Source organism: Cryptomeria japonica, chromosome 2 (assembly GCF_030272615.1).
Source record: "Cryptomeria japonica chromosome 2, Sugi_1.0, whole genome shotgun sequence".
Classification (NCBI taxonomy): domain Eukaryota; kingdom Viridiplantae; phylum Streptophyta; class Pinopsida; order Cupressales; family Cupressaceae; genus Cryptomeria; species Cryptomeria japonica.
Genome location: NC_081406.1, coordinates 228,334,767 through 228,406,855, shown reverse-complemented (window position 1 = coordinate 228,406,855; position 72,089 = coordinate 228,334,767).

The following is a 72,089-nucleotide window of genomic DNA, read 5'->3' as shown; positions in this document are numbered from 1 at the left end:
AGAGTGCTTCTTCTTCTTGTTGGAATCTTTGCCTTGACTTCCTTTATTCCCTTGATTAGCCACCAAAGCCTTGGACTTTGAAGACTTGAGAAACCCCATGTTCAACAACTTAGATTGTTCCAATATTATCATTTCTATGAAAGCATCAAATGAAGGCATAACATAGGAACTCCCCACTGTCAAACAATGAGTTTGGAAGCTAGACACAAATGCTGCATATTCTAGTGCAAGCTTATCCAACAAGTTGAATATCAACTAAGCATCCTTTTTGTCAATTCCACAATCCTTAAGCTTTGCTCTTAGCTCATTTGCTTTAGTGACATAATCTTGGATTGTATCAAAACTCTTGGGATCCAATTTGGTGAGCTCATTGTCAACTTGATAGCCTCTGATTTCATCAACTTGACCATACAATTTCTGAAACATATCCCAAGCCTCTTTGATTGTTTTACACTTCTCAATGTGAAAAATGAGGTCATCTGATACATACTTGCGCAAAGTTCCAAGAGCCATGCAATTCTTTGTGAGCCATTCTAATTGAGCATTAGGATCAGCCTTAGGATCAGGTGGTGTTGTTATTGTTCCATCTATGTAATGTGTGAGACCCTTTTCCATTAATTTACTCCATACTTTAATTTTCCATGATGCATAATTATGTGGAGTTAAAAGTGGAAATTTATTAGGACTCATTGCAACAAAAATGGAAAGAGCACAAAGAGAGGCACAATCACACAAGACACCCCCACCAAATTCACTCAATCAAAGAACCCCCCCCCCCAAAAGTGATGATTTGGCACTTTATAATTAGTGCGTATACAATGGGCCACTTGCAAAAAATGGCAAAGTGGACTTCTGATTACAATTTTACAACTGCCTCAATAAGGCCAAAAGAGACTCAAACTGATAATGCAAGAGATCTAAACTAAGATCCAAGCACATTACAAGCACCTAATAGGCCAAATAAGACCAATGTCTGAAAGTACAATTTCCACTCAAAATATTTGAAATATGATCATAGATTATGAAAGTAGACAAAAAAACATGCACTTTCAAAAAAAATGACACCTGAAAAGGAGGTCATATGAGCTCAAACAAGGCCTTTGAAGTTGCAGAATTGAGGATTGGACAGGTACAGCTGAGAGAATTTGAAAATTCTGAAAAACTTGTGCACTAAAATTAGAAAATAACCACACCACTGCAAAGATCACAAAATGTTATCCCATTTCAAAAAAAATTGCACCAAAAAAGGAGCAAAAATGAGGAAGATATGGCCTTTCAAAGTTGGATTGCAAAATTGAAAGGCTCAATGGAGAAGGGGTCAAAATATTTCAAAAAGCTGCTGATGTGGTGCTGATGTTAGCAATTCACAAGATTAAATTTGATGCCCGTCTGGCCATCACAAAATGTCATCCCCCCTCCTTGGCATCTGTATTGTACGGACATGCTGACTGTACAAGCTGACTGGTTGTGCGGACAAATGACGTGGCTCTATGACTATGTGTACGGAGGTTGACCGCGGGCCAGTGGCCGCCTACCACATGGCGGATGTGGGTCCGTCGGTTTAGTGGATGCTGGCGGGAGCAAGGCGTCGCCGGAGAATACTGGGTGCTGGGAGTGAGGTCGCCGGAGGTGGGAGTTGGTGGAGCCGGAGAGCTGGGGTCGCCGGAGGCGGGAGCTAGTGGAGCCGGAGAGCCGGGGCCGGGCCGGCCGGCGGGAGCGTTGGGTTGTTGGCGGCGGGAGTCTCGGTGGAATGGGTCCACGTCGGCACGGGAGGTACGTCGGCGGGCACTGCAGAGTACAGCTGGGTACGACCTGCAACTTGCAACACGTAGGTACAAATGGCATGAGGGGCGGGGGTCTGCGGACCCCCCAAAAATATATATATATATATATATTTTTTTTTATTTGATTTTTTTGATTTTTCAAATTTTGATCGCCGTTTTTTTTAATTTTTTTTTTCGAAAAATAATTTTTTTGAAATTTTTTTTTCAAAATCCGTATGATAATAGCCAAAATGGGGAAAAAAAATTTCTCACCAAAATAGGTCGATTTTATAGTCAAAATTTTTGGAAAGGGCCTCTTAGATTCAACGGTGATGTCCAAATCACTGTACGACGCTCCCAAAAAATGAAGATCCCCAAATCCGAAAATAGAAGCCTCCAAAATGTCTCCAAAAAACTAATCAATGAAGCCCCAATAGCTCTGATACCATGTAGGATTTTTCCAAGATCAAGGGCACAATGAAAAGCATAAAAGAGAGACAATAGAATGACAAGAACAAACTGTATTCTCATCAATATGCAAATGATCAACTGGATTAACCAATACAATGAATATAGGCAAGGCCATATGGATGTACGAGTACATAATTATGACATGTGGCTCAATGAGAAACAAGGGTAGGTAAGAAATACTAAGGGTAGGTAGGAGAAATAATATAATATTCCACAAGAGGTGGATGACCCACCGAATGTAGAGTGTAACAACAAAATAAGACCACAAAAGGTGGAATTTCTCCTACAAGCTCTATCCCTATGTGCACACTTCCCTAAGTGTCTCAAATCCAAACTACGAAGAGATGCATTATCCTAAGTTAACTTAAGTAAAGTGTAATAATATCCAAAATGAATATTTATTTACACCAACATGGAGAAAAAGAAAAAACATTGAAAAATAGAAAACCCGAAAACATGGAAAACATCAAAATCAATCAAAAAACATTGCAATAAAATTGTTCCTTGTACAAAAAACATCAAGCCAAGCGCAAAATAACATTGAAGCTACCTCAACTATAACCAACTATCAAATCAACAAACAATGAAACATCTGAGAAAAACATACGTGAAACCATCTTAACAAGGATACATATTTCCTTAAAACAAGACATGATGACATATTTCTTTGACAAGAAGATTCTGTTTGGTTGATAAGCACTTGGTCAGATTATTGCTTTTTGTATCAAGTTCCTATGCTACTCCAGAATATCCACAAGTGATTAGTGTGGTCAGGATGGTTCATGACATCTTTTTCTTTATTTTCTGTCTGTGGATTGTTCCAATAAAGTTTAGGGGCAAATACTAATCGTGTCTACGTGGGAATTTTAGTAAGCTATGAGATCCTATGACAAAATACAGTCATGGATCACTATGTCTTACTGACTACAATGTATACATCGATCATGCATATATGAACCAGAATGGAGGGGAACTTTCCTTTTCTGTGATGTTTGTTTACAAGTGGAATGATCAACCTTGATTTTTGATACCTTGGCCAAGATCGGTACTATCATGCTCTACGAGGAAATAAAGCATTATAAATAAGCCATGGATCACCAACTTCATCTCATCTGTATATATTGCATTCTATTGCATATCACCCATACACTTGTTCATTCATACATTGTAAATATTTTTGTATGCATGCATATATCAGACATGGAGTTACTATGAGAGAGATAAGTGTGAAGGATTATTCTTAAACTATCAACAAAGTACTTTGGTGCACATCACCCTACAACTACATCTAGCATCTACATTTTTTAGAAACTTTAACCATATCATTAGATGCATGGATTAATTCATATTTCAATACCCTCATAATGCATAATCATTAATATTTTTAGGATCATTTGCATTAGTGCATTCTATTTCATAAATAATTTATCATATAGGATGATTGATAGTATAGATAGATGCATACATAATTAGATTCATTTAATCCCTATCTTGTTACAAATTTATGAATCATTATTATCATTATATGCATTTTAGGTACATTCCTGTTGCGTAGCATTACTCAGTACATTCCCACATTTAGGGTTAATAAGTTGCATTCATCATACCATTCATCATTAAATATCATCATAGGGCATCTATTCATTAAATTTCATCCTTTAGTAACATTATCATATCTCATTCACTTACGTTCATCATTAAATTTCATCCTTTAGTAACATTACTTATCTCATTCATTAAGTATCATCATTACATAGATTCATCATTTATATATTATTACATACATGTCCTACACATCATATCATCAATCATACATCATCATCATATATAAAAAGCATGCATCAATACATCATCATAAATAAATGCATATAGGGTCCATCATAGATCATGCAGATCAAAAACATCATCTTGTATCCTGCATAAGCAATCAAAATCATCACATAAAGCATCTCATATCATCACTGCCAAAAAGAAGATCTCATCATATATCTCTCATCATCAAAAGAATACATGTAGAGTACAATGATGTCAAAAATATCGGCTACCAAGATCCATCCAAGTGTCAAATATGTGTAACAATGTATTAAAATATTAAAATATAGAGATACAATACAAATCAAGAGGCACTCTCACCTGATCTAGCTATGGCACCACTAGCTGAAGGTCCTGGAAAGTGAGGAGGAACCATGATGCTCCCACTACTCTGTGAGTGCTAGATCTAGCTCACTGCATCTGCAAAAATCTCATTGCCCACTGAGTGCTAGGAACCACCTACTCATATAGTCCCCTCCAGTAGTCAATCTCCTCACCAGCCAACTATATCTCCCTCATAGCCTCAATCGTCGACCCCTGATCTTGTACCTTCTCTAGAACACAAATATTGTTCTATACCTATGTTAGTCGGTCCATGGCATCATCTATCTCTCTCAAAATTGCATTGAGCTTGACCCCTCGGGCGAATCACTAAACATCCGTGGCTGCTATCTTGGCCTCTCTGTCATCCAATTGTGCCTCTAGGGAACAAATGTGTACCTCGACAGTAGTGAGGAAGGCCTGTAACCAAATCAACATAACCTCCCATAGGTCCCCTTGTCCTCCTTCCCTGACTGCTTCCTCCCCACCTGCCTCTCCATCCACTCTCCCCCTACCTCTGCGAGCACTGGTACTAGTACCAATGCTGGTAGAGCCTATAACAATTTGATTGGGTGATCACCCCTACCTCTCTTGAAACCTTTACCACCTCCTCCCCCATCTCCCCCATCTCCTCCTCCTCTTCCATCTAGTCTCCTCCTCCTCCCCTATCGAGGATCCCACTCATCCTCAAATGGTGGCATCGATTCTATAGGATCTAAAATCTAAATAAATAGATGTGTAGCAACATACTGTGCATACTCATCTATAACCCCTGCGTCTGCGATCTTTGCCTTGTGTGTCCATGGCCTCGACTGTAGGCTCTGAAACTCTGCTAGGGCTTGATCGTAAGGTATTACAGGCCCCCACTAGTATCTCTCTCGAACCATCTGCGCATACTCCCCCGATCGTCGATGCATACCTTGTGCATGCCGAAAGTAACTCATCACTTGGCCCGACATATGTCTCTCAATAATATATAAGATCCTCTTGATCAAAAATCATGTAGAATATACATATGGCATCGCCTTGGTGTCATCCTCCCAAGGCTCACAGTCTAGGTAAGGGTTCCATTTCATTGAATCCAAGTCATCTAGAGCTCGCTGCCAGTACTCCAACTTACCCAGGTGAGGTTGAGTCATCATACCTCCATACATGTACACATAGGACTAATCAATCACCCTAAATCTCATACACATTGGTCTGTAGATGGGGAAATATTCCCATGACCAGATGTAAAGCAAAGTAATCCCAACTCCTAACTACATACTCTCATGATACACCATGTCATGTAATTCATTGTATAGATGAGCCAAGACACATGGAACCTAGGCATATCGGGTCCCCTCGCTCGCCATACTCTTGATCACCTATCCCCAATTGACAACAAGGCCATGTGATCTTTGATTTGGACCTGGTAACCTACCAACAATACCTGATAGAACAACAGGAAGTGACTCGTACATCTTTGCAATGTCATCCCATGGCATTGACCCATCATGCACCTCTAGCTCAGGATACACAAAGATAGGTCGCAATGCAACCTCACCCATCGCTTTGCCATAAGTCACCAACTCACCTATGATTGGGATATGTAGGATCCTCTACACATCCTCAAGAGTGACCATCATCTCTCCCATCGACAAATGGAAGGAGCAGGTTTTGTTGTGCCATCTCTTGGCCGATGTAGTCAACAATCCACGATTCGTGCGAGTCATGGGTAAATGCATCATGTCAAATAAACCAGTTGAGCATACATAATCTATCTCCAAGTCAAACAATTGGTCTCATCATTGCTGAGTGGTGGGATGCCTCTCTCGAGGCCACAATACATGTAGGTCCTCCTACAAACACAATCAAACGACAATGTTAGCCTCTTTGCTAAGCATATTCGGCTAATACCTAAACTTCATCAGATACTTTTTTTTGATCAAGTATCTCAAGTCTGAATGGGTAACTTGACTCACACACACCTAGACTACAACATGCATTTACATCAATTGCATTGTCTCAACAAGTACACTGAGTCTCGAAAATTGCAACAAACAAGCATAAACAACAAATTGACATCAATTGTCCTCATCTCAAATCCACTTGGGGAACTAAAAATCAAAATGCTAAGCATAGTGACAATATCGCTATTTCAACTATAAAAAATGCTAAACCAACATGCCAAAACAAAAAAGCACTATTCTAACTAGAAAAAGCACTACCAAAGTTCAAAAATGCTAAATCAACCTCTCAATAGCACTAAAACTAATGCAAAATCAAAAGTGCCAAAACTGCAAAACCAAAAGCACTAAACCAACATCACGATAGTGCTACTTTGACAAAATCACTACAACTAGTACCCAATAGTGCAATTGCAACACAATAGTGATAGAACGGACGAGAAAAGTGTTAAAACAAAGTTTTAGCGCCTTTGTCTTGCCTCAACTTCAACTAGCTAAAAAATGCATTAAATGAGCTCAAACGGAAAAAGTTAGAATTGGACTTACTGGGGGACCATAGTCGGCTGACCACTGGTACCTCTAGATGCAATTGAATCAATGATCTGCTACTGGAACCACCATATTTTATGCTACAGGCTACTCCCAAAGGGTTTTTGTCAGGGCTCAAATTCACTGTGGAGGAAAGTAAAAATGAGGTCAAATTAACCCTTCTCACCCAAATATACCCTACCTAGCCCTAACCCTTCTTCACCTCAATCATCGCCGTGGACCTCGGGAACTTCCGAGGCTTGCCATTTATCCATTTTAACCCCATTTTCCTCCATTGATTTTCTATTTGTTCTAAATTCTTCTTTTCTATCACTACCCCCATTCTTTCTATTTTTCGAGAGATCACCTGATATTTCAAAATGTTTGGCCCATCTCTCGAGGGGACATTTCACCCACTAAACTAACATCCCCAGGGCATTTTTCTCATTCCTATTTGTTGTTCTTTGAAATGATGTGATAAACCACACTGACTCAAAGAGGGGCAAATATAAACACATAAATTTGTCGACTAAATTAAATAGATATTTAATATTTATTTAATACACTAATATTATTTTATTAATTAAATTCACATTTAATTAATTCATTTCAACCTATTCTTCTAATCTAATTAAATAAATTTCATAAATTTATTTAAATTAGTAACTATAGTCCAAATATTAAATAAATTAATAAATTTATTTAATTCCCCCTTTCCTCTCATTTAAATATATTAATATTTATTTAAAAATACCTAACCAAATCCTTATTTAAATAAACAAATATTTATTTAAAAAATCTCCATCCACTTGCATTCTACTACAAATGCAAGTTGCACCACTATTTTAAATAAATAAATTATTTATCCCTAAATTCTCACCCACTTGCAAAGCCCACTTGAACACTAACCTTCTTCTAGATTCTTCTAAGCCCTTCCAAATTAGCTAAACCCCATTCCTAACCACTTTCACAATCCTAAACCCAAATTAACCCTCAACCCATCATCTCACCCATTTAAAACTCTTATAGAGATTTAAATGCTTGCCTATAAAAGGAACCCTCATCCTCAAGCAAATGAGTAAGCATTGAGTATTGTTATTATAGTTGCATAAGCATTTCACTTAGCTTTCTCATAGAAATTCTAGTTTGAGTATTTTCATGGCAATAGAACTACACTTTCAACCACATTCCATCCTTCATTTGGCATCCATGGCTTCATGCTTAAAACCGAGGGCTACACTCATGTAAGATTTGGATCTTGGAGAGGAGAAGAACAAGGGAGAGGCAACAAGAGAACCATGGGAGAATCTTAAGTAATCTCTTCTCCCTTCTTTCCATTTGTTATTGCTTCTTTTGTGTGATTTTTAATCTCTTTTGATATGTATGTGAAGGTTTGAAGTTCATTTGTTTTGGTTTTTGGTTGGAGACTAACATATTAACAGTTGAGCTTTGTTTTTGGATTGTTCCCCTTTCATGTACATCATATCAAATAAGAAAAGATAACTATAATAGAAACTAACCTTGATTAATGGAGGAAAATCCCTATTAAATACAATGCAATGGTAAATGATAAAAGTAATAGAAACAAGCCTCACTTAATGGAGGAAAACTAAAGAACATAAATGGACACTGAGAGGGGGGTGAATTAGTGTATTTTAAAATTTTAACTGTGTGTGCAAATACTGAAACTACAAACTAGTAAAAGACATGCACACACACACACGAAACAAACCACAACACCGGATTTATGAGGAAAACCCAATGTGGGAAAAATGTCGGCGAGAGTAGCTTCTGGAGTCTACTGCTCCAATCCAACCTCATAGTGAATAATATAATACAAAGTTTAGGTCACCAACCAAAGGAGCACCAACCCTTAAACTTTAGGGAACCAACTCAAGGGGCACCAACCCCTAATTTTATGAGAACCTACTCAAAGGAGCACCTACCCTTGCTCTGAGCACCCACTCAAAGATTTACAATGATTGATCAAGTTTACAATGCAATGATAAAACCTTCTTACAAATGAGTTTTGTAATACTTACAAATTTCTCATATCTTGAGAATGACTTTCTCTACTTTCTGAAGTTCTTCCTTTGTTTCTTCTCCTTCGTCTGTCTAGTTATCTTCTTCTCTCTACTACAACTTATTTTCTAGAATAATTTGTTCTTACTCTATCTACTTCTGCAGATTGCTTTGTTTTATTTTGACAACAACACTCTCTATCTCTATACACTCTTCTCAGTTGACTAGTTGAGATATTTGTATTTCCACCTCTATCTCTATCTCAACAACCACACCTACCAATGTCAATTTTCATCACATCTCCTGCAACTTTGGAGATCTGAAACTTTGGAGATTTTATTCTCTATCCTAAATATGATCTTCAGATTTACCACCTTTAGTAAATGCATCCTATCATTCTTTAGATCATTCTCTGTACTTAGATTACTAAGTTTAGTAATCTTTCTCTATAAAAAACAATTTGGAATCCATCCTCAAGCCAGACAACCGATCTGCAACTCAGTTGCCATTAATGCATTCTCCATCCTCTGTCGACCTACCCTGAAAAGATCGACAACTATCATACTTTGATTTATCATCATCAAAATCTGTGTATCAGATATTCTTATAGACAACCAGGGATCCATATGGTGCCATTTCCTTTGTTAGATTACTCAGTCAAGGTCAGTCAGCTTCTATGTAAAACCCTTCTACCTATTGGCATGCGCATATATCATTACAAGTCTTCTTAATCGACATCCAAGTCACTTGGTAAACCTGGGTCAACTGCCACATGGACCATTGGCTCAAAACGGGCTACCTCTTTCTTTTCTTTCATTATCCCACATCATCATTTACAAGCCCTCTTTACTGATGCGAGCTGGCGGGATGCACAATTGTTCAATTTATCTTCCCCGCAAGAGTTCTAACTTATTGTCTTTGACATCATGGGATAATGGGGGACATGTCTCCCTTCAATTTTGTTAGCCCGCACAACATTCAACATGACATCTTAACCTATGTGGGATAAGAGACTTCATTGATCTCTTTGTTCTTGTTTACCCCATAGAGTCCTCTTTCCATCCCTCTGCATGCTACAGGATAGCGGGATACATATCTCACTTCTCCTTGTGTTGCCTCGCATGATCATTGCTTCTTACCTTTTTATGACATGGGATGGCGGGAAGTCATGTCTTTTTCTTTCAAACTTACCCTGCAAGACCTTCATTCTCAACTCAAACAAGTTGCGGGATAGCGGGGGTTCGCTATACCCTTCTTGTAGTTATCCCGCACATACATCGTGCACATACTTTGCATGCTATAGGATAGAGGGGAACACATTTCCCCTTGAATTTTCTTGTCTTGCACAATCAACGAAGGCTCAATAATCATGTTGTGAGGAAGCAGGATATCAGCTTATGCATAGCGGGTTCCACACAAATATGAACCAAACAACTGCTGCCACGTATACAGGTGCATACACCTAGACTGATGGAGACCACTCAAATCAGACTAGGCCTTTTTAGTAAAATGCAATACTCTGTTAAGTGACAAAGACAACCAAGTCAAACCACCATTCTGGTCGAACTACCATGCATCAACGAGTTTGAATCTAGTCCTTTTGAATTAAACCCAATGGGTCCAATGTACTGTGTGGCATATGTAGACCAACTCCAACACTAATTTGCACTTTGTAGTCCATATTTTATAGTTTGTAGTCCATATTCTTTTGTAGTCTGCAACACTACTACATAACCTATGTGTTATGTGCTTCTCTTGACTTTGTGTTATGCACACTTGCTACTTGCTTCTCCACAACTTCTTGATATTCGTTGACATCAATGACAAGAATACCAACAATCTCCCCCTTTGGCATTGATGTCAATGCACTTGCAGACCACTCATAAAACCCTTCTCTCCCTTTGACAAAAATGGCAAAGGGTGAAACAACCAACTAGTCTGACACCAACTATCCACTGCTCATGTTCTCCCCCTTTGAATTTCTATAGCAATGAATGGAACTTCCAATTGTGTTCATGACACATCTGCAATACATTAAAAATTTCCTTTACAAATTCTTGAAAGATGTCCTATTTTCACGTTGGTCTTCCTCTGCTGCCTATAGCTAGATGAACCATTATTACAATGTAAAAAGTAGTGCCAATAATGCTTATAAATATTCAGAACTCCCCCTCACATCGTGTAAGAGGTTCAAGGCAGAAAGTGTAGAACATTATGCTCCCCCTGAACCATAGTCTACACAAAAAATTTCAAGTGTTGAAGGTGGGTGGAAGAACACCCAATTTCTATCTTAGATATTAAAAGCTGTCCTTAGGTAGGTGCTTAGTGAAAATATCAACAACTTTTTCACTATTGCACACATATTCAACTTTTATTTCTTTCTCTGCAATGTTTTCCCTGAGAAAATGATATTTGATTGCTATGTGCTTTGGCTTAAAATGCATGACAAGGTTATTTGATATATTCATTCCACTTGAGTTGTCACACATAATGGGAATAGAATCTGAAAATTATACCTAAATGTCGTTCAATGTCTGCTTCATCCATAACACTTGTGAGCAACATGTTGCGGCTACAATATACTCTGTTTCAATAGTTGAAATGAAATGGATTCTTGTTTCTTGTTGTGCCATGACACTAATCTATCTCCAATGAAGAAAGCTGCACCACTGGTGCTCTTCCTGTCATCTACACATCCTGCTCAATCAATTTCAATATAGGCTTGCAAAGTGGAATCTAACTTCTTTAGATACCATCAGCTATTGTTAAGTGTACCTTTCAGATGCTTGAATATTCTTCTCACTGCATTAACATGTGATTTCTTAGGAGCTTCCTGGAATCTTGCAACCATGCACACTACTTGAACTATATTAGGCCTTGATGTTTTAAGATATAATAGACTTCCAATCATGGATCTATACAAGGTTTGATCTACACTAGGTGACTCATCATCCTTACTTAGTTTGTATCCTATCACCATGAGGGTATTGACTAGTTTTCTATCTTCCATTTGAAATTTCTTGAGCATGTCCTTAGCATTCTTGGTTTGAGAGATGAATATGCCCTTATTATTTTATGATATTTGCAAACCAATAAAGTATGATAACTCTCCAAGCATGGACATCTCAAACTCTTATTGCATCTGATCAACAATTTTTTTTGCATAGAATATCTTTATTTCCTTCAAAGATAATATCATCTACATATACCACAACTATGATCATGTGGTCTCCATCCACCTTTATGTACAAGTTGCTATCAGTCTTTCCCCTTTTGAAACCTTGCTGATATAAGTACTTATCCAACCTAGAATACCATGCTCTAGGTGCCTTCTTTAGACCATATAATACTTTCTTCAATCTGCAAACAAAGTTCTCATCTTCATGTAAATGAAAACCTTCAAGTTTCTCAATGTAGACTTCTAGAGATTTTCATTGAGAAATGCAGATTTAACATCCATTTAATAAACTTTGTATCCTTTATAGGCTGAGAATGCCAACAACATTATAATCGCTTCAAGCCTTGCAATAGGTGCAAACATTTTTTCAAAATCTATGCCCTCTACTTGAGCATATCCTTTGCATACAAGTCTTTCCTTGTTCCTTACTACCTTGCCTTCTTCATTCATCTTGTTCCTATAGACTAGTCCCACTGACTTTTTTGTCTGTAGGTCTAGGAACCAATTCCCATTTTTTTTTGTTCTTTTCAATTTGCTATAGCTCTTCTTCCATAGCCTTCATCCACTTCTCACTCTTGTTGGCTTCATCATATGTTCTGGGTTCTATCTCAATCATAAGACAAAGGTTTACTTGCTCGATGTTCCTTGTTCTCCTTCTAGTTTGCACACCCTCATTTTTATTACCAATAATATGATCTTTAGGGTGATTCTTTTGCACATATCTATTTGGGGCTTCTTCTTCATGTTCACTCTCAAATTGATCTTCATCTTCAACATATGGTTCTTAAGTTTGAGTTGTTGAGCTTTGCTGTCCTTTGTGCATGTCTTCATCAACTCTCACATGTACACTCTCAATTACCTTCTTTCGTCTTTTGTTTAAACGCATAGGATTTGTTGTGAGTAGAGTAGCCTAAGAAGATACCTTCATCACTTCTTGATTCAAAGCTACCTAATCCATCTTCATCTCTTTTGACGAAACATTTGCTGCCAAACACCTTGAAATACTTGATAGAGGGTCTCCTATTAGACTATAGTTCATAAGGTGTCATATTGTTGTTCATCCTTAATTGCACTCTGTTTAATGTGTATACAATAGTGTGAAATGCCTCTTTCTAGTAGACATCAAGTATATTAGCTTCATTTAACATTGTCCTTGCCATCTCTTTTATTGTTCTATTCTTCATTTACACAACACAATTTTGTTGTGGTGTCCTAGGGGCTGAATATTGTCTTTTGATTCCATGCCTCTCACAGTAGTATTCAAACTCAATTGATGTAAAATGACCTCCATGATCTAATCCCAGTCATTTCAACTTGTATCCACTTTCCTTCTCAACCATTTTTCTGAATATTTTGAATCTCTCAAATGCTTGTGACTTGTCTTGCAAGAAGGTGACCCATGCCATCCTTGAAAAATCATCTATGAGCAGCATGGAGTATCTTTCTCCATTTAGGGATCTTGTTCTTGTAGGACAACACAAATCAGTATGCACAAGCTCAAGAGGTATTGTAGTTTAGTATTCTTTTATCTTAAAGTTGACCTTTATTTGCTTACCTCTTTGACACTCATCATAGAAGGTACTTGATGGCTTAATAATTTGAGGTATGTGTCTTACATACCCTTTCTTTCTCACTTTTACAAGATTATCAAAATTGATGTGACCTAGTCTTCTATTCTATAACCAACTCTCATCAACTTGTCCCATCATGCATTGAGACTCAAATCATTCCTTAAGGTTATATACATTGCCATCTGTCCTTTTACCTTTAACAACAAGATGACCATTGCTCTCTTTTCTGATTTCACTTCCTTTTGAGTCAAATGTGAATTTACATCCTTTGTCACACATTTGGCTTATACTAACCAGATTGTGTTTCAGACCTTCCACATAATATACATCATGTGCTTTTAGTTTGCCATCAATATTGAGAGTACCTTTGCATTTTATTTTGATGGATGAATTGTCTTGAAACCTCACTGAGCCTCCATTCCAATCTTCAATTTTAATAAATTTCTTCTTGTCACTGATCATGTGGTTGGAGGAGCCACTGTCTACTACCCACAAGTTTTTTCTTTCAGCATGTAGAGCAGTTTGAACAATCAAACTTGACTTAGCCTTATAATTTTCTTTTTCTACCGAAACTTGTTTTGATTCTATCTTGCTCTCTGTTGTTGTTTCCTAATCAGGATTGACTCTTGGTTCCAAGGTTGACACAACTTTCTTTTTCTTAGTAGTCCTAAGCTTACAGTGCTTTGCAATGTGACCCAAGTTTTGACAATGATAGCATTTAACATTTACATTGAATAATGAATTTGAAAAACTATTGTAGGACTGAGATGCATTTCTCCTACATTCATAACTTCGATGACCATACCCATTACATTGATAACAAATAACATTCATATCCCTAAGAGCAGAAAATTGATTTCTACTTTCAAAACTAGGTGGAGATCTATGATTAAGCTTACACTGAACAATTCTATGACTATAAGTGTTACATTTATAGCAGTAGTCATGGAATTGAGGAACATACCAATCATTGTTGAATTTATTTCTCATTATTCTTCTTGGAGTAGCATAGTTTGGTCTTCTTGAGCTCTTCCTTCTTGTATCCTTGACCTTTGTGAAGCCTCAATCATTAACATTTGCTTTACTTTTAGGATCCACATGCTGGTTTATTGACTGATTCTTTGTGGCAGCAACATATGCCTTCTTATCATTGGGCTTGCTGATTGTGAATGTTTGTTTGAATTCACTTTCACTTGAAGAGGTGAAGTGTATCTCCTTGCTTTGATGAATCTTTAATGTTAGAACATTGTCCCTTTTCAAATCAAACACCATTGATGTCCTTGTTGTGCTTCTGCTTACTTAGCATTTTGTCGAATGCTTTAGCACTGCCACCATACTTAATCCTCACATTGAGTTCATCCTTATTCTTTTCCAAATCCCTCCTTAGATTTACAAGATCTTCTTCCAATTTTGACACTCCTTTTCCTCTCTTTCTAAATTTGATTTTGTCACTTCATACATCCTTTTTGCTTCTTTCAGTTGGATTCTCAAATAAAAAACTGTTGTTTTTGATTGCTCAAGTGATTTGTTTAGTATATCTTGATCTTGAACAACAACATTCCTATACTTTTTATACTCCTTTCTCACTTTTCTAAGGTCTTCTAGTGCACTCACAAGTTCACTTTTAGGTTTTCAAATTGAGCTCTCAGATTTTTAGGTTTTCAAATTGAGCTCTCAGATTTTGTATTTTGGCTTCTTTCACTTTGGTATCTCCTTCATATATACTTTGTAGTTTGTCCCACATTTCTTTTGCTGATGTGCAGTGCATGACTTTCACAAACTCTATATCAGACAAGCCACTCAAGATTTCATTATTAGCCTTTTCATTATTCTCATATTCTCTTTTTGCATTAGGGTCAGTAGGAGGGACTTGAGGAACAATGTAACCATTCTTCACTGACATCTATACATCAAAGCCTAAAAAGGACAAGTAAGTTTCCATTATTCTACTCCAGAAGGCATTGTTAGTGCCATCAAACGTAGGGGCTTTAGAGGAGGCTTCATTTCTAGCCATTGTATTCACAAGACATGATCTACCCAAGCTAGAGGAAGTTTTATAGTATGGGAACCTAGGGCTCTGATACTAATTAAATAACACAAATGGACATTGAGAGGGGGGTGAATAAGTGTATTTTAAAATTTTAATTGTGTGTGTAAATATTGAAAACTGCAAACTAGTTAACGACACACACACACACAAATCAAAACACAACACTAGACTTACGAGGAAAACCCAATGTGGGAAAAACCTCAGTGATAATAGCTACTAGAGTCTACTACTCCAATCCAACCTCACAATGAATAACATATTACAAAGTTTAGGGCGCCAACCCAAGAAGCACCAACCCCTAAAACTTTAGGGCACCAACCCAAGGAGCATCGACCCCCACTTTTCTGAGCACCTACTCAAAGGAGCACCTACCATTGCTTTGAGAACCCACTTAGAGATTTACAATGATTGATCAAGTTTACAATGCAATAATAAAACCTTGTTATAAATGAGGTTTGTAACACTTATAAATTTTTCATATCTTGAAAATGACTTTCTCTGCCTACTGAAGTTGTTTTGTTTCTTCTCCTTCCTCTGTCTAGTTATCTTCTTCTCTCGGCTACAAATTCACTTTCCAGAATACTTTGTTCTTACTCTATCTACTTCTGCAAATTACTTTGGTTTCTCTCAACAAAAATTATGTCTACACACTCTTCTCAGTCAACTAGCTGAGATATTTCTATTTCCACCTCTATCTCAATCTCAATAGCCACACCTACCAATGTCAAATCTCATCACATCTCCTGCTAGATTCAATTGACTATGTACACATCAGAGATTACTTCTACTACAAACTTGAATATTTTATTCAAGTCGACTGTCTTGGAGATCTGCAACTCTGGAGATTTTATTCTCTATCCTGAATATGATCTTTAGATTTACCGCCTATAGTAAATGCATCCTATCTTTCTTCAGATCATTCTCTATACTTATATTACTAAGTTTAGCAATATTTCTCTTCCCAAAATGATTTGGAATCCATCCTTTAGCCACACAAATAACCTACAACTCGATCACCATTAATTCATTCTCTATCCTCTTTTGACATACCCTAAAAATATTGACAATGACGACACTTAGATTAATCATCACCGACATCTACATCTCAGATATTCTTATAGACAACTAGGGAGCCATATGTTACCACTTCCTTCATCAGATTACTCAGTCAAGGTCGGTCAACTTTCATGTAAAACCCTTCTGCCTATCATCATGCATAGATGTCATCACATGTCTTCTTAATCGACATCCGAGTCACCTGGGTCAACCACCACATGGACCATCAGCTCCAAATGGGCTACCTCATTCTTTCCTTTCATCATCCCACATCATCATTTATGACCCCGCTTTACCCGTGTGGGCTGGCGGGATGCACAATTATTCAATTTATCTTGCCCCAAAAGATTTCTAACTTATGGTGTTTGACATCGCAGAATAGCGGGGGACATGTCTCCCTTCACTTTTGTTAGCCCACAAAACATTCAACATGACCTCTTAACCCATGCAGGATAAGAGATTTCATTGTTCTCTTTGTTCGTGTTTACCTTGCAAGGTCCTCTTTCCATCCCTCTACATGTTGCGGGATAGCGAGATACATATCTCGCTTCTCCTTGTGTTTCCCTGCATGATCATTGCTTCTTACCTTTTGATGATGTGGGATGGAAGGAAAGCACATCTTTTTCTTTCAAACTTACCTTAAAAGATCATTCGCAACTCAAACAAGCCGCAAGATAGCAATGGTTTGCTATACCCTTCTTGTAGTTATCTCAAATGGACATCATGCACACACTTTGCATGGTGTAGGATAGTGGGGAACTCATTTCCCCTTGACTTTTCTTGTCCTACACGGTCATCTAAGGCTCAATAAGCATGTTGTGGGGTAGCGGGATGCCAGCTTATGCATAGCGGGTCCCACACAAACATGAACCAAATGACTATTGCCACATGCACATGTGCGTACACCTAGATTGATGGGGACCACACAAATTAGACCTTACCATTTTAGTAAAATGCGATACTCTGATAAGCGATAGAGGCCATTGAGTCAAACTACCATTGTGGTCGAACTACCATGCATCAACGAATTTGAATCTAGAGTCCTTTTGAATTAAACCAAATGGGTCCAATGCACTGTGTGGCATATGTAGATTAGCTCCAACACTGATTTGCACTATGTAGTTCATACTTTTCACTCTGTAGTCCATATTCTTCTGCAGTCTACAATGTTATTGCATAGCCTGTGCGTTATGTGCTTCTCCTGACTTCATGTTATGCACACCTGCTACTTGCTTCTCTGCAACCTCTTGATATTCCTTGACATCAATGACAATAATTCCAACAAAAACCCCTACTGCAATGGACATGAGATAAATGCTAAAATAATAAATTAAATACACCTAGACAATAGATACACTGAAAGATATATGTTCAATGCAAAGCATGCAATGTTAGACATAAAGAGAAGATATAAGAGAGAAGACAAAGCATTCTAACCAAATGCCTCTCTTGAGATGAGAGTGTGACAAAGCTCAAGATGACCTTATTGCTGTGATATAGTAGCCAATTGATTGCAATGAAAGCTAAAGCATGAGAGCCAAGAGCATGAGAATAAATCCTTTCTTAGAGAGTTGCTTCCCAAGAGTGTCTAGAGCTTGAAATGAGAAAAATGATGAGATTTTAATGCATAGAATAGGCAAGAATAGACGTTATGAATGTGCGCAAGCGAAGGGACATGCATATGAAAAATGTTGATGCAAGATATGCGATTTTGGATTCAAGAATGTGTCGGGTCATTAGCATGACATGTAGACGTGTGTGTGTTGTGCCTTCGTCCTTACCAAGATAGTCCCAAATGAGCTCTTAGGGCGATTGGGGACACTTTGTCTTTTGATCCCATGGTGTCAAAGTAGTGAAATCTTGATCATGAACTTTGTCATAAATGCATTGGATGCAATGCATAAGTGTCATAAATGCACTGAGCGCAATGCATAACTATCATAAATGCACCATCCATAATTTAGGACACTACATTTCCCCCCCACTTTAGTGAACTGATTGACTCGAGGGATTAGGTGCACTAGCCCAGTCTAGAAAGATAAAATCATTAAACCCATGTAGTACATTAAATATAGTAAATACAGTAAATACCTAAAAAAAGGATATTGTAGAGGCTATAGAGGTCAATTAGGTGAACGTGAGCAATGCCCCTAGTACTTTGCAAAATCTACAATGTTCATCGTGAAAATATAAGTGTTGTAAAGATCAAAATTTTGTTAGTACGAAGAATAGAAGAAACTATTGCGGGAAGAATAATGCTTAAGAGGCATTATTATAGATGGGAAGTAGAAAATATGATGAAGGTGAATATATTCCCCCTCGTATTTTTTCCCTAGCAAGGTGGAGAAAATAGGAAGGAGGACAAGCCAAATCTGTCACAAAAGGGGTTGAGACAAATAGAATATATACTTAGGGATGGGCCCCTAGAAGGGTCACTAACACTATTCATCATGAGTGTTTTCTCTAAGATTTTTAATAGAGCCTCAGCAAAAATTCCATGTAGTCAAGAGCACATAGCGAGCAGGATTGAGGAGTTGTACACTGCAATAGAGTAGGGCGAGCAAATAGAGAATGTGAGTCTTAATTCATGTTGTTTGAGTGTATTTTGATTTTTAAGAGTAGTGCAGGCACCCTTAGAATGCACTATGGTCTCAGACCCAAACATTCATCCCATGGGCAACTCCATGTTATCATTCAAGGGTAGTGATGATGATGATATAATGCCCCAGCTAGATATTGATGATGTCAGGGTAACCCAAGACTTTTTCAAGTGGTGGGGTACAATGGATCTTGCTCCCATTTTACCAGCATATGTCAAGGGGGGAGATTCCAATGTATTAGGAGGAGACACTAAGGAGGGGTCATCCTTAGGAGGTGAGGGCGAGAGGTTGATGTGCAGGAAGGGGGTAGCTAGTAGGATCTTGGTGAGAGCCACACAATTTTTGCTACCTAAGGGGATACCACCATCACCTAGTACACCTTCAACACAAGCAACATAAATTGCAGTAGGGACTGTGGGGGCATCCTCTAATAGGGTACCTCCACAGGATCCAAACTGGCAGAGAAGTGATCCTAGTATGTTTTGTGATTTTAATTTGTATAATATAATTATTTTCTTTTGATTTTATATGTGATATATACATGGCATGATCTAAATGTTGGATTTGGTATATTTTTTGTGATTGCAGAGGGTGTCATTGAGTGGCTGAGCCTCATCCATCAAGCACTTTCGAACATCATCCCAACTATTCAGATCCAAGCTCCATTCTTGGATTCATACTAGTCAATCCAGTCAACAGGAAAACATGCACACCTATTTGAGCCTGTATAATGGCTCAAGACAACATATGAGGAGGGTCACGTGGAGCTGGTACACGGAGAAACAAAACTAGCCAAAGTGATAGGACAGAGGGACCATGCCATATTGGAGCTACGAATTATCATCAGAGAGAGAGACGAAGCTGTGACATGAGCCGAGAGTGCCGAGAGGGCACGTGATGCTACACTAACTAGGTCAGTGAACTCCATCAATAGGTTACAATGGTATAGTAGGGTGAAGCTGATGATCTTGATCATCTTAGAGCATGCTAATTGATGACATATCTTGATGTGGTGTGACAGTGGAAGGCCACCTTGCGAGAAGAGCTGATGACTCAGAGGGAGATTGTTGCAAAGCCACGCGTAGAGTTGAGAGGGCTCTACTCACAGAGAACAAAAACCACAATGTCACACTCCACATCAATTCGCTAGTCTTCACGCTGAGACCAAGATCTTTTGGCACTAGTGAGCTTAGGGACTCATGACCTATATATATATATGTATATATACATATATATATACATATATGCATACATAAATATGAATATACAAATGTGTATATATATATATATATACACACATATACATATGTATATATGTAGCGTCGTAAATTGTACGCACTTGCTAGGGTGGTACAATTTCACACCTAGTTTAGCACCCGCCTTGGCGCATTTTGTATTTTGCATTGCATTTCCCCTTTAGCACTTAATTAATCAAATTAATTAGGTCTAAGGTTCTATTTCATCATCTTACACATCATAAAGTTGGGCCCTTTCATTAAAGTGTGCCCTTTTCATTTTATTCCTCCAATACATCATTTAATCAAAAACCCTAATTAAGTCCTATTTCGAACTTGGGGGCTTGGTTTCGGGGGTCAAAACATCTCGAAATCACCTGTAACTTCGGGATTCTCTCTAAAATCATCATATCCGACGGCCCTGAAAATTTGGTGAAAAGTTGTCGGGACCATGGCGCCCGGAGTGCACATGGTCCCGGACATTTTTCCCGAAATTTTAGGAGCGCGATCCAATCATAAAACAAAGCTTAACCCCAAGAAATTGGCGGGATATTCAATCTCTAGGTCGGCCAAAAGACGAATTTATGACCTAGGGTTTCCTACATAAGAGCTCTCTTTCTTCATTTGAAGGGATCCGATTTTTGTTTTCAGGAACTTCATATGCAGCGAAAGAGCAGATCTTTGAAGACTTCAACAACATCTAACATCTTTCTATCAAGCATTTATCAATTTCATTCATCCATTTAGGGCTTGGAAGACATTGAAGAACAATAGGAGATTACTGACTGAAGATTGGCTTGTACTCCTCCCTTGAGGGTTGGGTATGATTTCATGTTGTTTTCATGTCTTTGCATAATCTTCGATATATCCTTTATTCATGCTTTAGATCACTTTGCATCTTGATTTAGAGCATTTACATTATCATTTACAAGCAATTAGGGTTTACTTTCTAGGTTGCTCTAGTTTGCTTACTTGCATTTTAGGATCTTGCACACACGCAAGGTCTGCACACACATTACTTTTACAATACAACTTGGCTATTCGTGGAGGTGGAAATCAACGAAGCGAGGGTTTGACTAAGGCAAAACCCTATATAGCTGCCCAAAACACCTTTTCAGATATAAGTGCAGGTTTCAGGACTCGGACGATGCCGCAGGTTGCAGATCCGGGAGAAGCAGACTGAGACCGACCTTCACACCAAATTTCAGAGAAAAAGACCAGGACAAGGGCGTGGGGCGCCCTGGTCCTGCCAGGACAGGGGTGCTGGGCACCCTGGTCCTTGGGACAGGGGCGCTAGGCGCCCTGGTCCTCCTGATAGACAGCATTTTCAGCATTTTTGACAGCTTTTCCAGAGTGCAAAACAACAGTTTCCGGAGCAGTTTCAGGGGCAGAATCAGGACAGTGGCGCCCGCGCCCCCATCCTGAACATTTTCGTTCATATTTTAACACCGAGTATGCATTTGCATTCTTTCCTTGTCCTTGTGTTTACAGCTTTCCATCATTTAAGTTCAATTCTGTAATCTTGTTATTAGTTCATACTTGCACTTTGGGGTTAGGGATTGAACTTGCATCATTTCATCTTTCAATTACAACAAAGGAATAGAAATCCTAATAGGTAGCCCATGGCTCTCTCTTCCACAAAAAGAAGTAGCTAATTGTGTGATACCTCTAGGCTCTTTCGTATTCCACAAATGTGTGCTTGAAAGTGAGATTAGGTTATGTTTGCTTAGTGTCACTTTTTCTCTTACACATTTTGGTGAACCCGACGTGAATTCCAATCTTCTCTAATTCTGATTTATGTTTTCAAATTTGAGTGTTTATACTATTTCAAATTCAAATTTGTATTTACAAGTTTTAATTTCTTGCAAGATTCAAAAATTTAGAGGAAATTTTTGCTAAAACCCTAATTTTTCAATTCAAAGTTGAACTTGTGGATAGCTTATTTGGGATCAATAATTTTAAATCTGATTTAGGAACTCATTTGAATCATAAATTTCATTTTCTAAATCTACATTCTAAGTGCTTTCATTGGTTAAAATTAAACATTTCCTTCTATTTTGCATGTGTTATCATTTGAAAGGGGAAAATTGTTGTCATGATGCATTCATTTCATAGATGTGATAATGGGTTAGCTTCCCTTGTTTCAATTTTTCCTTCTCCTAAAGAACCTCCCCCCATCTATAACAACATTTTAGTGCCTAAAAGAGTTGCTAACAATCCCTTTGAGACTCTCCCATGCTCTACGGATGAGGACTTTAAGAGTGATCTTGACAATTCTCCTAAAATGTGCCCTTCCTATGTAGCTATCCTAGAGGAAGAGAATGATATCATAAACACCTTTCTTAATGTTACTTCACCTTCCCTACATGATGCCTCTCTAAGTGAAAATGTATTGATGGACATTGACTTATTTTCTCCTAAAGTTGGTCCTTCCAATGGGGGCATGTTAGTGCAACAAGAGGTTATGAACACTTCTTTCAAAGATCTCCTTCCTAAGCATGAATCTTTGGAGAAATATGTTCATGTTCCTCCTAAAAAACACTCCCTTCATGAGGATCCTTTTGTGCAAGAAGATGACATTATCCCTACATTTCCTAGTGATGGCATTTCCTTTTCCAACAAAATTCCCACTAGAGATGATGAATTAATGATAAATGCTTACCCTTCTCCTAAAGTTTGTTTTACCCATAAACATCCCTTAGAGAAAGAAGATGAAATAATAAGCAATTTCCTTAATTCTCTCTCCCCTAAAGATCATATTGAACATATTTTGAGGAAAGAGGATGAGTTTAACACATCTATTGATCCTCTCCCTCCAAAGGATGAGGAATTAATAAACAATGTTATCTCCTCTCCCGAAATTAACAATACTTCAAACATTCCTTTCAACAACCTCACTATTTGGGATGAACCATTAGAAGAAGGTATAGATTATTCTCTACCCCTAGCCAAAGGGGATGAAATCAATATTGAAAACTCCCTTGATAGTTTCTCACCTTCTTTGAATCTCAATTATTCTCCCTCTAAAAATAAAGCATCTCCCTCTCCTCAACTTGGTTCTACTCATAAGGATACCCTAGTTCAAAGCAAGATGGTTAACATTTCTTTCAAAGATCTCCCCCTCAAAAGTGAGACTTTAGAGAGTAATTTTGATCCTTCTCCTAGAGAGTTTATTCCCCATGTAGATCCTTTGATGATAGAGGATGATATGACCTTTCCTAGTATTACTTTTCCTACTAGAACATCAATACCTATCCCTTGTCTCTCTCCTAAAATTGATTTGATCCGTGATAAGATTTTAGTGCAAGAGAAGACTATCAATAATTCTTCCAACACTTTTGTTCTTTCCTCTAAACCATCCTCAATCAATTTGATACATGTGAATGAAACACCTAACAAACCTCTCTTCACTATCCAAGGTGCTTGTCCTTCTCAAAATTCTCAACCTTTAAATAAGCCTATCTTAGTGGTTCAAGGTGGTTATGCTAATGATTCTTTTTGCACTCCTAAGAAACCTATTATTACTGTGCAAGGAGGTTATTCTACTAAGAGCCCTTATGAGTATGCTAAGCAACTAACTAGAGAGAGTTATCATGCGGTTGCTCAAACCTATAACACAAGAAACAATAGGCAACCTAATCCTCCTCCAGTTAGCCCAACTTCACTTCCTCCTTCTCAACCAATTCTTCCGCAAGCTCCATGTATTTCACAAGTTCTCGGTAAGGAATATGATCTCATAGAACAACTTAAAGCTACCCCTGCTAAGATATCCCTTTGGGATTTGATCCAAACTTCTTCCGCTCATCATGGAATGTTACAAGATGCCTTGAAAGATTTGAATGTTCCTCCACCTAATACATCTAGTAATATAGTATCTTTGGTTAACTCCGTGATGAATCCTAAAGATCAAATTGTGTTTACTCAAGATGAGTTGCCTACTAGTGAAATTCAACATCAATATGATCCCTTGATGATTGTGGTTATCATAAACGACACTGCTATAAGACGAACACTGGTAGATAATGGCTCTGGCCTTAATGTGTGTAGCATTAATCTATTGCATAAGATGAATGTGGATACATCCCTTATTGAGCCTGACTCTCATCCCATTCGAGGCTTTGATAATGTGACTAAGTCTTCATTAGGTATTATCACCTTACCAATCACAGTGGGACCTGTTACTTTCCCTACTCCTATCCATGTTATGTCGGGAAATCTAACATACAACTTGCTATTAGGGAGACCTTGGATTCACAGTATGCAAGCTGTCCCCTCTACATTGCATAGACAAGTTAAATTCATTTATAATAATAAGACATATACCTTGATAGGTGATACTAATCTTCAGGCTTGTTTGCAAACATCTACTTCCAAAGGGAGTTCTTCTAAATCTTCCTCTTCTAATGATGACTCTTTAAACAAAATACCTATGGATGAATCATCACCCTCGGATAATCAAAATTCTTTGGATGAGCCTAAAGTTCCTGAAGAAGATTCTTCTCAACTTGAGTCTACACATGAAAAGGCTTTTGATCCTGAGAAGGTTCTCGCAGAAGACGATTGGGGATCTCTTGATTTTAATCCCACCTTTGTAGGTGAGTATAGGGTTCCTCCTAGAGAGATTAAAGTTAAAAAGAAGGAAGAAACTAGAGATCAATCAGTCTTACTTGAACCTATGAGTAATAATTTTGTGGCCGCTTCTCAAACTTCTTCTCCTCACATCTCTAATTCTGAAAAGTTTGATTCTTTGTCTTATGAAAAACCACCTTCTCTTCCTGAAATGGCTGATCGTTATGGTCGTGGTTTTCACATTTTTGCTAAGCATGGGTATCATGGAAAAGGTTGTGGTGCTCATGAACAAGGGATAAAAGTTCCTCTAGAGACTAATTTTCACAATTATGCCTTTGGACTTGGCTATAATCCCTGCAAACGTACCAAAGCATCTAAAAGACCATCTCTCAATGTGAATGCTATATTTAGTAGTGATGATGATCTCACTTCAACTAAATCATCTTCTACTTCTATCAACTCTCATTCCCCTCATAAGGAAATCTTGGTGATGAACAAATCTCTTTATGAATCCCCTCAAATTTCTAAATCCACTTATGAATCTTTATCTCCTATTCATCATAAAGTCCTTTCCTCCAGGGATAAGGCTCTAATTAATTACACTCATCCCTCTTCTAAGATTTCTTGTGACTTTTCTTCTTTAATTTTTATCATTTTATACATGTTTCTAATCTCACTTATAGTTGAGAATTTAGCATGTCCTATTCAAATACCTCATTCAATCTATCATGTCTTTAAATAAAATTAATGGCTATTATGTTGCTCATCATTATGTGACATTGGTAGCTCATTTACTGGGGGATTATTGTCATTCATGATGGTACAATTTCAAGTGCAATCATATTTTTGAAGCAACATAATAGCCTAATTCTCTATGTTATCTCTTGTTCCTATGGGGACAAGAGTGATTGCATATATCTCTTCTTTTGCTTATGATCTCTCCCTAGAAGATTGTGTAAGTCCTTCTCATTGTCCTTATCCTTGGGAGGCAATGATCTTTCCTTATTTTCATCCAAGGATCCACTTTTCCCTAGTTCGTGGATGGTGTGAACTTTATTACTTGATGTTATTCCTTGTATGCATTTGTTGTTGTTTGTCCAAGGATTCTCTCTTACAAGAGGTGTAAGTCCTTGACTACAACCTCTTTTGCACTTGGTAAAATACATCCATAATGAATTCACTCTCCCAATCGTGTTAAAAAGAGTGTCATCCTTCATTAAGAATCACTTTCACCTCGCAAAAGAAGGAAGTATTGCATTTTTATTCTCTTCTTTGTCTTATTCTAGAAGATGTTATATTTGTCTAAAACAATTCCTCTCGGGGACAAGTGTCTTTTGTACAAATATCTCTTCTCCTCTAAGGATCTCCTTTACACATAGTATAAGATATCCCTTTTTCAACTATCTTACCCTTGCTTAGATAGTGCAAAACTCTCTTGCTTGGATCTATGACATTGTTGCATTTTTGGGGTATCTTCTTTTGTGATGAAGGTAGGTATCCTTGTTCTACTTTTCTTATAACATAAACATTACACTTTTTGAGCAATGGGTCATTCTTGGAACTAGAGCATAGACTCTTAGAGCGAGATGTCTCCATTTTTCTTTTATGCAAGGTGATTATTCTCGGAACCAGAGCACAGACTCTTAGAGCAAGATGTCACACTTTTGTACTATACATATATAGGTTGTAGCATACTCGGGCATAGACTCCTATGAGGTGCTTCTAACCTCCCTTACACACACATGCATGAGGTGGAGTGGAACTAGTGGCATAAGGCTAGACTTTCTCACTCTCCTCCCTTACATGGATCACCTAGACAGACTCTAGGGGCTATTTTTCCATGTCCTTTTCCCATGGATCACCTAGAAAAGATCTAGGGGCGAGAAGTCTATGTTTTCTCTCTCACTATTCTTCTCATGGATCACCAATGTGTGTATTCATGCCTTTTTCCTTTCTTTTCTTCTCTGTGCATTTTGTTTCCATTTACATCCTTCATCTTGTGTTAGAGAACTCCCAAATCCTCACACTCTTTGTTGTGTTGGAATTGAGATTTAGTCCTCTTTCTTACCAAATGATTCTCCATTAGTCTTTGATCTCATATCAAACCTTCTTGTGAGCATTTGTCATCAGTATTCTTTAACAATTCGAAGTGGTAAACATGATACCCTGTTTCAACTCACTAAAATTAGCAAGCCGAAACAGGGGGGGGCATATAGCTACCCTCGAATTTTCATCACCTTCCTTAGTAAGCATTAGGTGATTTTGTGATCTAACGTGTGTTTTGTAGGGTGCGGTTCCTAACTGTGTACTGCAGATACCGCTGGGGGCCTTGTTCGACAGACTTATGGATATATCCTTTTTCAAATAATGTTTACTTTTCAATACTTTAGCTTGCATATGCACGTAGTGTTCATATGACCGCTAAAGTGGGGGCTAAATGTAGCGTCGTAAATTGTACGCACTTGCTAGGGTGGTACAATTTCACACCTAGTTTAGCACCCGCCTTGGCGCATTTTGTATTTTGCATTGCATTTCCCCTTTAGCACTTAATTAATCAAATTAATTAGGTCTAAGGTTCTATTTCATCATCTTACACATCATAAAGTTGGGCCCTTTCATTAAAGTGTGCCCTTTTCATTTTATTCCTCCAATACATCATTTAATCAAAAACCCTAATTAAGTCCTATTTCGAACTTGGGGGCTTGGTTTCGGGGGTCAAAACATCTCGAAATCACCTGTAACTTCGGGATTCTCTCTAAAATCATCATATCCGACGGCCCTGAAAATTTGGTGAAAAGTTGTCGGGACCATGGCGCCCGGAGTGCACATGGTCCCGGACATTTTTCCCAAAATTTTAGGAGTGCGATCCAATCATAAAACAAAGCTTAACCCAAAGAAATTGGCGGGATATTCAATCTCTAGGTTGGCCAAAAGACGAATTTACGACCTAGGGTTTCCTACATAAGAGCTCTCTTTCTTCATTTGAAGGGATCCAATTTTTGTTTTCAGGAACTTCATATGTAGAGAAAGAGCAGATCTTTGAAGACTTCAACAACATCCAACATCTTTCTATCAAGCATTTATCAATTTCATTCATCCATTTAGGGCTTGGAAGACATTGAAGAACAATAGGAGATTACCAACTGAAGATTGGCTTGTACTCCTCCCTTGAGGGTTGGGTATGATTTCATGTTGTTTTCATGTCTTTGCATAAGCTTCGATATATCCTTTATTCATGATTTAGATCACTTTGCATCTTGATTTAGAGCATTTACATTATCATTTACAAGCAATTAGGGTTTACTTTCTAGGTTGCTCTAGTTTGCTTACTTGCATTTTAGGATCTTGCACACATGCAAGGTCTGCACACACATTACTTTTACAATACAACTTGGCTATTCGTGGAGGTGGAAATCACCGAAGCGGGAGTTTGACTAAGGCAAAACCCTATATAGCCACCCAAAACACCTTTTCAGATATAAGTGCAGGTTTCAGGACTCGGACGACGCCGCAGGTTGCAGATCCGGGAGAAGTAGACTGAGACCGACCTTCACACCAAATTTCAGAGAAAAAGACCAGGACAGGGGCATGGGGCGCCCTGGTCCTACTAGGATAGGGGCGCTGGGCGCCCTGGTCCTCCTGATAGACAGCATTTTCAGCATTTTTGACAGCTTTTCCAGAGTGCAAAACAGTAGTTTCCAGAGCAGTTTCAGGGGCAGAATCAGGACAGTGGCGCCCGCGCCCCCGTCCCAAACATTTTCATTCATATTTTAACACCGGGTATGCATTTGCATTCTTTCCTTGTCCTTGTGTTTACAGCTTTCCATCATTTAAGTTCAATTCTGTAATCTTGTTATTAGTTCATACTTGCACTTTGGGGTTAGGGATTGAACTTGCATCATTTCATCTTTCAATTACAACAAAGGAATAGAAATCCTAATAGGTAGCCCGTGGCTCTCTCTTCCACAAAAAGAAGTAGCCAATTGTGTGATACCTCTAGGCTCTTTCGTATTCCACAAATGTGTGCTTGAAAGTGAGATTAGGGCATGTTTGCTTAGTGTCACTTTTTCTCTTACACAATATACATATACATACATACATACATATATGTATGTATATATGTGTTGGTAAACAGATTTGTCACTGCGGTCGTTTATCTGAAACTGACCCTGTTTGCTCGATGAGAAGTGACAAACATTCCAATAGTTGGAGAGATTGGAGTAAAACCACAATCTTCCTTTGCGCTTGAGAGGGGCAGCTCCCTCATATGATAGGGGTATTTAGGATTTTTGTGTACTTTTAACCTAAAAGTACATAAAGGAGAAAACATAAAACTAAAAAGAAATAAAGATAGAAACCCCAACAATAGACATACGAACATCAACTGAGATTTCTCAACATTTGCAACAAATTACATAGGGGAGTTTATATGATAATATGCTGAGCCATGAGGTGATGGTAAAGAAGAATGACAAATCCCAACATACGCAGAGATAAGATACTTCAACAAATTCAAACTAAGATACCAAAGGTTGCTTGTGTATCAATTGTACAAATCACATATGCATAAAAAGACTACCAATTTGACATATGAGAAATCAGCAATGATAACACATGAATACATTTAGAACACATGAAATAAGATGTATTATTCATTATCCTTTTGCAAATACACAAGTCCAAAATCCTTTCTATACATAGTGCAGACCAAAATGTCATTACAAGTTCTCCTAGAATTTCAATAGAGTTTCCCCTTTGTAAAATGTCCCCCCCTTTTACATTCCAAATAGCCTTGTATTTATAGGCTTTGTAGGACAACTACCTTAGTAAATAACTTTGGATAGGTTAATAACTAACTCATTCTTATGCAAAAAGAGCTTAGTTAGAAATTACTTCACTTTTGCGTGAATAAGGTTCACTTTCTAACCTTTAGTTACAATGAATAAAATGTCACTTTTACAAAAATACAAGTTCAAACTTGTATTACATTGAGTGACATAAGTCACTTTTTCAAAAAGAGAATTTTGAACCCATTACATTGAAGAAAGAACTCGATATCAGTTTTGTCGGGGTGGATTCCATGTGGTACTATCACTTTGAGGCGGACTGTCAAACTGTTTGCTTGTGTCTTGTCCATGCTTCGACGTTTTTCATTCATATTGACCGCGGCAATTGGAACTATAATATCTGACAAAAATCTCTCTCCCATCTTTGTGAATATGCATTCGTAGCATTTGTTGAGACCAAATTTATTTGATGGGCTTGGTTGAATATTTTGCATACTTTATTTTTGCTTCCACATTTTGCATGTATTTCAACCCACATGAGGACAACCCTATAACATCTGCCATATATCCTACATCTTTTTATGATTTGAGGGAGGTTCATACATTTTCCATTTCATGCCAACCTTCCAACCATCACATTTCTTGGTATGACATCTTCTCGAGGCATTCTGCCAAATGGTTCACTTGCTGTGTCTAAGCTTCCACGATCTGCAACTTTACAAACACGTTATTCTATCAAGTAGTTTACGGCTTTGGTTATGCTCCCACGATTTGTAGTCATGTCTACTAGAGAAGTTGCAACTTCAGCATCTGATAAAATCTCCCGACCACCATACTTCAATGAATGCCCATATGATGTCTTCAAAACTTCTATATATTATGCAAGCATGGTGGCTTCTACGCCTGCTAACTACATTTGCTTGAATGTTCTTAATATCATTTTCAAACCACCTATTGTTTTTACTCATGTTGCAACTACCACATTCCACAAAGAGTCCAAATGGATCTATTAATATTTCTATAGCTTGCCTGCACATTTACCAAAGTATTTTAGATTATAATATCAGACATAAATCTCACTACCAATATGCTCGAACAAAGAGGATGCCATCAAAGATTGCAAGATTCTGATTTTAGACATGCGAAGTGCATTTGCTTGTAGATTTCTAAAACCTTGTCAACATATCCATTTTGCACAAAGATGACATTACTTTGAGGGATTTTGACAAACCGTTCAGGCACTTGTCTGCATTTCCAAAATTTTCATGCATCTGTATGAGAGAATTTTTAGCAGCAACACCACATTATAATCCTCTATCTTTTATGCTTTGATTGATCTCCAAAACTTGCTCTAAAACTTCCTGTTCTTGCTAGGGTGTGAAAGCTTCTAATGCTTTATCACCATAATGATTTTGTGTAAATCAATCAATATTTATATTTTATGAGTTAGCATATGTGAGGTGCCACTATCAAATTGTTTATGTGCCTTCTCTCTTCTTGCACATTTCATGAGACCAAACTTCTTTGAAGCGATCAATCAAATTTTTTGAGTCCACTGCCTGTGTTACCACATTTTTCATGCGTATCAATCTGAGCAAAGAATTGAGATGTTTGACAAAGTCTCCATTTCATTATGCTTTGGTGCATGTTCTAACTTGTTCAAAAGTTTTCTCTTCATGTGAACATGGATGGTTTTAGCAGATGTTGTGGAATAAATCTTTATAATTGTCACTTGCACTTCCCTGGAAGCTTCTAAAAACCTTTTGAACTGAACCATCGTATGAATTCCCTACAATCATTACATTTCATGAGATGAGATCTCAATGAAGAATTATGGTAAGCACCCTGTGTGCATTGTCTATGCTTGGATAACTGCAATTTTGGTATTCTGTCAAACCTCTCACGACAGGCTATGCTCTCATGACTTGCAAATCACGTCTACTAGAGTAGTTGCGGCTACAACATCCGATGAAATTCCTCTAACCCTTTTAATATTTGATGAATGTCAATGACCTGTTCATGAGATCTCATTTTTGTATGGATGGGAAGGATGGCAAAAGAGCTTGCAAGATCAGAATTACATCATTAACTATATTGCCTTCGCTTACAAGGAGCTATGAGACTGCATTTCATTTGTGCATTTTCTTTTTAACTCTTATGGAGAAGGTTAAGAATGCTCCAAAACGGAGCATTTCTAACCTTTTTATACAAAGCGGGTCCACACAAGGTTAGGAAATAAGGTTAGAGATGCTCCATTTTGGAGCATTCTTAACCTTTTTCTTTTTGAGGTTATGAATATTGGTTAAAAGTGCTAAAAAACGGAGCATCCTTAACCATTTCTTCCGAAGACTATGATCTTGACCTCCAGAAACCATCGACTATGAAGGAGAATAAAGGAGAAATGAAAATAACATTTTTAGAAACTTTTTTCCCTCAAATGAGCACAATATTTTAATAATTTAAAATATTAAATTAATTTTGAATAATAATTTAAATATTTTCAATTTAATGCCCAAACTTAGGAAAGACGGCCATATCTTCCAAATGGTAAGGATTTAGGCTCTGAAATTTGAAACACATGTTGATGGTAGGGAAATGAGACAAAATCATCATTTATTCCTCATGATGATACCTAGGATGAGAGATTTTAATCATTTGTGAGCAAGGGACATTAAAATTTGAAAGTTTAAAATGTAGCAGATTGTGAACTGGGTTCAGGAAAAAATTGGTCGTATGGTATAAAATGATGCTTAGGATATGTTCACAAAATGATTTCCCTCAATTATTTTTAATTTTCAAAATTCATCCATTTTTTCATATTTTGACCGACAACAACCTTGGATCACGTGCTCACTCATTACGCATAGACACATATTTGGGCCTTCATTCAAAATTGGGACCAATTTGAAGTTCAAATTATGGGTATGTCAAATATGGGGCAACAACTGGCTCTGACTAGGAACAAGGACTGCAAAGGACATAGGATGAACCCAAAATCTCTGGTTCGCAAGCATTGGGCAATAGAGTCAAAGAGGAAACAACATAGGGAATAGCTGGAGAAACCAGACACAAAAAAAAATGGGACGAACACAACAAGACTTCTAACTAAAGTATGTACATGGTAGGGAAATCCAACCTCAAACTTCTCCAAGATTGTCATACAAAACCATTCATAGGCCGAGAGAAATAGGCACCTTTGCGGAAAAGTGGCGTACATCCATGTGACACCTGTAATCTCAACAGGTTGGCAAGATCAAAATGTATAAGATGAGAAATATATTTGAACAATGAACCAAACAACCATCTCTCATCATAAATCTGCAGATTCTCTTGAATGAAATTGGTACCACCTTGAACATTATTGACAATTTGTGGAATATCTCAAGAATACCCATATCCTCTATCTGGAGATCCCTTCGATAGTCTGGTTTCCAATAAATTAATCCATGAATTGGACAACCTTCATATAATTTGTAATGTGAAGAAACTTGAGTAAAAACAACCATCGAATCCTATTCTTGAGTATCAACTTGAAAATCACCTGTAGAAATACACTCATCTGAAAACAAATGATTGAGGTACACACTTTCACGATAGGAGAAGTCATCATTCAAAGCCTTTAAACACCAATATAGGATACAAACATTGTGAGAGGTGACTTCATTGGGTTCTTTCATTAGATCATCCATTACCTCATTTATCTTTTCTTTTTTGGTACAGTTCCCAAAACTACCCTCTTGTATAGGGGTGTCTTCTTGATCTAAAGATTCAAAAAGAGGATTGCTTTTAACCTTGAATACTTCATAAGGCATAGATTTCACTTTCACCGAGGTTGATACACCTACATAGATTTCACCTTTATCTTTCTCAACAATATCCATGTAGCCTTCTATATTCTCTTGACTCGAAGATTCTTCTATATGAAACTCTTCATGAAATCTGAAAGCTTCATACTTAGGTTGCATGTATGATAAAGAGTGGATGCTTGGAGATTCATCTTCTTTCATTTAGGGCTGATTTGAAACTTTATCAATATCCTCAAATGTAAATATCTCTATTTCTGAAGGAAACGAAGATATCTACAAATTTTCATTTGTGGTTGCCTCTCCACTGGTTAAAGTAGTATAAAGTTGTCCATTGGACGTTATACTTCTAATTTCATCAACAGGTCTTTCCACTTTAACAATTGGTAATGTATGAATAGGAATATCTTCTCCACATAGAAATTCATCATCAAAAGTTTCAAGACACCAATAAGGAATAAAGACTACATGAGATTCTTTTTGGGATGCTCTTTCTTCATCATCTTCTTCAAGCTTAGGCTGCATACATGTCTGAAAAGGATTTGATTCATCATCTTTAAGCTCTTTGTTTTCAAGTTGATAGAAGAATTTTTCTTTGCTATGACAATCTTCATAATGCTCATGGCATTTTCCAATGCAATCTTCTTTCTTTATCTCACTCACCTTTTGATCTTTCTCTTGACATGTATCCTTGTGAATTGATATGACTTCATCTTCCTCAACACATGCATAATCTGATGGATCTTTTTCAAAACTTGGATCAAAAGACATCTCATCAGGAATGTGCACATCTTCAAGAACATAATTTTTCCCCTCCTCTTTTTGTTCAATCATTTTCAATTTTTGAAGCAAGGAAGGGTGAACTTTGTTAAGATCAAGTTGCCTATCGCCATAAAATCTTTTCAAAAATTAAAATTGTTCAACATCATTAAGATCTTGATTTCTTTGAGTAGCAAGTGAAACAAGAAGATCTTTTTCTTCATCATTGTTGTTGTTTACCTCTAGTTTGAGTGAATGATCATGAGCAAGAAACAATTTTACCCTTCTTTCTCTTCAATTACTTGCAAAGATTGGAGTAGAGAAGGATGAACCTTATTAGTACCAACTTTCTTTCCACTACAAAAACTCTTCAAGAAGTTGTTTGGTTCAGGATTATCAAGACTTCGATTCTATTGAGCAATTAGTATAGGAGAAAGATCGCTTTTGTCTTCATCTTTCTTGATTGTTGTTGATTTAGGTAAATGATCATAAACAAGAAAACCAATCTCTTTTCCATTATTTTCTTCAATATCTTACAACACTCAACATAAGGAGGGATGAATCTTATCAGGAGTAAACTGCATGCCACCATAAAAGCTCTTCAAGAACTCAACTTGTATGGGCTCATTAGGAACTTGCTTCTTTTGATATATATAGTCTTCATCGTCACTTTCACTGTCACTTTCCAACTTTCCTTTGTACCAAACCATTGTTCTAAATTCGATCTTTCAGACAAAGTTGCCAACCTTCATTCAGAAGAAGGTACCTTACAATTTCAAAGGAACAAAGCACACTGGTATTTTTCTCCCCAACAAAGTCACCAAAAATATGTTGGTAAATAGATTTGTCACTGTAGTTGTTTATCTGAAACGGACCCTATTTTCCCGATGAGCAGTGACAAATGTTCCAACAGTTGGAGAGATTGGAGTAAAACCACAATCTTCCTCTGTGCTTGAGAGGGGCAGCTCCCTCATATGATAGGGATATTTAGGATTTTTGTGTACTTTTAACCTAAAAGTACATAAAGGAGAAAACATAAAACTAAAAAGAAATAAAGATAGAAACCTCAACAATAGACATATGAACATCGACTGAGATTTCTCAACATTTGCAACAAATTACATAGGGGAGCTTATATCATAATATGCTTAGCCATGAGGTGATGGTAAAGAAGAATGACAAATCTCAACATACACAAAGATAAGATACTTCAACGCATTCAAACTAAGATACCAAAGGTTGCTTGTGTATCATCACATCAATTGTACAAATCACATATGCATAAAAAGACTACCAATTTGACGTACGAGAAATCAACAATGAAAACACATGAATACATTTAAAAATAAGATGTATTCTTCATTATCCTTTTGGAAATACACAAGTCCAAAATCCTTTCTATACATAGTGCAAATCAAAATGTCATTACAAGTTCTCCTAGAATTTCAGCAGAGTTTCCCCTCTATAAAAAGTTCCCCTCTTTTACATTCCAAATAGCCTTGTATTTATAGGCTTTGTAGGACAACTACCTTAGTAACTAACTTTGGATAGGTTAATAACTAACTCATTCTTATGAAAAAAGAGCTTAGTTAGAAACTACTTCACTTTTGTGTGAATAAGGTTCACTTTCTAACCTTTAGTTACAATGAGTAACATAAGTCAATTTTACAAAAATACAAGTTCAAACGTGTATTACAATGAGTGACATAAGTCACTTTTTAAAAAAGAGAAATTTGAACCCATTATATTGAAGAAAGAATTTGATATCAGTTTTGTCGGGGTGGATTCCATGTGGTACTATCACTTTGAGGTGGACTGTCACACAATTTGCTTGTGTCTCGTCCAAGCTTCGATGTTTTTCATTCATATTGACCGAGGAAATTGGAACTATAATATCTAACAAAAATCTCTCTCCCATCTTTGTGAATATGCATTCGTAGTATTTGTTGAGACCAAATTTATTGATGGGCTTGGTTCAATATTTTGCATACTTTATTTTTGCTTCCACATTTTGCATGTATTTCAACCCACATGAGGACAACCCTGTACCATCTGCCATATATCCTACATCTTTTTATGATTTGAGGGAGGTTCATACATTTTCCATTTCATGCCAACCTTCCAACCATCACATTTCTTGGGATGACATCTTCTCGAGGCATTCTATCAAATGGTTCACTTGCCATGTCTAAGCTTCCATGATCTGCAACTTTACAAACACATTATTCTGTCAAGTAGTTTACGGCTTTGGTTATACTCCCATGATTTGTAGTCATGTCTACCAGAGTAGTTGCAACTTCAACATCTGATAAAATCTCCCAACCACCATACTTCAATGAATGCCCATACAATGTCTTCTAAACTTCTATATATTGTGCGAGAATGTTTGGTTCTACGCCTACTAAGTACATTTGCTTGAATGTTCTTAATATCATTTTCAAACCACCTATTCTTTTTACTCACGTTGCAACTACCACATTCCACAAAGAGTCCACATGGAACTATTAATATTTCTACACCTTGCTTGCACATTTACCAAAGTATTTCAGATTATAATACCTAACATAAATCTCACTACCAATATGCTCGAACAAAGAGGATGCTATCGAAGATTGCAAGATTCCAATTTTAGACATCCGAATGCATTTGCTTGTAGATTTCTAAAACCTTGTCAACATATCCATTTTGGACAGAGATGACATTACTTTGAGGGATTTTGAAAAACCGTTCAGGCACTTGTCTGCATTTCCCCATTTTTCATGCATCTCTATGAGAGCATTTGTAGCAGCGACACCACACTATGTGTGTGTATACATTATACACACACACACACACACATATACATACATACATATATGTATATATATACATACATACATACATATATGTATATATATACATACATACATATATGTATATATATACATACATACATATATGTATATATATGTATATATATGTATGTATGTATATAAATATAATATATATATGTATGTATATATATATGTATATATACATATATATGTATATATACATATATATGTATATATATATATACATATATATGTATATATATGTATATATATGTATATATATATACATAAATATATGTATATATATGTACTGATGTAGTTTTGTATATATATATTGGCATCATGTGTTTTTGTAGTGATGTGATACATGTACATTGAGACTGGAAATTGACATATATATATGATGCCTTGATTCGACCATGTCATGTGTTATCATGGATGGGTTCTCTTTTATTTCATGCTCATATACTCATGTTGTGGATGGTTATATTAGATGTATACCATGATTTAATTTACATATGTTATGCACATGCCTAATTAAATACTAAGATAATCTAATATGTCATAGGGATATAGAATATTCATGTATGAAACACACACACACACACACACACACACACACACACACACACACACACACACACACACACACACACACACACACACACACACACACACACACACACACACACACACACACACACTTGCATAGTCACTTCATAACACAAACACATGTGGAATTGTGTTGATGAAAAAATGTCATAGAAAAATAATCTTAGAGAACTAACCGTCATGAAAATGACACATATAGTTTTTTTACACATAGTATTGACATAGGTACAAAACATTCATAGGCTCTTTAAGAGGTGTGCCATCCATATGAGATAAACTACAAGCACTAGAGCCATAGATAGAGGTTCCTATGTAAGGACCTAACCAATTTGGGCTGAATTTACCTCTTTGGTTAGGTGGCACATTAACATTCTCACTCTAGTTATATTGCTTGGATAAAGATTTTTGATAAGCTTGGAGATGCTGAAGGTCTTTTAGATGGTGGTGCTCATCTAACAACTCAAGTTGGTTAAGCTGAAGGGTACGATAAGATTCATTGTCAATAAGCCCGTTAAGGGAAATTTGCAATGAAGGAATTTCCAACTCTAATGGCATGATTACTTCAACACCATACACAAGGTTATAAGGAATTATCCCCGTAGTTATGCGTACGCTTGTGTGGTAGGCCCGTAGTAAAAAAATCAATTGAGTATGCCAATATTTATCATCCTTACTAATGTTTTTCATAAGATCCATTCAATAGTCTTGTTAGATGCTTTCACTTGACCATTAGACTGAGGATAGTATGATGTAGAAAATTGATATTGAATATGAAAATTTTTTAGAAACTGCTTCACCTCCTTATTCTTAAATGGCGTACCATTGTCAGATACAAGGGTAGAAGGTAAACTAAAATAAGAGATGATATTATCTAAGAGAAACCTAAAAAATTACATCAACAAGGACCTTAGTGGTATAGCTTCAATCCATTTTGTGAATTAATTTATATTAGTAATGATGAAGGTATAACTTTTAGAAGAAGGGGAATCTATCTTGCTAATAATATCCAATCCCCAAGTTTGAAATGATCAAGGAGAAGCTTGATCTCAGACCTCCTACGTGGGATCTTGAATAAGGTTACCATGTTGTTGACATTGAGGAAACTTTTTGACAAAGGCAAAGGAATCTTGTTCTATTGTTTACCAATAATACCCCATGTGAATTAACTTGTGAACAAGAGATTTACCTCTAAAGTTTCCACCCCCAAAGCCTGAATGGGATTCTTGGAGAGCAATAAGTATCTCGGCTTTAGTCAAACAACAAAGAAGAATACCATTGTATGATATATTATAAAGAACTTTAGATAAAAGAATATATTGAGTGAAAAGTTTTTAAATCTAGACATGTGTACTCTTACTAGAATCATCAAGAAAAATTCCACTCTTAAAATAGTTATAGATATGCAGAAACCATTCTTTTGAGTCTATATGAGATCACATAAAACTATCAAATTTAGGCTCATCAGATACAATAAAGAGAGTGAAGAACTTGTACCATAAAATGGTACTCATTCTAACTATAGTACAATCCTACAAGGGAAGTAGTTCTTTCCATTGCATTTGCATGACAATTTTCTCTTTGAGATATGCTATCGATAGTGTAGGTGATGAAATATTTAAGTATAGTCATGAATAGGTCTTTATATTGAGATAATTTCAATTGCTTGACACAATGTGCTCTTGTGACTTAATTTACAATAAGTTTAGATTCCCCATGAATACAAATATGCTTCACTTCCATTCCTATCGTGACATGTAAGCCAACAACAAGGGCTTCGTACTTAGTGATGTTATTAAAACAATGGAATTCTAAATGAAAAGAAAGAGGGATTGGCTTTCCTTTAGGTGAGATTAATACAACACTCGCTCTTGAACCAATTTAACATCTCAATTCATGGAAGTACATATCCCATATGGGTTCTTGACTAATTGTCAGCAAGTCCTCATTAGGGAAGAGGTCCAAAGTAGGAAATTATTTGAGAGAAGGGGCTTCAGCTAATTGGTAGGCAATAACTTGCCCTTTGATTGACTTCTGAGTCACTAATTTTAAATCAAACTAAGAAAGGATCATTACCCACTTAGCTAGACTACTTGAGATGTCAAACTAGGAAAAGAGGTGCTTGAGAAGATCATTCTTAGCAATCACTTGCATTTCCACATGAAGGATATAATGCCTTAGCTTTTGTATTGCAAAAACAAGAGCTAAAAATTGTTTTTCCATTGTAGATTATTGGGTTTCATATTCGACAAAAAACCGACTAATGTAATATACCATCCTTTCTCTACCATCATCATCATGCCGAGCTAATAGGGATCCTAGAGCATTAGATGAGGTTGAGATATATAAGAGGAAGGGCATATCCGATATAGATGACATTAAAATAGATGGATTAGCCAAATAATTCTTGATAGTATCAAAGGATTTCTAACACTCTTCATTCCACCTGAAATGTACATCTTTCTTCAATAGTCATCTGAATGGAAGGGTATGATTGGCCAATTAAGCTACAAATCTACAAATGACCTAGATTTTGTCTTGCAAACTATGAAGTTGAGAGATGTTATTTGGTGGAGGCATGTTGACAATTGCATCGATCTTGTTTGTATCGATTTTGATTCCTCTACGAGAGACAATAAACCTTAAAAGATTTCTAGCATTAATGCTGAAAACACACTTAAGAGGATTTAGTATCATTTTATATAGTCAAAGTCTCTCAAAGATCAATCAAAGATTATTAACATGATCTTGGCAAATAATCAACTCTGCTAAAATATCATCAACATAATCTTTCAGAATCTTGTGAATGAAGTCATAGATTATGAGAGTCATCACTCATTGGTAGGTTGCTCCTACATTCTTCAACCCAAATGACATGAAAACATAACAAAGGTGTTGGGAAAATGGTGTCTCAACCTTGCATTTACATTGGGTTTCTATTTATAGTAGTATTTTTGTTTGAGCACAAAATGGTGCAAAATTATCCCCAATGCTTCAGATTTGTTAGATAAGCATGCCAGTAATTGTTTTTTGCAAGATCACTACTAGTTTTGAAGATATTGAAGTTTCCATTTTGGAAGGTGCGATGAAAGGTTTAAATTTAATTTTGAGAACTTTAGACCCTTTGAAACACCATGAAAAGTGGGCATAAATGGTATAGTAGGTTACGAGGTGATAGAGAACTTTGCGAGATTTTTGGTGCTTCAAACAATTTGTCAATTGGACACCTGGTTCACAAGTTATGGCCTCTAGAAGTTTGGACTCTTGAAATAGGAAATATAAAATGGATTGGACACATAAATGAGCTGTAAAAGGGAGGGACATATGTTGATGTGTGTTTTGACATGTCATAAGGCATCTATATTGGAGATAAGGTCAACTCTACTTAATTGGAGATAAGGTCAACTCTACTTAATTGGGTGGTTTTAGCCCATGGTTTTGTAATACCGTTTGACAGTTTCTTGTATTGTATCTCCTATATATGAGGTGTGTGAGATAGATGTTGTGTGTAAGAGTGTTATGGCTATTGAGTCATCTCCAAATCTCTGATTAGTGTCACTCTTGTGAAGCGATTTCTTTGCAAGTATGTTATAATCTATTGTTGATTACTAAATAATATATTGAGCTTCTTTTGGAGAGTGGGTTTTTTCTCCCGAAAGGGTTTTCCCCATGTAAATTGTTGTGTTGTGGTATGCATGTTATTATGTCTATTTTTGCTAAGCATTTGTAATTGTTGTAATGATATATAAAAGTTTTTTCATTACCCTCCTCTCAAGGTTGGTATAGGGAGTTGTTTAGCTACTTAGCTTCCTTACAAAAGGGTACCCCAAGGGGTTGTAAAAGTAGTCTTATATTGATCTTCTGGGTTAATGAAAATTTAATCATACCCTGAGAAGCCATGCATAAAAGAGAGAAAAGCATAACTTGTAGTTGAATCTATGATCATATCAATATTTAGGAGTGAAAAGTCATCCTTGAGGGAAGCTTTATTCAAGTCTCGAAAGTCAATATAGATTAAAATTCAACTATTATGTTTATCGACTGGAGCAATGTTTGAAATCCAAGGAGAGTACAATTGATAGAATGGATAAAACCAACTTTTAAAAGCTTCTATATCGATGTCTTGACTAACAAAGCCACCTTGGGATTCATTTTTTGTATCTTTTTCTTTACAGGCTTGGCATCGGGACATAACACAATATTGTGAGCCACAATTGATTCACCAATTCCTGGCATTTACTCATACAACCAAGTGAAAATATAAGTAAATTGGTGTAGGAGATCTAAATATTCCTTAGATTCCTCCGAGGATAAACACTTTCCAAATTTGATAAATTTATTAGGGGCTTTTTCATCCATGGAAACGTCAATAGTTTATGCTTTTAGAAGGGTAGTATGGTCTTTTGGATGAGATAGGGATATGCTATCCTCATCACGAGATAAGGAATTATCTTTGTTAACACTCATGATGGACTCCCAAAAATATTCTTGAGCATTCAAGCAATATGGGAATCAACGTTTATGATGGTAAGAAGGTAACTCAACAAAAACACCCAAGAATTATTTTAAAGCATCTTCGAAAGGAAAAAGGTCCAAATGAACTTTGACAAATGGTGCTATAACATTAATGTAATCAGGATGTACGAGATTCAAAGGAAGAGGTTCAATAGAGACCATGTTGACAGTCAACCATGGTTTAGCTTTGCGAGATGTAGGTCGATATCCTAGTCTAGTATTATGATGATGAGGTTCAGGTTCCAAAGGAATCTGAATACCTTGTTCATTAGGTTCACAACCTTTACCATCATAACAAAAATTGATACAAGATTATATCCTAGACCATAAATATCACGTAGTTCTTTAAAAATTGGAGATTTGGTATATAAAAGATGATCGACATGGTAAGTATCACCTAGCTTTATGGATGCATAATCATCTTTTTTAGCCAAGGTGAACGAGATTTGAGGAAATATTAGGTGGATAGGGCCAACCTTGTATTCACCAACATGAGAATCAATGAAATCCAAGGAACCCCAATCATCACTTGAACATACATTCACTTTAGATGGAGAGAGTAATTTAGAATAAGGTGGTTTTATAGAAGCAAACTTAGAATTTTGTGCCTTTAGGAGGTCTGTCTTAGGAGGATCCTTATTCAAAGAATCCTGATTCTTAGATGATTCCTCTTTCAGGACTTCTTCACTCTTATACCTTTCCTTTTTTGGGAAAATGATAGAATTATAAATCCTTAATGTGGGAGATAATATTGGAACATAATTATAGAATGAAGGCATAATCGAAGCCTGACCTACTGCTACTATTTGGTATACATGCATAGCATCAGGGTCATCTTTGATTGCAACCACTTGATTATTTGCCACAAACTTCACCGAGCTATGAAGTGTGGAAGAGACAACTCCCAAATCATGAAACCATGGTCTAACCAAGAGAAGATTGTAAGATAAAGGGCTCGACATCACATGTACAAGAGTGAGAATTTCATCGGCCCAACCTTCAAAGACAAGATAACCTTTCTCAAATTAGTCTTTCCACTATCATCAAGAAACTTAGATAAACAAAGAAGATGCTTCTAGGGAATTCTAGTCAACCTTAATCTTCAACGATACATCCAAACTACACATATTAAGTACAGAACCTGTATTGACAAGGGTTCATCTAATGCCAACACCATTAACATGAATGATTATCTTAACTGATTAGCTAAGTTCCTCACCTCTAGAGGTGGGAGGTCATAGGGATAGAACATAATATTCAACGTATATGCATGAATATGATCCATTAATGCATTTACATATGTCGATCTTGTAGAAGAGGGTACTAAAATATTTTGCAAAGATTCTCGTAGCATACCTTGATACACCCAAGTAGTCTAAAGAAAATCCCATAGTGAGATATTAGTAGGAGTAACTTTGAGTTGCTCGATAAGATCATAGTCACTAGGACGATTAACCATGGGTGAAGGTTCTTGAGGAAGAACCGATGGAGAAGGTGGTAAAGAAGGTCGTGGTTGATCAAGATGTTGTTTATTTCTTCTTGTATTATATGTACGAGCAATGCTATTGTAGGAAGATTGTCTAGATTGTATAAACTTGGTATACAAATTAAGAACATCTTCCTTAAATGGTTTCCCACCATTAGTTTTATAATTACTAGGAGAAGGACTAGTTGTAGTCACATAAATGCATGTTCTCTTAGGCTTTCATGGAGTTGTAGAGACAATAATGACATTCATGGAATTTTCATCTTTCGAGGAAGATGAGTTCGAAGACAAGCCATCTTTTACATCTCCATTACTAGAAGGAGATGCTTCCAAGAAGTTGTTTAAGACCTCATATAGCATATTGAAGTCATCCTTAGAGAATTCCTTATCAAACACATAAAATTACAGAAGAAAGAGATCTGACATGAGGCATTCACGTCAGGTTCACCAAAATTTAGAGGGAATATGTTACCTCTAAGAAGATCAATCTCAAAGAACAAACTGACCACCACTACCTCACTTAAATTGGCACTAAAGGTGAGCCAAGGGATGCAAAATATAATGATGAAATAATCACTAAATTGAACTATTTAAACTACAAAATATTGAAACATACAACAAAGAAAAGGAGCTCTAGTTCTTATGGAAATTTACAAAAAAAAGTAAATTATACTAGAGAACCTATTCGGTTTTAGGTCCTGGATGCTAGTGTGTCGCGATGATGTCTGCATACTGCCCTGTCATCTATATGGACAAAGATCTGAAAATACATCTGAAACATTCCAGAATCCATCCTTAGCCACACAAAATTTGTTCGCCACCTACGCACATAGAGATAGGGGAAAATGTTGGGGTTGTATAGGGGTTTGCCTCGGCCAAACACTCGCTTTGGTGTTTCCACTTTCATATACAACCAAATAGATAGATTGAATAAAAAAACATAACCATAATAGAAACTAACCCTTCTTAGTGGAGGAAAATCCCTATTACATCCAATGTAATGATAAATGATAAAAACAATAGAAATAAACCTTGGTTAATGGAGAAAAACCCCTATTGCAATGGACATGAGATAAATGATAAAATGATAAATTAAATGAACCTAGATAATAGATACAATCAAAGATATAAAAATGCAAAGAATGTAATGTTAGAGATTAAATTTATGAGATAAGAGAGAAGACAAAGCGTCCAAACCCCTCTCTTGAGATGAGAACATCACAAAGCTCAAGATGATCTTATCGCTATGAGATAGTAGCCAATTTGTCACAATGAAAGCCAAAGCATGAGAGCCAAAAAACAAGAGCATGAGAGAAAATCCTTTCTTAGAGAGTTGTTTCCCAAGAGCGTCTAGAGCTTGCAATGATAAAAAGGATGAGATTTTAATTTAGGTGGGAATGGAAATTACATACTCACACAAATGAAGGGACACATGTCCAGAAAATCCTAATGTGGTATATGCAATTTTAGATTCAAGAATTTGTTAGGATGTTATTGCGATGTGTAGACGTTTGTGTATCATGCCTTTGTCGATACCAAGATAGTCCCAAATGAGCTCTTACGACGATTGAGGACATTGTCTTTTGAGCCCATGATGTCAAAGTAGTGAAATCTTGATGGTGAAATTTTTAATAAATGCATTGAGTGCGATGCACAAGTGTCATAAATGTAATGGGCATTTAATTTAAGACACTATATGTCACATCCTGATGATGAAGGCATTGTATCACATTACAAGAAAGAGGTTTAAGATTTCCAAGCTAGATGACTAAGCTAAGACAACTATGCTACCAAGAAAAAAAGAAGGGACCGTCCCCATTTGCAATGGGGCGATGTGTGGAAATATCACAACATCTTGTGCCACCTCAAATAAATGTTCTTGAATATTTCAAAGACAAAGATCTAATTCATACTTAAAACATTCAAAAAATTCAACCCAACCTATCAAGAGACTAGGAAAAATACTTAAAAAGGAAGAAGAATCCTGAATCAGATCAAGGCACTTAGTCTTTGACTACCCATGTGTGTGCAAATATATTCATTTTAACTCACAAGAATATGATAACCGCTTATAATCCACCATTACTTGTCCAATAGATGATTCTCTTTCATGTCAAGTACATGTCCTAAACAAATTATAAAGTTAGAGAGGAACAACCTTGATTGTAAAGAACTTCTCGAGTATATATCTAAGAAATGGGACAAACATAAGATCCAAAATGTGCTAGTGCATTAGAAAACAACACAAACACCTTTCTCACAAATAAAGGTTCCCACTTTGGACACCTAAACTAAGAAAACCAAATTTAACCAAATAAAACTAAAACTAAAGAAAACTGAGCTAAACCAAGCTAAGCTAAACTACCTCAACCACCAAAGAATTGTGAGTCAAATGACTCAAGGTGAACTAGCAACCTGAATCACTAAAAGCAACTAAAATAAAAAACATGAAAGGAAAAACTACTCTAAACTATATACAAGACCCCTAGAATGGACAAGACTCAAAAAAGATACATATGTACATGAATTGACATGGTTTCTCAGATTGTGCAAAAACAACATAACAAAAGTCATAGTTTGAAGCTAGGCAAACTCATCCTTGAATTCGGGGAAGTGGGTTGTCACAATGCATTTATCATATTCAATCAATTCCCCACACAAGATGATCAATTGGGGCAATTCATTGGGACTGTGATCTATCCAAATGCAATTTGTTTTTCCTAAACCTCCATAATCAAAATCATAATAACTTTCAAAACTAGGATTAAGGAAAGAGACAACCTGGCACATTTCAGACTCAAATAGAAACCCTTGCATTCTCTCCATCATCACTTGGTATGAAAAGGGATCCTCAGGTGGTCACCATTAAAGGCGTATAATTCCACTTGCATCCTTAGCATATAAATTGTCACTTGCTAGTTCTTGAATTCTTAGGAATAGACCTAGCGCAACCTCAAATTTCTCTTCACTCTTCACTTCCATGGTGACAACACATTCACCATCTTACATAAACCATGCATCATTGTGCAACTCTGTAAGAATATCTTTAAAAAATAGAGTCTCCTTAAGTGATTGATCTTCAAAGATTTCCTCTAGTGGTTGCTCAAATACTGACATTGATGGTAGCATCACCTCAAAGCATGCTTTGATCTCTAGCTCCATTTGTTCAACTTCAAATAATCTTGAAAGTTCTTCATTTGGCTCTTCTTTTTGTAGCAAGGATGAATGCTCATTTGAATTTTCATCAAGGGTTACTTTCTCTTGGAGTGTATGGGAATTACTTCTTTGTTCATGAAACAGTGAGGATTCATATGTGTGATAATATTTCAAGTCATCTAGATGCCTTCTGCCATGTCTTCCTTCTCAATCTCTTGATGATCCTCTTCAAAGGTGTCCATGATTTTTAGCACTTCATATCTTGATGTCTCCAAGTATAAATCTTCACTTTACACCATCTTGCTAAGTTTAACATCTTCAACTATTTCCTCAACTTCCTTGGGCTTGAGGTTGCCCTCAACTATAACATCTTGATTACATGGATCATCCACAATATCTTCTTGCAACTTATTCAAAAATGGTTTGAGAGGTCAAAGTTGATGGTGAATCATGTCTCTTGTAGTAATTTTCTTTCCTTGGAACAACGTCGACAATGACTCCTCTTGTACTTCCTCCATGAGATCTTTCAGTGCCCTTTCGAATATAATTGTGTTGATGATATCTTTCAATGCCCCTTCAAATTGTCTTTTATACTTGGGCTCACTTGTGATAACTTGTAACTCTTTGTTCAACATCAATATATGATGGTCTTCCTTTCCAAGTATGATTGAAACTTCTTGCAATCCATTCTCAAGAATCTCCTTTTGTAGCATGATTGAGTATTCCTTAGGGAATTCCTCTTCTTGCAATAGACGTGAATTACTTTCTTTTTTGATTGTCAAATTAACACCTTGATCGCCACTCGTTGCCACTACCTCTTTAGTTTTAACATGATCATTACTTATCACTACCTCTTTAGTTTGAACATTCTCTACCACACTACATTCTTTCTTTGGGACAAGGTATGCAAATTTTTTCTCCACAATAGCAGATTGATTATCTAGCTCAATTATACTAGTCTTGTTGCCTAATAATGTTGCATTGTATTCTTCTTTTGTTCTTCTATATTCATCAACTGCAAGATATGAACTCTAATATTTATCCATGATACACTCATCCTTGGATAGGATTGGCAATCCAAATTGGCATCTGACTTGGTTGATAGTTTCTTTGCACAATAAGAAAGTGAATTCAGAGGGGTATATTATGAATTCCGCACCATAAAGGTAGCAATATACTTTCTAATCATATTTCACCTTGAAGACCAAGCTGATTATCGACCATCACTATGAATCTTGAAAGATGATCATTGCCCTCTGGGACACTAAAATTACTTGATTCCACCTCTGTATTGGGGACATCCCAAAATAATATTTTCCCTTATAGTGCTAACTCCGTTCTTGATAGGAATGTCAAGCACTGTATTTCATCGTGATTGGTTGTCTAATGAATCTTGCACTATCATGGGACTGCAAGTTCTAACAAGATGCATGGGTGTAACTGTGAACTCAAAGTCCACCAAAGTTGAAAGATATCAACTCATTGATCATATTGGCGATGTTGTTGCCCCTCCATTGAGAAGTCTTTTTTTTTTTTTTTCATTTTTTCTACTTTTTTTGGATTTTTGAAATAAAAGAGATCTAGCAAATCTAAAATTTAGCTTGAAACCTCAATTGGTTCCAACCTTCGATTGATTTGAGTATTGAACTGCCTCTTTCCTTTGCAATTCCAAATGATGACCCAACATTCTTTCCTTTTTCTTGTGATAAATCTATCGAGCATTGAGGATGACTCACCACTAATCTTCCACTAGATTCACCTATTCAAGAGTTCACATTCACAATGATCATGTTCTCCCTTTATCACCAATCCTATTGATGCATTTTTATGTACTTCATACACAAAAAAAAATACCAAGGTAACTTAAATCCGAGCTCTTGAACAAAATTTACTCAAATGTTGAGCTAAGTGATCACTCAAGGTGACTCCAAGGTTCCAAATGTTAGGTCTTGACATGAGGATAAGCTCAATGGTTGATGTGATATTACTAGAATCACAAGGAGGACTTACGTTGATACTTGAACTCTTGCTTGAATGCGGCTGGAACTTGAGATCTAATTGACTTGAAAAAAAGATAAAAGGACAAGGGTTTAGAGAAATCTAATCTACTCCTAAGATCATTGCTAGCACTAGAGCATGCTAGGATGGAAACATTCCTTAAAACAAGCTTTTATTTTCTATATTGCCAACAAATATACAAAATTGATGCAATCTTCCAAAGGAATTGAAAGATTTTTATATCATGAATCATCTATCCAAATACCCAATGTACTGGCTCAACTTGATCAAACATATCCACAATTGAACTTAGCACATTTTAATGTTCAAGATAACTATGCATTGCAAGTGAAAATCATTCAACTGCAAATAGTATGAACTGAGGAATTATCAACATCCATACATTACTCCATCACAATCAACAGAATTTATCTAACATGAGTATCCAACAAGAAACCATAAAATATGTAAAAGAAACACCACTATCCACCATGAGTTCAATGAAAAGGATGTTTATTTACAAGCTTGGCAACAATTTCTACCTTCTCCTCATACTCTACTTGAGCTAACTGCTTGCTACTTGCTTGTCTCTACTAATTATTAACCTTTACCGATGAGAAGATAAATAATTTTATAGTGCTCTCAATACAAATTAAATGGCCAAGATCAAATCCACAGTAATGACCAATATTGAAAGATATAAACCCTAATTAGCGTTTTCTATACCCATTACATAACATTTAATGCTTGACCAATGGTAAGTAAATTTGCTTAGGATGGCCAGGGACTTTAGGCAACAAGGTAAAATCACCCGGAAGACTGTGGATTTGGGGGTGTCAAGGAAGAATTCCACCTTGGTCATGGATTTGGGGGAGTGAGTGAAGATTGGTGATCTAGGCCATGGATTTAGGAGAATGAAGGAATATTTCCTTACTTCCACCTTGAGTTGACCACCTCACTACAAATCTAAGTTGATCACTTCAATTCTTTCACAAAGTGGAGAATGATTTGCTTGTAGAATTGATTTGGTGTTTCTTCCTCCTTCATCACCCCTTAGACCTTGATTGATCTTCATCAAACACTTCATCTAACTTGTTTGATCATTTCTACCTGATATTTCTTCGCTTCTACACTCCAACCTAAGGATTTCCACTTACCCACTTGACTACTCATCACACTTAAGAGTCATCTCTATCTTGACCTAGAAGTTTCAATGTGAATCATCACCCAAAGACTACCTTAACTCTCACCTATCTCTTTAGCACCTAGAGCTGAGAAGACTGCACACTAGTCTAGATGGGGACCTGACTGCTGCTAGACTACTTGACTTGATCATATCCTGACAATAAAGGAATTGCATCCCATTACAAGAAAGAGGTTAAAGACTCTAACTATTGCTAAGCTAAGCGACTAAGCTAAGAAAACTACGTTACCAAGCAAAAAAGTGGGGGTCCCCATTTGCAGTGGGTTGATTTGTGGAAATATCACAACAAAACTATTTTGAGAAAAATATATTATTAACAATAAATTCAATATAATATGATATTACTAACACTCAATTATGAGAGAGAGAAGATTTGGTCTATCATCTCAAATACATTCTTATCAACCTATTAATAATCTATTAGCATCATAATTGAACATCTATAACTATACTATACTATGACAAATAGGGGAAATAATATATCATCACTTATCAACCATGGAAATGATTGAACATTATATCTCTACCTTACAACTATTTCAGCACTCATTGTCCCATACTAAAAATCATATGTGATATATATATTGCCCAAGTTTGATTCTAGATACAAAAGTCATTAAAATCTCTAATGAAAACCGAAATGAACCATAATTTAATTTTAATGCAACTTAAGATGACATTTCTTGGTGTGACACCTAAAATAGATTAAATAATTTATTCAAAGTTGAATACAAGTTTCTAAGAGGATTTTCACAGTCTTGAATGAATTTCTCTAGTTAGAAAAATGATTCCATGTTGTTTTAAAGCATTACGAGACATACAAAATAAATTGGTGTTGTAAGAACCCAATCCATCTAGCCCAAAATTACTACTATTTAATTTTTATTATTATTCTTTAAGTGATTAATTGTTCGTTCATTTGTAGCCTCATGAATTCATCTATCGATCAAACAAGATAAGCATAACACCCTCAAAAAGGTTAGGCATCTATCACTCAATAGGGTTAGGCATCCATCTATTAAATAAGATGGAAATGCATCCATCATATAAGATAGGAAACAAAATGCTCTTGTCAAATACTTACAGTTAGTGACAATCCATCACCCTAATTAATTAAATATAGGGATAGTCCATTGCCTTGAATCATTAATTATAAGGACCACTTTAATATTTCATGTCTTATTTAATTTATAGTTATTAATCCAACTAAATGTAAGAGTTCAAATATGTTAGGAAAATAAGGTGTGACATCCTCTCCACCTTATATTGTGCATCACCCCGATGCACTTATTTAATGGTTACAAAAGCCACATTTGAATGTTCTTCAATTACTTCTGATATATTATTAGATTTAGATGATGTCACACGTAATTCTTGTATAATTTCCATGCTAATGCTTTTATATTTATGATACAAAATTATAAAATTATGTGTTAAATTATGTTCTACCTTTATCCTTAACATTGTCAAATATTATAGCCACAAAATATTATCATTTTCAAATTATATCTCCTTAAAGTTTTATTGTGGTTTAGCTATCTTGGAGTGTCTTGATAAGGTATGTGTCCTAGTAGCTATCACTTTCTTGTTATATTGTTGTATCCTCTAACTTTTCATTTTCAAGGATACTAATTAATTTAGTGTTTATTTTAATAAGGGATTCCACTCTACTAGCCTATTACTAAATTAATTTGACTTAGTGGAGTTTCTATTTTATTAGGTTGTTCCATAATATCCCTCTAGATTATTTACTCCCATCACCCATCATTCAATTCTAGAGATACTTATATGCATAGCATGTTTCAAAATGTCATAATACATCACTTTATGTGTATAATATTAAACAATTTCAAATTATATTTGTTGTATAGGTGCCAAAATGAGCATATATTTTATGATATACTTGCTTAAATGACCTTTCAAGACCCTCATGGATATAGTAGAGAAACAAGGAATTTGGTTAGAGTTTAAACATCTTATCATGGCCACCAACAAAATGAAGAAAATAAAACACACAAAAAAAAGTGGAAGAAATATTAATTCAATCAATAAGGTATACAATAATTCAATTCCAACAATAAATCAAGTGTATAAAACAACCTAGCATAGTTGCCACCCAATCAAATTTATAAATAGAAAAATAAGACTAAGGTAAAAGAAGTATCAATCACGTCAATAAAACAAATATAATGGGTTAAATTTTAACAATAAATGAGGATAAATAAAGTTTCAATTTGGTGGCAATGCTATTAAAATGATAAGGTAGTAAATTAATAAATAATTTTATCAATAAAAAATAATTAAAATAGACAAAAATACTTAATGTGGTCAGTCCTTTCCAAAATAAGGGAGTAGATTACTTCACTTCACTTGGATTTTTGAAGAAGCATAATGAGATGAATCTCATAGTTCATTTTTTTACAATTTAGAATATTATATACATTCATTTTATGCGATTTTTAGTAGGCTCAAGGCCTAGCTTTCGAACCTTGCTTTGATACCACATGTAAGAACCCAATCCATCTAACCCAAAATTAACACTTTTTTTTGTCTTTGTTATTATTCTTCAAGTGATTATGTGTTCATTCATTTGTTTACTCAGGAATTCATTTATCCATCAAATATGATAAACATCTAGCCCTCAAAATTGTTAGGCAATAACCCTCAATAGGCTTAAGCATCCATCTATGAAACAAGATGGGCATCCATCCATCATTTAGGATAGGAAACAAAAATGCTTTGGTTAGAGACTTACACTTGGGGAAAATCCATTGCCCAAAATCATTAAATACAAGGATAGTCCATTGCCTTGAATCATTAAATATAGGGACCACTTGAATATTTCATGTCTTATTTAATTAGAAGTTATTAATCCAACTAAATGTAAGAGTTCAAACATGTTAGGAAAATAGGGTTGTGACAGACGCCTCTAATAGAATTCACCTACCTACCTTGACATGTTGGAATAGCCAATTTAGTCCCATAATACATGAGATACAAAATATCCATATTGAAAAGTTTATACTACTCTTAGATAATGTATTTTTTCAAGATTATATTCATTGTTTCATGGTCAAATGGTATCAAGTTGACCAAAACCATGATAGGGTACTATATACTACTCTTAAATAATGTATTTTTTCAAGATTATATTCATTGTTTCATTGTCAAATGGTATCAAGTTGACCAAAACCATGATAGGGTACTGTAGGGGCTTGGTATCCACTTACTAGTCTAGAAAATATATTTGTATGTGCCAAGAATTTTGAGAACTACTCCATCATAGTTTGGTTATTTTTTCTCTTATGGAGCTCTTAAGAGACTACATCAAAACAATATATATTGGAAATATTATTGGAATAAATACCCACCTCAATATGTTGTTAAAGTTGGTATAACCTCGTGATTTGTGCAAATGCAAAATATTCTTATTGACAAGTTTACGCTATTCTCAAATGATGCATTTTATAAAAATGCATTAATTTTTGGAATGGTTGAATACTATCAATTTGGAAAAAAACCAAGATAAGGTACTATAATGGGATCCAACATCCACTTGTAGCAATAATAAAAATATTTATAGGTAACATAAACTTCAAGAACCACTCCATCATAATTTTGTAAATTTTTTCTCTTAAGGCTCTTAGGGGACTTCATTGAAAAATAATGTACAATAGAAGGATTAGGAGAGTTAAGAGTATTAACCTACCTACGTTGATGTGTTATTGAAATTAGTTTATCCTTATTATGCACAAAATATAAAATATGCCATTAGTACATTTACACTACTCTCAAGTGATGCATTTAAAAAAATACATTCATTGTTGGTATGACCAAATGGTGTTGAGTTCACTAAAATTGAGATACAGTATTGTAGAGTGACTTGACATCCATCTATATGTCTAAAAATATATTTGTAGGTGGCACAAAATTCAAGAAAAACTCCAACATAGTTTGACAATATTTTTTTCTCTTAGAGTTCTAAAGGGATTGCACATGAATACCGTATCTTAGAAGGATCAGAAGACTTAGGGAATGGATAAAGGGCTCTAATAGCATTCACCTATGCTTCCCAATGTGTTGGTGTGATTGATTCGGCCCCGCAATATATAAAAATACAAAATATGCATGTTTTCATTGTTACACTACTTTCAAATGACATTTTTTTGCAAGAAAGTGTTTGTTCTTGGTATGGTTAAATAGTGTCAAATCAACCAAAACCAAGATATTTTAATTTGGAGGCACCTCATATAAACTTGTAGGTCCAAATAGAATATACATAGGTTCCATTAACTCTTAGAACTATTTCATCATAGATTGGTAATTTTTCATTCTTTGGGCTCTTAAAGGACCACATTGGAATAGTATAACCTAGAAGGATTAAGATAATTGGGGGAGGAAACAAAGAATTTTGGTAGCATTCACTCATACATACGTGTCATGTGTTGGTGTAGTATATTTTTCCCGACAATGCATATAATACACAATATGCTCAATTATCATATTTGAACTCGACTCTTAAATACTACTTTCTTGCAAGAATGCATGTTGGTATTATGGATGACTTTGTCATGTGTTGCATTGGTTTTGTCATTGATGTCAACACTTATCTTCTTGGAGGTTTACATTATGTTCACCAGTATGGTTGGTGGCTTATGCATAGTCACTGATATGTGTTCACCAATAGGTTATATTGTTCACTGTCAGCGATGATAACTTGGAGATCATTTGGTTATTTCAAAGACATGGATTGGAAGTTTGGTTTTGGTTTTTTTCTTATTGGTCTAATCAGGCTGAGAGATTTGCCTTTACCGACAGATAGGTCTAGGTTATGGACCGATACTCTAGATCAACACGACACGTTATGGAGATTGTTTTATTGATTGGTTATTATGGTAAATGTATTGAGCCGACATGTTGTATCGCATCAAGACTCATTTGTAATTGATTTAATTCTAATATCTTTAGTGAGCTGACCTATTCATTTGGTCTTAGGTTTTGTATATATGATTTTAAGATCTTATTGAAGATCATCATGTCATGAGTGAGTGTTGATATTAAGAGCAAAAATAAGAAGATCCTTGTGCGAATCAGACATACATTATTTCAAGGTTGAAGGAAGGTTATGAAGGTGTTTTGACACTCATGTTCAGAGCTTAACCGATACTGAATCCAACATTGGAGATGCTATTTTGAGCTATACATTATCATTGGATTTAACCATCCAATTGTGTAGTCAGCGTGACTCCTAATTTGTGATTGAGCATTGAGCTCTAGGTAGTTGGCCTTTTTGCATGTGCAGATCCCATTTGTATACACATACTATCAACAGTAGTATCATGTGATTGTGGGTAAGGTTTACCACCATGGTTTTTCCCTTATCGGGTTTCCACGTCAAAATCTTTGTGTTATGTGTTGTGGTTGTTGTTTCTCTTTATGTTTCATGCATTAAGTTAAATCGGTACTGCTATATTTGTTAATCTATTTTACCAACACTTAAGTTTGGTTTACCGACATTAAGGTTAAATTGGAATAACTTGCATTTGGATTACAATTTATTGAGAACTGGTTCACAATTGATTCATGCCCCCCCTCTCAGTTGTCCTTCTTAGGACCTAACAATTGGTATCAGAGCAAGTCCTATTTTTGCAGAAGCCTAATAGCTTGAGGAGATCCTATGGCAACAAATATTTTTAGGAAGGACAACCCGAAGCTTGATGGAACTAACTATGGCATATGGAATAAAAAAATAGAAACACATCTGAACTGCATTGGAAGAGATATATGGGATGTTACAAAGAATGGCTATGTTGCTCCTATTTCAAATCAACCTCATCCACCAACATTGGCTAAGGATATGGACAATGATTGCAAAGCAAGAGAAGCACTTTTGAGCGCATTCTCAGATCAACAAATCATGGGATTATCAGACCGATCTACTGCTAAAGCTATTTGGGATAAACTGGAGACACTGAATGAAGGAGATACCACTGTCAAAATTGCAAAATTGGAATGTTACCGGGTCAGGTATGAAAAGTTGAAAATGGAAGAAGATGAAAGAATTTCTGCATTTATGGAAAGAGTTAATGAAATTGTTTTAGGAATACAATGTTGTGGATGATCCTTAAGTGAAGATGAAATTGTATCTAAAGTTTTAAGACCATTTCCACCGACTTACAAAATGAAAGTAACAACTATTAATGAAATGAGAACAATGCCTAATACTTAAGTTTCTAGAGATACTTTGGTTGGAAAAATTTTAGCATTTGAACTTGAGGAATTTGGTCCTGTTGCTACTGTAAAGACTAATCTAGCTTTCAAAGCATCATCATCATCATCAGCATCATCATCATCTGACAAAACTGATTGGAAAGCACTTTATGCAAAAGAACTTGAAGATATGAGGAGAGAAAATGAAGAACTTGAAGAACTTGAAGCACTATTTGGAAGGATAATGCCTAAAGGTCCAACAAGAAGTAAGTATGAAGGTAAAGAACCCTTCAAATGTTTTAATTGCAATAAAGTTGGTCATATGGCATCTAGATGTCCTGATAGACATGGAAGATTAAGGGAAGAAGCAAAAAGATCATATAAGCCTAACCCTGAATATCAGAGATATAGATTCAAGAAAAATAGAGACACGTCATGTTACTATGCAAATGAAGGTGTTACAGATGACTCAGATGAAGATCCAACAGATAATAGATGGGATTTTGTTGCAATAAAGGAAGATCAATTGGCACCTGTTGTTAAACCAGTAGAGTAGCCACTGACAACAAAAAATGAATAAAAAGATGAATGGATTATAGATTCCGGATTCTCACATCATATGAATAGTGATTAAAGCAATTTCTTATCTTTTCAGGAAATTCATGGATGTCTAGTAAGGTTTGGAGATGATAAATCTTGTTTAATCAAAGGAAAAGGCACTATATCTTTGGATGGTAAGCACAATACTGACAATGTTTATTATGTAGAAGGTTTAAAGCATTATATTTTGAGTGTTGGTCAGTTATTTGAAAAAGGATTTCAGTTACAATTCAAGAATGGGAAATGCAAAATCATAAACAGAACTGGATTGGAGATTGCAACCGGTAATCAGACTAAAGGTAATATCTTTCACTTGAATACCAGTGATAAAACATGTTTGATTGCACACATTGATGAAAGTTGGTTATGGCATAAAAGACTTTGTCATGTGAATTTTGATTGTATTGTAAAGATCAGTTCAACTAAGGCAATAAGGGATTTACCTAAGATTGCGAAACTGCATAATCTGGTATGTAAGGAATGTCAAATGGGAAAACAAGTTAGAAAAAAGTTTAAAAGCATTGTTGAGAAATCAAATAATATTATTGATTTAATTCATACTGATTTGTGTGGTCCTGCAAGAACAAGAAGTCTACAAGGAGATAGATACTTTATCCTAATAATTGATGATTATTCTAGAATGTGTTGGGTTACTTTTCTCAAGGAGAAATCAGAAGCTTTTGGAAGATTCAAGATATTCAAGGCATTGGTAGAGAATGAAACTGACAAGAAAATCAAATGTTTAAGATCAGATCGAGGAGGAGAATTTACATCAAAGGAATTTAATGCATTCTGTGAAGTGAATGGAATCAAAAGACAACTATCAGTACCCCAATCACCCTAGCAAAATGGAGTTATAGAAAGCAAGAACAAAACTATTCTGGATGTAGCAAGAACAATGTTAATGGAAGCAAATCTACCTCACCTATACTAGAGAGAAGTAGTGAATACAATAGTTTATACTTTCAACAGAGTTCACATCAAAAGTGAAACCGGTAAGACCCCTTATGAACTATGGTTTGGTCATATTCCTACTGTTAAATACTTCAGAATATTTGGAAGCAAATGTTATATTAGAAGAGATGAGTATATTGGCAAGTTTGATCCTAGAAGTGATGAAGGAATATTTCTTGGTTATTCATCTAAGAGAAAGACATATAGATGTTATAATAAAAGGTTACAAAAAATCATTGAGAGTACTAATGTGAAGATAGACGAACACTTTAGAGGAGATTCAAGATCTATAGAATCGGCAGTTGAAATGATCATAGATCAACTGACACAGACTCCACCGGTATAGAATGAAGACCCAGTCACACCAACATCATCAGAAAACTCAACAGTGATTGAAGAACAATAGCCTGTGAATGTTAATCAGAGAAAACCCAGGTATGTAAGATTGAATCATTCAGAGAATCAGATAATTGGAAACAAGAATCAAGGTGTTATGACTAGAGGAAGACTGGAAAATGAAGAGGTATGTTTGGGTTAGTGCAGGATCAAGGGGGGCCAAAAGTGGCGATGTGAAAAAAATAGCCTTCTTCACTCGCCTAAAAATGCAAAAATCCATGTTGACTTTTTCCTTGGCATGGGTGTCAGTACACCTTGGCCTGGTAATTACCTATGCAAATCAGATATCCGATTAAATTGAATATTCGATTTAAATAATCAAATATCCGATTTAATCGGATATTCAATTTTTATTGTAAATTTAATTTAAAAAATATATTATATATTACATATTATATAATATATAATATATATAATGTAATATAATAATATATTATATTATATATATTATATAATATAATATTATAATATAATAATATATTATATGATACGCATTATATAATATATTATTATATTATATTATATTATAATATAATAATATATTATATAATACATATTATAGTATATTATATATATTATATAATATATAATATAATATAATATAATATAATATAATATATTATATAATATATAATATTAAATATTATATTATATTATATTATATTATATATAATATTTAATATTATATATTATATAATATATAATATTAAATATTATATTATATTATATTATATTATATTATATTATATATAATATTAAATATTATATATTATATAATATATAATATAATATTATATTATATATTATAACATATATAATATAATACAATACATATTATATAATATAATAATATATTATATAATATATTATTATATTATATAATATATTATTATATAATATATGTTATTTTAAAATAATTTAAGTATAAAAATCGGATATCCGGTTTTCTGAGACTTTTATATTTCGACAGTGACTGCCCGTGAGTTATTTAACTCACGGGTTGCACGATTTTACCAAAATCTGATATCTGGTGTTTTGGCAAAAAATTGCTAAAAAATAGATTGAAAGGTAAGAATTTTATTGTTTTCAATCATTTTCATTCATTTTTTGTATTTTTTGTTAATGGTTATTTGATTTTTCATTGAAAATATGTTTTTTTTCATGAAAACTAGGTTTTTTAAAATCAAATACCTAATTGTTTAAATTTGTTAACTAAATTTAATTGTTTACATTCAATTAGGTTAAAAATGGGGGATAACAATGAAAACACTGACCAACCACAACAGCAACAATCAAACCCTCATTTGCCAAACCCCCCCTCAATTTAGGATTTGATTGCACAAAATTTAAATGAATTGAGGGGGATTGCAGAAGTATATCGTAGGATCCCTCGTCTAAACCCAATGTTTGATCCTCTCACGTCGATCATAAAGAGTATGGAAACCATGACTAAGGAGCACAATGCCGCCCTTTTGTGGCAAGATTCTATGAGGGAAAAATACGCAGATGGCTTGTTGTATAAGGATATCAAGGATCTCGAGATATCCAAAGCCGAAATCGCCTCATTGTTTGTCAATCCCCACACTGGTCAACTCATAGATCCCCAAAAAATAAAACTTTCTATTAAATGGTGCACAAATGATGGGATTGTGAAAAAATTTTGGGATCGTTGGTGGATGGTTTTTGACAAACCACCCAACAACAATCTTGATATCCCCTTCTATTTCATAAAAAAATGTATGCTGAGTTTGTTTTATGCAAACATGTGAACTACTTTGACATCCAACCTTTCCAGGGTGTAGGTTTAGGTATGCCCCAAAATAGACCTGGGGTAGTCAGAGTAGTCCAGGGCCCATATGTCCCCCCTCCTCCTGTTGATCCCCCACCTGTAGTGCACCATCCTAATATCATTTGTGAGGCGGCTTCACGGACCATATCGACTATTCACTCTTTGAGTAGCCTTTTGGTTTCTCAAGCTATGTTAGTAGCTCAACCTACTCTTGATGGTAGCGGTGCATCCAGTGGCATTGGCATGTCATCCTCAGCTCCACACATATGCGTGCCCCATAGTTGTGTCATGTGTGGGTACATATGCTTGGTTCCAGTTGGATAGCTCGTTGATCCTCCTGTGGATAGTGCAGATTATGAGGTGCATGAGATGCATGATGCACTAGATATTATTACACAGACTGGAGGATACCCTGGGGAGTCCTCACATGCTAGAGGTGAGGAGGCACCGTCATCATACATTGATGATGTAGTGGTAAGATTTGTATTTTCACAGTTCATGTTATATTTTATTAAAATATTTATAAATTAGATAATATTAAGTACTAATTTTTATTTACATGGTCTATTTAACAGTTGATGACCGAGGATGAGTTGAGGCAGATTCAAGAGGGCACCTTGTTGACCATTTCATTTGACCTTGATAGCTTGACGGTACATATATTATGGCACCTATTCGTTTGTATTTTATTGTACATACATGCTCATCATTTATATTGGTATTAATTAGATTATGTAGTAACTTGCATGTATATCTTATTTTAGTCTTGTAGGGCACAAGCAACACGAGTGCGGGGCAATGTGATTTAGGATCTGGTAGTGTAGTTGGAGACAAGGGAAAGGTAATTGAATGCAAATATGATTGAATGAATAGTTTAAATAACTTATAGTGATTATACATGTCTAGACATAGATTGATAGTTTCATATATTTGTTGTGTATATATACAGAGAATTCTTGGCTTCACATCCTTGATGACTACACCCAGTATACCTGAAGAAGAAGAAGAGATGCCTTGAGTAGATGTGTGTTTATTTTATTTTTTGATTAGTAGATATAATTTGTTATTATCAGTGACAATTATATGCTAACTTGTATCAATGTCATGTTTCTGAACATATGTAGGTTGTCTATGAAAATATTCAAAACATACCTCCTCTACCAAAGACATACATCAAGAGTCCTGCAAAGCTGAAGAGAAAATGTGGAGATAAGGTAAAAATGAATAGTTCAATTATAGTTCATTTTTATATTAACTTTTTGAATGTGAATTACATAATATAACTAATATTAATCATGGTTTGTTTTTCTTGTGCAGGATCCTTTAGAGCCGAGTAGAGTAGCGAAGAGGATCAGTTTTGATGATCCATCAACAACTTAGGATGTTATAGATAGTTTTGGGATGCTTACATGCCTATTTGGCATGTATATTTTGTATATGGACATACATTCACGTATTTAGACATACATTTTGTTTTAGTTGGTGTTTATGCCATATTTATGTATGGACATACATTTGTAATCATTTGACATTTTTATATATACAGAAGTTGATATTCGATCATATAAATTGTTACTCATCTGTGCGTGGTGTTATCATGGAAATCTTTAATCTTCATTCCAATAATTAACAATGGTTAATAATGGCTATTTAATGAATAATACAATTCATTTCATTTCATCGTAAGTGTTGTTTTTATAATGAACAATATAATTCATTTAATGAACAATACAATACAATTCATTTAATGAACAATACAATTTATGAAGAATACAATTCATTTAATCAACAATACAATACAATTCATTCAATGAATAATACTTGATACAATTAATTATTACCCTATGCATGGTCCTATTTTGTCCCCCACCTCGGTCGGATGCTCGAGGTTTTATTAGGGCAGCAATTTTTTGGTTGGCGAAAAAATCGTTAGTCTCACTCAATCGAATGTTGTCGCGTAGCTGATTTCTTGTTCTGCTCATCGTGATGACGAATCGTCGGCTCTGACATGTCCAGTTAGGCATTATTACCCTATGCATGCTCCTATTCCCCCCCCCCCACTTGATCGAACGCTCGGGGTCATACCCTACCAACGTCGTCCCTTGGGCGCCCTAAGTGCTCAAAATTGTCAAACTTTGACGGGCCCTAACTTAGAATCTGTGGCACCTCTGAATGATACTTTTGAACCTACGGGGCCATGAGAGACAAAATCCTATCTCAATTTTTCAAGTTGCCCTACGGTTTTATTAGGGCAGCAATTTTTTCGGTTGGCAAAAAAATCGCCAGTCTCACTCAATTGAATGTTGTTGCGTGACCGATTTCTCGTTCTGCTCGTCGTGATGATGAACCGTCAGCTTCAACATGTCCAGTTAGGCATTATTACCCTATGCATGCTCCTATTTTCCCCCCCACTCGATCGAACGCTCGGGGTCATACCCTATCGGTGTCGTCCCTTGAGCGCCTTAAGTGCACAAAATTGTAAAACTTTGACGGGCCCTAACTTGGAATCTGTGGCACTTGCAAATGATTCGTTTGAACCTATGAGGACATGAGAGGGATCCCTACAAAATCCTATCTTGGTTTTTCAAGTTGCCCTACGATTTTACTAGGGCAACAATTTTTCTGTTGGCAAAAAAATTGTCAGTCTCACTCAATCAAATGTTGTCACGTGGTCGATTACTCATTCTGCTCATTGTGATGATGAACCGTCAGTTCTGACATGTCCAATTAGGCATTATTACCCTATGCATGCTCCTATTCCCCCCCCCCCCCCCAACTCGATTGAACGCTCGGGGTCATACCCTACCGGCGTTGTCCCTTGAGTGCCCTAAGTGCTCAAAATTGTCAAACTTTGATAGGCCCTAACTCAGAATATGTGGCACCTGCGAATGATCCATTTGAACCTACGGGGCCATGAGAGGGGTCCCTACAAAATCCTATCTTGGTTTTTGAATTTTCCCTACGGTTTTATTAGGGCAGCAATTTTTTTGTTGGCAAAAAAATCGTCAGTCTCACTCAATCAAATGTTGTTGCGTGGTCGATTTTTTCGTTCTTCTCATCGTGATGATGAACCATTGACTCTGACATGTCCAGTTAGGCATTATTACCCTATGCATGCTCCTATTTCCCCCCCACTCGATCGAATGCTCAAGGTCATACCCTACCGACGTCGTCCCTTGAGCGTCCTAAGTGCTCAAAATTGTCAAAATTTGATGAGCTCTAAGTCGGAATCCATGGCACCTGCAAACAATCCGTTTGAACCTATGGGGCCACAAGAGAGGTCCCTACAAAATCCTATCTCAGTTTTTCAAGTTGCCCTACGGTTTTATTAGGGAAGCAATTTTTCTGTTGGCAAAAAAATCGTTAGTCTCACTCAATCGAATGTTGTCGCGTGGTCGATTTCTTGTTCTGCTTGTTGCGATGACAAAACATTGGCTTTGACATGTCCAGTTAGGCATTATTAACCTATGCATTCTCCTATTTCCCCCCCCCACTCGATCGAACGCTTGGGGTCATACCCTACCGACGTCGTCCCTTGAGCGCCCTAAGTGCTCAAAATTGTCAAACTTTGACAGGCTCTAACTCAGAATCCGTGGCACTTGTGAACAATCTATTTGAACCTATGGGGCCATGAGATGGGTCCCTACAAAAGCCTATCTCAGTTTTCCACGTTTCCCTATGGTTTTATTAGGGCAGCAATTTTTCTATTGGCGAAAAAATTGTCAATCTCACTCAATCAAATGTTGTCGCATGGCCGATTTCTCATTCTTCTCATCGTGATAACGAATCGTTGGCTCTGACATGTCCAGTTATGCATTATTACCCTACACATGCTACTATTTTTCCCCCCCACTCGATCGAACGCTCGGGGTCATACCCTACCGACGTCGTCCCTTGAGCACCCTAAGTGCTAAAATTATATATAAACAAGCATTACACTATAGACACATAATGATCATCAATATTTCCATGTATTATATACACATAATTACCATTACACTTGCATGTGACATCCATGAAGGGATATGCAAACATTGTTCGAAATGAAATGCATGATAAAAAAAATAAGGCACCATTAAAGACCTACTACTCAAGTGTGCCTGAAGGGTCATCTCTTTGTTTAAGAGTATCTAGTATTGCTTCATAATCAATAGCAGTCACTGTCCATAGCTCTTTGGTCTTCGGTTTTGCTTTATGCTTCAACAACTTGACATTTGTATCTATAATAAGGTGTGAATACATTATAATGGTTTTGTGTCTCTCATAGTCTTCAAATGCAGGTATGCCATTCTTTCTAATCATGTATGTTTGCAACCAAGTTCCCACAACAACAACTGAACCTGTAGGATATGTGAACCCATCATCATCTATCATTGGTTGTGTTAACTTTTGTTTTCCCTACACACATCATGCCAACCAATATTCTGATCTCTCTTCATTCCCTTGCAGTACAACAACTGCAAAAACATGTCTTGGTTGTACAAGATCTGATAGACGATCATACTCAAGTGAACTTTCCATGTCATCATTTGACAAGGATATTGTTTGAGATAAAGGAGTTAGATAGTGGGGAACCCACATATCAACCCACTCACTTGACTCGCACTGATCCCAATCACACCAAACACAACTCTGACAAAAATAAGCCAATGCTCGTGTCCAAATGGTCCATGTACTTGCATCTGAGCTGAGAAATGAATGGATCTTTGAATAATCTTTAATTGTTTGACAATCCAATCTATCTCCCACTATTCCCTCCTCAACCAACCAAAAGAATCTGCTCACTGCTGAATCAAGAGTACCTCCATGTGACAATGTTGAACTACACCAATCAACAATAGAACGTGCATCAGAGAAATTTGCACCTAAAATCCTCTATTTCTCCTTAAATAGAGCTCTCTTCAAACATGCACCTGCTCCATCATTCTCTCCCTTCCCATGCCCTTCCTCAAAAAAACACCAAATATGAGGTATACGCCTCTCTACATGCATTCTACTCAAACAATAAAACATATGGGCATTCTTGAATTGACCCATACAGTTATCTGACCATATTATATGTCGGTCAATTGCAATATCTTTCTCATGCAAGAACTCAAAAAAATTCTCGAAAGAATGTTGCACATACTTGGAGGAGTGTGATCTATCATCACTCATATAAAAATGATACTCCCTGATTATCTTCCTGTCCTCTTTTGTACTATCAGGAGCATGTTTATATGTAATGTGAACAAAAATAGAAATCTAGATTGAATTGTAGTACTGAGACTATACCTCATTCTGTGGTTGCAATGTATAGTTCTCTGCAAAATCAACCACCGATACAATAGTGCCAATCGGGAAAGAATTATTACACATCCTGAATTGTTGATCCAACCACTGAGACCTATGGGTGTGCCTTGCATACTTGTAGAAATTTTTTTCCTTAAAATCCAAAATAAAATTAGCAATACTCATTTCTCTTGAGACTAATTCGCATTTAGAACCTTCACCTCCACTCTTCAAAGTATATTTCACTGTCTCGTATCTTTTTTTCTTAACATAATTCTTTCCAAACTCGTGTTTTCTACCCTCATGAAAACATGAAACAAACTTTGACAACCCATCGCACTCTGAGCACTTCTCATTCAAACAATCATTTCTATAGAAATAGCAGCCATCAGCTCTAGGGCATAAAAATAGATCTTGCAAGTCTCTTGATGATCTCAGAAATAGCATTGCACCACACTCCTGCAACATCTCATTAGTATGCATCGTAGAATGAATATGACATAAAAGTTTATGGTACATTGAAAACTCCACATGGTACTTGCAACAACAGGTATTACGAATCTTAAGAGGAACACAATAAAATGGTTTCAAAGATTCAAAGGCCCTTTGTGATATTTGTAAAGTTGGATGTAATTCACAAAAATTTTTGTACAACATTGTTTGGCTTGATTCCAAGAAATGTTTGGGATGCGGTGTGTGGTCTCGGTTGCCGATTCTTAATTTCAAAATGTCCTTTACATTGGGTGACACTTTAGAATTAGAGTGCCAAAATTGTTGAATCTCTTCCTTCACATTGTCAGTTAACTTTGTATCAACACGTGGAAGCCTCCCACCAAATGCCCATGTATCTTGTTGAAGTGGATCGTCAAGTCTTTGTCTTCGTACAAGTTCTCTATCCAAAGTTTTACGGTTTATGTTAAAATCAAAATAAGTTTGTCTCATTTGACGAGCCTTCCTCAATTGATGGCTTACTAAGGAGGTTGTAATCACTCTTCGAGCAACTCTCTTATCTCTTTCTTTGGTATTCTTTCCAATAGAATTGAGAGTGTCAAATAGATTTTTTGCAATAATAGAATTTCTCTCCATCTTCTTGTTCATACGAATCTTCAATTTGTTTAGCAATGGTCTCATCTTTATCATCTTTATCAATTGAACAAAGAGTTGGCATTGCTCGGTCAATGTCTTATTGCTAAAATTTTGGTTGAAAAGTTGTGTAGCCTAGAACCGAATGGTTCTTGTTGACCTCTTGCCTTCAAGATTCGCAATAATGTTCTCATCAATTTCAAATAACCATTTTGGGGTTCTTGAAGGTCTTGGATTTGGAATTTGTCTTTCATCCATGAGAGGGTCTTCATTTCTAAAGTAATTAGGTGTTACATATGGTTCACTTGGTTGAAAAATTCTACCTTCAATGTTAAAGTTTTCCACATTTTCACCTCCTATGTCAAAATTTTCCACATGTTGAGCATTTTCATTATCACTTTCAACATTTTCAAAATTTTCAAAATTTTCACTTTCAAAATCTACATTTTCATTTTCAATAACTTGTGGCACATTTTCAAATTCAATTTCCTCTTCAGTTGAAGTAACATTAGCAATATTTAACATACCTTGTGTTCTCCTCCTATGACATTCTCTATCTCTTTCTCTATACACTTCAATTTGATCATTTGAAAGTTTTCTTTTGTGTTTAGACTTCCTACGCCTACTACTCCCCATTTCCCTCCACACATATGCTCCTACGTGATTGACAATGTAAGTTTTCACTTTAAGAATCTCCCAAAAGCACAAATTTGTCTCTACTTGACTAAAAATCCGTGATCCTCGACAGAAAATAGAATATGCAAACTGTGGGCCATTGGAATCTACAAAATGGCCCACAAGGCTTTTTTTTCTTTTTTTGGTACTAAAATCGTATATCCGATTTTATCGGATATCCAATTTTAGTACAAAAATCTGTGGTCCCCAAAAATTTTCCCATTGCCGCCTTTTATTTACTAAATTGCCACATGGCAGAAATCCGATATCTGATGGCAAAAATCCGTTATCCGATTAAATTGGATATCGGATTTTATTAGTCATATTTTAGAGAGAGAGAGAGAGAGAGAGAGAGAGAGAGAGGAGGACACAATATGACCCATAACGACCAAATATGGTGTCTTAAGGGGTCATATGGTGTCCTAAGGGGTCGTAGGACACCATAAGACCCCTATGGACACCATAGGACCCTTGTGACACCATATGGTGTCGTAAGGGGTCATATGGTGTCGTATTACGACACCATATGGTTTCGTATTACGACACCATATGGTGTCGTAAGGGGTCATATGGAGTCCTAAAACCCCTTAGGACACCATCTGACCCCTTAAGACACCATATTTGGTCTTTATGGGTCATATTGTGTCCTCTCTCTCTCTCTCTATCCCTCCCCCTCCCTCCCTCTCTCTCTCCCCCACTCCCCCCTCTCCCTCTCCCTCTCCCTCTCCCTCTCCCTAATATCATATACTAATTTATTTATAAATTAATATATTAATAAACAAATCTAGTTAGAGAATTTACTGATTAAAATCGGATATCTGATATAATTGGATATCTGATTTTTGTAATCAAATTTTCAAATTTCAAATTTCGGCTCAGGAATGCTTTAGTATTTGGCTTGGAAGTGACAAGCCTGGAAAGTGAACTGAAAAGACTTGTTTTTCAGTATTCCTTGATTTTCCAAACTTTACATTGGTGGCTAATGACTTTTTTTGTAGCCAAAATTGATAAAACGAAAAGGGTTTTTTAAGGACGTTCCCAACTTTCCAACAATATAAGGCTTGTCTGATTTCGACTTTAATAAATAATTATTATTTATTTTCTAATTGAATTCTGACAATAGTCCTGATTGATATACTGATTGAAAAACACTCATAACTTTCAAACGGTATAAGATTTTTTGAATCCGAAACATGCATCAAATCCTATGCTTCGTCTAATATAGGGAAAAATTTAAAAAAATTAAATTTCATAAGGTTTTGACCAAGTTAAGGTGGTCAGACGTAGGAGTTTCTGAATTTCTGAAAAGCTGTAGTAAAAAAATCATAAATAATTATTTACGTTATAAAAAAAAATAAAAAAAAATGTCACATCCAGACATGAGTCTAATACTTATATTATAAATATTATAAAAAAAATATTATGATTTGATTGTGATTAGGGTGGTCAGACATACGCGTACTTCTTATTTTTTTTTCTGAAAATTTAGTACCACTGCATTGAAATTTGAAATTTTCATCAAACAGGATTTTTTTTTTCCAAAAAACAACTAGTATCTTAGAAACTACATTCAATTTTCTATATATTCTCTTCTTACATATTTTAAAAATAATGTTCACAACTTATTCAAATTTTCATGTCAAGTTGCATAACTCTGATTTTCTGAAATTTCATTGCCACTTAAGGGCCTGTTTTGGCACACCATGATCCTGCACATACCCGTTTAATTTCTCAAATTGAATCAACATATGTTATTGAAGCATGTAAGGATGAACATTGGATAAAAGAAATGGAAGATGAATTAGAACAAATTGAAAAGAACAACACTTGGACATTTGTTCCCCGACCTAAAGACAACAATGTAATTGGAACTAAATGGGTACATAGGAATAAACTTAATGAAGATGGAGAGGTTATCAGAAACAAAAAAAGATTAGTTTGCAAAGGTTATTCACAAAAATAATGAATAGATTATAATGAAACCTTTGCATTGGTAGCCAGAATTGAGGCAGTTAGACCATTTCTTGCATTTGCAGCTTATAAGAACTATAAAATTTATCAAATGGATGTAAAATGTGCATTTTTGAATGGAGATATTGAGGATGAAGTTTACATTGAACAACCTAATGGATTTTCTTTGACAGATAATAAGGATATGGTTTGCAGGCTAAGGAAAACTTTATATGGATTGAAGCAAGCTCCCAGAGCTTGGTATGCTAGATTGGATAAATATCTTTTGATGTTTGGTTACACAAAAGGTAATGCTAACAACAATTTGTATTACAAGGTTACCAATGATGATATTTTGGTTATTGAAGTCTTTGTAGATGATATCATTTTTGGAGGTGAAGATGGATTATGTAAGGACTTTGCTAATCAGATGTAAAAAGAATTTGAAATGTCTATGATTGGAGAGATAAAATTCTTTCTAGGTTTGTATATTTCACAAACTGATAAAGGTATATTCATATGTCAAACAAAGTACTTGAAGGAACTTTTGAAGAAGTTTGGTATGGAAAATTCCAAACTGGTAAGTACTCCTATGACTATAACTAATAAACTGACATTGAAGGATGATTCAACTCCTATTAATATGACAAGGTACAAATCTATGATTGGAGGTTTACTGTATTTGACACAAACAAGACCTGATATAATGAATGCAGTATGTATTGTTTCAAGATTTCAAAGAAATCCTAAAGAAAATCATGAATCAACAGTTAAAAGGATTTTTCGGTACCTACAAGGCACAACAAATCTTGGTTTATGGTATCCTAAAGATGAAAATTTTGATTTATGTGCACATCGATGCAAATTGGGTAGGTGATGTAGATGACAAAAAAATTACCACTGGTGGTGCATTCTTTCTTGGTAGCAGATTGATTTCATGGATAAGTAAGAAGTAGACTTGTACATCATTATCAACAACGGAATCAGAATATGTTGCAACAACAACTAATTCTACTCAGGTATTATGGATCAAGCAAATGTTGAAGGATATAAAGGTAAAATGCAAAGAACCAATAATCATTTATTGTGACAATTCAACAACAATTGATATATCAAAGAATCAGGTATTTCACTCTAAGACAAAGCATGTTTCTATTAAGTATAGTTTTTTGAAAGAGAATGTTGAAGCAAATGAAGTGAATTTGGTTTATGTGAATACTAAAGAGAAAATTGCAGATATCTTTACAAAGCCTTTGCCTAAGGAAACATTTGAATATCTCAAAGAGCAGCTTGGGGTAATTTCCCCATCGACAGAGACTTAGATGTTGAAGATTGGCACCAAACCGATAGGAACTAATAGAAAAATCTTTTTCTGTCTTTGATGGAGGAGAGCTACTTCTCAGGGGGAGTAATTGGCAGGATGTTAAGTTTTGAATTCGTAACTACTTTGGCATTTGATGTCAAAGGGGGAGAGATATCTATGGAAAAACATTATTGCTTGAGGGAGAGATTATTCATTGAGGGAGAGATATACTCTTTGGATATATGTATTTTGGTTTTGGTTTCTATTTTTATTATAGAACTTTGTACTGATCTACCTTTGGGAGAGTGATTGGTTTACTGGTTTTGGCATTCTGTTTTTGGCACTTAGATGTTTTTCCATCTAGTGTTTCCATCAATGCCAAAGGGAGAGATTGTTGGTATTATGGATGAATTTGTCATGTGTTGCATTGGTTTTCTCATTGATATCAACACTTATCTTCTTGGAGGTTTATATTATGTTCATCGGTATGGTTAGTGGCTTATGCACAGTCATCGGTATGTGTTCACCAATAGGTTATATTGTTCACCGACAATGATGATAACTTGGAGATCATTTGGTTATGTCGAAGACATGGATTGGAAGTTTGGTTTTGGTGTTTTTCTTATTGGTCCAATCGGGTTGACAGATTTGCCTTTACCGATAAATAGGTCTAGGTTATGGACCGGTACTCCATATCAGCACGACACGTTATAGAGATTATTTTATTGATTGGTTATTATGGTAAATGTATTGAGCCGACATGTTGTATCACATCAAGATCATTTGTAATTGATTTAATTGTAATATCTTTAGTGAGCCAACCTATTCATTTGGTCTTAGGTTTTGTATATATGATTGTAAGATCTTATTGAAGATCATCATGTCATGAGTGAGTGTGGATATTGAAGAGCGAAAATAAGAAGATCTTTGTGCGAATCACGCATACATTATTTGAAGGTTGAAGGAAGGTTATGAAGGTGTTTTGACACTCATGTTCAGAGCTTAACCGGTACTGAATCCAACATTGGAGATGTTATTTTGAGCAGTACATTATCATTGGATTTAACCATCCAATTCATGTGTAGTCAGTGCGGCTCCTAATTTGTGACTAAGAAGTGGGCTCTAGGTAGTTGGCCTTTTTGCATGTGTAGACCCCATTTGTATACACATACTATCTGTAGTAGTATCGTGTGATTGTGGGTAAGGTTTTCCACCGTGGTTTTTCCCTTACCGGGTTTCCACATCAAAATCTCTATGTTATGTGTTGTGGATGTTGTTTCTCTTTATGTTTCATGCATTAAGTTAAACTGATATTGCTATATCTGCTAATCTATTTTACTGGCACTTAAGTTTGGTTTACCAGCGTTAAGGTTAAATTGGAATAACTTGTATTTGGATTACAATTTATTGAGAACTGGTTCACAACTAATTCACCCCCCCTCTCAAGTTATCCTTCCCCGGACCTAACAATGCATTCATTCTTAACATGGTTTTAATAGTGTCAAATTGACCAAAACTAAAAGAAGCTAATGTGGAGGGACCCCACATCCATCTTTACATATAAATAGAATATTTGCAAGTGTTACTAATTATGAGAGCTCTT